Genomic DNA, 60,948 nt, shown 5'->3' on the forward strand with positions numbered 1-60,948 from the left:
TTTGTAGTTTTGTAATGTTATGTGATCTTCTAAGGTATCTTCAAAATGTCTGGCTATCAGTTCTACTATCTGTTCGGACGAATAATTGTAGTGTAGGTGTTTTGCAGTGTTGTATAATTGTAGCGCGTATGTTTGTTCTGAAATACCCATTCTATCATGGTACCTCCCATTTTGCAAATCCTTGTTTATTTCCATCTGTTGTATTTTTCCCCAGAAATAACTCAGGAACTTTTGTTCGAATTTATGCCAATTGTCCAATTCTTCTTCTTTGCTATCAAACCATAAACTCGCCTCATCTTTAAGATGGTTCCTTATCGTTTCTTTGGCTGTTTCGAAGTTACCGACGTATCGTACTTTCTTTTTTAAATTATTTATGAAAATTACTGGGTGTAATTTTTTTACGTCCCCGCCAAATCTTATTTTCACATCCTCTGTATTATGGATAATCGTTTCCCTTCTTTCTCCGGAACTTTGTTGATTCCTGATTTCCTCCATTTCCTTTCTATTTCTCGCCTGTCCTCTTGTAATGCGTTTTCTTTGGTTTTCAAATTTTCTAGTTCCTTTTTCTGGCAATTGTTTATCTCCTTTATTTTGATTTTGATTTCTTTAATCTCTGTCTCTTGTTGTCCCATCTCGTTCTTGATCATTGTTAAACATTCTTTTACTTCCTTTTCATACTTTCCTATGCATTTCCTATGTTTTCTTGTTGATCTCTCTATTGCTTGTTTCATTTTTTGTTGTGTTTCATCCATTTTTTGATCCAATTTTTGTTGTGTTTCATCCATTTTTTGTTGTGTTTCATCCATTTTTTGATCCACTTTATCCATTTTCTGTGATGTTTCTTCCTGATTTTCTTGCATTGTATCCATTTTCTTTGATGTTTCTTCCATGGCTTGTTTCGTTTCACGTTGATTTTCATCCATTTTTTGTGACTGGAGTTGCATGAGTTGTAATAATTTATCTATTCCTGATAATTCCTGTTTTTCTGTTGCCATGATTGTTGTTTCGAAAATGTCTTCTTGTTCTATATGTTCTTCTTGTTCCAAATGTTTTTCTTGTTACAAATGTTCCTCTTGTTTTTTGTTTTCTTTGTTTTTGCTTCTGGTGTTCGGCATGTAATTAAATTTTTATCCCCGCCTGATACGAAATTCGAAAATACCCTGTATGCTGTAGAGACGAAAATTTTTCTCTCCCCAAATATAATCAAATTTATCACACAAATTTTTAAATTAATCAAAATTCAAATCAATCAAAATTAAAATAAATATGTAAAATTGTACCTAGATAAAAAAAATAACTCAAACAAAATATTTCATAAATTGTAAATATATCAACTTTTTCCGACGGGCAAATAAATTTTCGAAATGAATTTCGACTCAATTCAAGCTTTCTGCTTAACCCAGGTATAAACATACCAAAAGGCACCGCCAGGAAAACATTCCACTTTGCGGTTCAGAGAGCCCATATGAAACGAGTCTTTGTACTCTATGCAGAGTATGGCATTAACAAAATAAGAAAATCTACGGTTTCGTTTTGATTAAAATCTGTCTTCCTCCATCCCCCGATAGTACTATTTCTAGGTCTACCTGTTGTCAAGGAGGCTCTAAGGAAGACAGATTTTTACCATTCCGACCGTAGATTGTCGATATAAATTAAAATAATTTATATCGCAATATGGATAGAACGCCCTCTAACGGGGAATAAGCGAAATGAATTTCGACTCAATTCAAGCTTTCTGCTTAACCCAGGTATAAACATACCAAAAGGCACCGCCAGGAAAACATTCCACTTTGCGGTTCAGAGAGCCCATATGAAACGAGTCTTTGTACTCTGTGCAGAGTATGGCATTAACAAAATAAGAAAATCTACGGTTTCCTTTTGATTAAAATCTGTCTTCCTCCGTCCCCCGATAGTACCATTTCTAGGTCTACCTGTTGTCAAGGAGGCTCTAAGGAAGACAGATTTTTACCATTCCGACCGTAGATTGTCGATATAAATTAAAATAATTTATATCGCAGTATGGATAGAACGCCCTCTAACGGGGAATAAGCGAAATGAATTTCGACTCAATTCAAGCTTTCTGCTTAACCCAGGTATAAACATACCAAAAGGCACCGCCAGGAAAACATTCCACTTTGCGGTTCAGAGAGCCCATATGAAACGAGTCTTTGTACTCTATGCAGAGTATGGCATTAACAAAATAAGAAAATCTACGGTTTCGTTTTGATTAAAATCTGTCTTCCTCCATCCCCCGATAGTACTATTTCTAGGTCTACCTGTTGTCAAGGAGGCTCTAAGGAAGACAGATTTTTACCATTCCGACCGTAGATTGTCGATATAAATTAAAATAATTTATATGGCAGTATGGATAAAAACGCCCTCTAACGGGGAATAAGCGAAATTAATTTCGACTCAATTCAAGCTTTCTGCTTAACCCAGGTATAAACATACCAAAAGGCACCGCCAGGAAAACATTCCACTTTGCGGTTCAGAGAGCCCATATGAAACGAGTCTTTGTACTCTATGCAGAGTATAGCATTAACAAAATAAGAAAATCTACGGTTTCGTTTTGATTAAAATCTGTCTTCCTCCATCCCCCGATAGTACTATTTCTAGGTCTACCTGTTGTCAAGGAGGCTCTAAGGAAGACAGATTTTTACCATTCCGGTCGAAATTCATTTCGCTTATTCCCCGTTAGAGGGCGTTCTATCCATACTGCGATATAAATTATTTTAATTTATATCGACAATCTACGGTCACATTCTTTTTTTCATTCGAAAACCCACTCATACTTTCAAAATTATTTCTACCATCATACTAATTACTTTTGGGAAATTCTACAAAATTTACTCGGGGTTAAACACAAAGATTAAAATTCCAAACTTTCTTTACCTTAATTTTCTAAGAACTAATTACCTATGGCTTCTATCTTTCCCGTAATAAACAATCGGTTTAAAATACTAATCCTAAATAACTTTCACTTCACTTTTATTTACAAAAATGTTTTTAATATTCTTTATGGAAAAATTCATTAAGGAGAAACCACTTTGCGTTGAAAGCTAACTTCTAATAAATATTTACAAATCAATATACAGGGTGTATCCAATTTATGTACCCGCGTTATTTAAAAAAAAATAAAATTTTTATTCTATCTTTGATTGATAAATTGAAACAAAATAGTATATAAAAAAAAATAAAAATATATATTATAATTATATAAAAAATATTTTTTACTTTGGTGGTTAGCATGTTCGATTCAAGAAAACACTGATGATGATCGGTCAACCGATTGAAAACTAGTTCTGTTTGTTTTATGATGTAGCCCTGTGTAGGGATTTTAACAAATATCCTTTTATAAAGGATTTCATGGTTTTTTGTTATAAATGGTATACAGCCAACTACAGGAAATTTTTTTCCTCGTGGACTTTTTTATTAGTTCCTCATTGATGATCATTTCGTACAAATTTTGTACAAAATTATTATATAAAATATACCTACAGGCAACAACCACTGTCAAATTATATACAAACAGTAATCGTATAAAACTTTAACGGGGGGCTAGACAAGGAGACGAAATGTCACCTAAACTTTTTAATACGGTCCTAGAACATGCTTCTAAGAATTTGGATTGGATGACAAGGGGAATAAAAATAGATAGAGAATATCTAAATAACTTACGTTTCACCGATTATATAGTCATAATAGCTGATAATCTAATTCAGCTAACTCTCAAAAATAATAGAAAATATCATCATCATTGTCTTTGCCTTATCACTATGCGGGGTCGGCTTCCCTAATTGCATTTCTCCATACAATTCTATCTTGGGTCATATTAATATTAATCCCCTTTACCAACATGTCCTGCTTAATCGTCTCGCCCAGATCTTCTTTAGTCTTTCTATCCTACTTCTTTCAGGAATCTGCAATTCTTTGTATTGGGTGATTAACGTCTCGATGTTGAACATGACCAAACCGTATTAACCGATGATCTCTCATTTTGGCATCAATTGTTGCCACACCCAGATTTCCCCTGATATACTCATTTTTAATTGTATCCTTTTCTGTCACTCCACTCATCCATCTAAGCATTCTCATTTCCGCCACATGCATTCGTTGTTCCTCTTTCTTTTTCACTGCCCAACATTCAGTTCCGTACATCATAGCCGGTCTTATGGATGTAATAGAATTTTCCCTTCAGCTTCATTGAAATTTTTCTGTCACACAACACACAACACACCACTCGCTTCCATCCAGCCCTAATTCTACTGCGTGTCTCTCCATCGATTTCTTCATTACTCTGTAATACTAATTCTAGGTACTTAAAACTATTGCTTTTCACAATCATTTAACCATTCAAAGATATCATTTTATTTGTAGTATCTCCATCTTTAAATGAACATTCTACATACTCTGTTTTTGTCCTATTAAATTTTAAACTTTTTTCCACCAGAGCTTGTCTCCACTGTTCCAGTTTTTGCTCTAAGTCTCTTTTACTATTTCCTACTAACACTACATCATCAGCATACATAAACACCATGGAATGCTACCCTGTAATTTCGCTGTTATCTGGTCCAAAACTAATGAGAATAAATAAGGACTAAGCACCAAGCCTTGGTGCAATCCTACTTTCATATGAAATGTATCTCTGTCTGTATCACACCTATGCTAACACTAATCGTTACTCCCTCATACAGATCTCTCACAATCTTTATATATTCACCAGGGACTCCTTTCTTATTGAGTACCCACCACAGGATCTCTCGAAGAACTCTAGCATATGCTTTCTCAAGATCAATGAATACCTACCATTTGAGCATTTTTCCATCAATTGCCTTATAATAATAATTGCATTTGTTGTTGATCTGCCCTGCATAAAGCCAAATTGATTATCGGATATTTCGGTTTCCTCACGTATCAGTCTATCAATAATTACTCTATCCCATATAATAATTTCATGGTGTGAAAGTAGTTTTATAGCCCTGCAGTTTTATTTGTACATTGTTGTATATCTCCCTTGTTTTTATAAACAGGTTCTAATATGCTGCTTCTCCATTCGTCTGGCATTTGTCCAACTTCCCTAATTCTATTATTATCAAATATATCGAATACAATTTCTATGTAAGCTATCAGTCAACCTGTATTGCTTTTTAAATTATTCAGTCATGTCACTATCTCTTGGATAGAGAAAGATGTACATTTAATTTAAAAGAGCAAAATTTCTTATTCTGCTAAAAGCGGATCGCGAAGTCAGATTTTGTTCTGAAATCGTTACTTTTTCTTTAATACGTGGAGTAGTCAAGCTGCAGATGAATAAAAATGTAACCCTCTTTGTGAATCATTGGCACCTACCTAGTTATTAAAATAGTCTGTCCAGGTAATATACAGGTGTAGCGGAAGAACTACTGTTTTCAGATTAAAATAAATATACATAATGCCCATTAAACATATTAATTTGATGGCAAGGTGTGCTTTTAAACATAATTTCTTTACATTATTTGCAAAATGATCAAGAATCGTTATTGTTATAACAAGAATTAGCTATCCCTAATTATTTATTATGTTAAATAGTAACGTAAGGGACAGCAAAAAATTTTTATAATCTTAAAACTTAAACTTTATATAATTTAAATAAAGAAATATCGACAAATCTACATTTAGACCAGGGCGGATCTGTTTTGAGGTGGATCTTAGAAATGGCATTCGGATTTTTGCTGAAAAAGTTATGTTATAACTTCAGTATCTAATAATAATTTTGACATCATCCCTCTCAAATAGGTCCGAAACATTAATAAAAAAATTTAAATATTTAAAAATTACTAAAGACATATTTTTTTCTAGTTTCCTTGATTATAATTTTAAAACAATTCATTTTAGAGCAAAGTCTTAACGAATTGAATTTACTATGAAAAACGAGTATACCCTATTCCACGAACATACGACTGTTGTGGATTATCTCGACAACGATTATTTTACTGTGCAAATTATGAAGAACGAAAATAAATTGCAAAATACATGGTTGTTTATTGGAACAATAATTATTAGAGCCATTTACTTTCGCACTTCTTATGTTGCACACTAAAATATTCGTTGTCGCGATAACCCAAGACAGTCGAATATTCGTGGAATAGCCCATAGTTAAAAATGATTTAATTTATTATCTTTGCTGCAAAATAGCAGCAAACACAAAAAAGGGGAAAACACTCCTTTTCTTATTCAATATTTTTCAACCAATTAGATTGCACTTAGGACCTTCATAAAACACTACACGAAATTTCAATAAAATAGATTTTTTTTTCAACTAATTTTTTTTAAAATATTGCACAATAAAAACTAGACAATATAGAAATTTGCCGATTTGTTTATAGTCTAGGCGCCAGAGGGGTCACCGTATGGACAAACTCGACGGTTTCTTATGGATTTTTGGCTGCTGATTACGAATTTCGAGGGTGGATTTCGATCCGAGTGGTCAAAAAATTGTTACGGGTATAACTTAAAAAAAAATAAAGATAAAGTAATTTAACAAACTTTGTTGGGAAGCCTATTTATTAAGCTTTAAAAAGAAATCTTCTAAGGTTCATTTGCATGCGTAGAAACCGAGTTACGATCGATAAAGCTTCGAAAAATACTTATTTTGTAATTTGCAATTTGCATTGTGCACTAATTTTACAATATCTTGAGTTCTAATTGTTGGATTTAAGTTTAGTAAACGTTTTTTCTTCGCTTTTTATAAACGAACAAATTTTATTTGAAACATTCGTTTTTATCTCTTTTAGTTTACGAGCAAGAAGCCTTATAAACAATGTATAAACAATTAAATTGTTAATAATTTTTTTTACCACTAAGATCGAAATCCACCCTTGAAATTCGTAATCAGCACCCAAAAATCCATAAGAAACCGTTGAGTTTGTCCATCAGAATTGAAAAGGACACGGTGACCTCTATTTGGCGCCTAGACTATTAGGTGTAGTTATTATTATTAGGTGTAGGTATTATTAGGTCTTATTATTTAGGTTTGGGCACATTATGATGATGCTTAGCGCAATTTAAATGGTGTGGTTGAAAATATTAAATAAGAAAAGACGTACCCCTTTTTTGTATTTGTTGCTATTTTGCGGCAAGGGCAATATTTTTTTATTTAGCTTAATGCCTCGACAACTAATGGCCATTGATATGTTGTCCAGTTGTAATATTCTCGATTTTATTTCGTTACGGCTTTACTCCAAAAAGAATCGTTTTAAAGTTATAAGTAAGAAAATTAGAAAAGTAAGTTTTTAGTAATGTTTGAATATGTGGTGTTACAGCTTTAAAACGAACACGGAAGTATTGCTAGAAATGGGCAAAGAATACGAAATAATAAAAACCATAAAAATAAGGAAGTTCAAGACAATATCTTGGACACGTAATGAGGGGACAGCAATATGAAATGCTAAGACTGATAATACCGGGAAAATAAAAGGAGGAAGGAGTATAGGAAGTAGAGTGTCATGGTTGAACATTTTAAGATGCGACTGGTTTAAATGCATTTCCATAGAAATCTTCAGAGCAGCGGTAGATACAGTAAAGGTATATCTATCTATCTAATCAGCCCTAAACATCCATCCTTGAACATAGGCCTCCTCTTCCTTCTTCCATGCCTCTCTATCTTGGGCAATTTGCATCCATTTTGACCCAGTGTGCTTCATCAGGTCATCTGACCATCGCATTTGTGGCCTTCCTCTTTTTCGTTTGTGGTTCCACGGTCTCCAATGTATAATCGTCTTAGTCCATCTTCCATCCTTCTGCCGTATGGTGTGTCCGCCGAACTTCCATTTAAGCTTTGCAACTTGGGTTGAGACATATTTCACTTTTGTTTTGTTACGGATCCATCCGTTTCTTTTCCTGTCTGATAGTTTAATGTTCAGCATTTGTCTTTTCATGGATCTTTCTGTCTTTGCTATTTTTCCATATTTTCTTTTGTAAACGTCCATGTCTGAGACCCATATATTAGAACAGGGAGTATACATTGATTGAAGACTCTTGTTTTTAGATATTGCGGGTATTTTCTGTTCTTTAGATCTTTAGAATATAAGACAGTTTTCCGAATGATTCCCAGGCCAATCTTATTATTCTCTTTATTTCTTCGGTCTGATTTTCTTTATTTAATCTAGTGATTTGTCCTAGATATATATACTCTTTTACTTGTTCTATTCTTGTTTGTGCCACTGTAATTATTAGTTCTTCTTGTTGATTGGTCATGGTTTTTGTTTTACTGTAATTCATCTTCAGTCCTATCTTTGTCGATTCTCTATCTAGTTCGTCCATTATTCTTTGTAGTTCTTCACTTCTTTCTGTTATTAATACAATATCATCAGCTTATCGTAAGTGATTCAGATATTGTCAGTTTATGTTTATACCCAAGCCATCCCAGTGTGTAGTTGTTTGAACACATCTTCTAGCGCTTGGTTGAATAGCTTGGGCGAGATGGTATCTCATTGTCTTACTGCTCGGTTTATTTTAATAGGCTCCGTTTGCTTCATTAGCTTAATAGTTGTTGTTGCCTTATTATATATATTTGTAATTAAGTCGGCAGATCTGTAGTCTTTTCTGCTGTTTTGTAGGGAATTCTTTACTGCCCAGTGTTCCACACTATCAAATGCTTTTTCGAAGTCAATAAATGTCATGTATAGCGGGATATGATATTCGTTAGCTTTTTCGATCAATATCTTCATCGTTAAAAGGTGGTTGATTGTACTGAAGTTTTTTCTAAATCCGGCTTGTTCTCTTGCCTGGTATCCATATAATTTAGTTGTTAATCTGTTTGTTAATATCTTGGTTAATAGTTTGTACATCATTTTTAGTAAAGTTATGGGTCTGTAATTCTTTAGATCCTTTTTATCTCCTTTCTTAAATAGTAACAGTGTTACTGCTTCGTTCCAAGTGTTGGGTATTTGTTTTGTCATTAAAATTTTATTCATAAGTATGTACAAAACTTCTCTAGTTGTTTTCCCACCATTTTTTAGCATTTCTAAGGTAAAGGTAGTGATTATGATATCCAACCTTCGATTGGGAGGCGGCACTTAAAGAAGAAAACAAAAAGACAGTAAATAGAGTGTTGATTTAAAAATGTAGTTAATATGACAAATAAGATGATAAGTTTGGATAGTGAAAGTAACGTGAAATAATTAAATATTGTCAAGTGTAGAGACATTATTAATTTAAAATAAAATATTTATATATTTTATATGAATTAAGTAAAATCGGTAGTACAGACTATGTAAATGATGGACGGCACTGAATGTTGGTCAGTTAAAAAGAAAGAAAAAGAACAATTAGTACATGTGGCGAAAAGGAATCTGCTTAGATGGATGAGTGGACAGTGAGCATTTTATATATTTAAAGAAATCTATGGTAGAAACTAGTTAGATACTATCAAAATATGTTAGGGTATGTTCAACATCATAGTGGTTAGAATATGTTCAACGTCAAAATAATATTCACCCAACACGAACAATTCTTATAACGTCTTTAGGTGCCATCTTCCAATCGGAGGTTGGATATCATAATCACTATCTTTACTTTACCTACCGCTGCTCTCAGGAGTTCTATGGAACTGCATTTAAACCAGTACCTCATATTTTTTGACCATGACATTCTCCTTCTTCCTATGCTCCTTCCACCTTTTATCTTTCCCTGTATTACCATTCTTAACATTTCGTATCACTGTTCCCCCTTATTACTTCTTCTTCTTCTTCTTTTGGTATAGATATGACTGTCTGTTTTTTCAATGTGCCTCTAGTTAGTTGTCGTTCCATCGTTTTCGTGGTCTTCCCACTGATCGTCTTCCTATTGGGGAACCGTCTCTCGCTGTCCTGACTATCCTATTTGTTGTCATTCGGCTTATGTGGTCATTCCATTATATTCTTCTATTTCTTACCCAGTTATTAATGTTATACACCTTGCATCTGCATCGTATATCTGTACTTCTAGCTCTGTCCCATAGAGTCTTACCATCGATTTTTCGAAGGGTTTTCATCTCCGTTGTTTCGAGCAATCTTGTTGTCCTCTCTGTGTCGGTTCGTGTTTCTACCGCGTATGTCATTATTGGTCTGATGACTGTTTTGTAAATTCTGCCTTTCATTTCTTTTCCGATATTTTTATTTCTCCATATTGTGTCATTCAGGCAACCTGCGGCTCTGTTTGCTCTATTCACTTGATCTTCCACTTCTGTTTCGAGCCTTTCGTAACTAGATAGTGTGGATGTCTAGGTATTTAAACTCCATCACTTGTTCTATTATCTGACCTTCCAGCTCCAATTTCCATCTTATTGGATCTGCTGTTATAACCATGTATTTTGCCTTTTGTGAGGATAATAACATGTTAAATTTTCTGGCGATTTTTTTGAATTGGTGCAGCATACGTTGTAAATCATCTTCACTTTGAGAGACTAATATTGCATCGTCCGCATAGCAGATTATTTCAAGTTGTTTTTCTCCCATTTGGTGTCCTTTTTTAGTTCTTGCTTTTTTTATTATTTCGTCCATGATCAGGTTGAACAATAAAGGACTCAAGGAATCCCCCTGTCTTATGCCATTGCCGGCTTCAATTGGGTCAGTTAATTCATCGTCCACTTTTACTTTTATTGTGTTGTTCTGGTAGATGTTTTCAATCGTTTTAATTATTCCTAGAGGTACCTCTCTCGAGTATAACAAATGGATAACGTCCTTTAATGTGACCCTGTCAAATGCTTTCTTAAGGTCCACGAAACATAAATATGCCGGTTTGTTGTATTCCAACGATTTCTCTTGAACTTGCCTCATGATAAATATAGCGTCAGTGCATGACCTTCCCGACCTAAAACCTTGTTCTTCTGCTAATGTTATAATTTCATTCAATTTGTTTGTTATCACTGAGGTTGTTAATTTTAATGTTGTGTTTAATAAGTTAATTCCTCTGTAATTCTCCGGGTCCGATTTGTCTCCTTTTTTGAAGAGAAGTATTAGGATGCTTGATCTCCATTCTTGTGGTATTTCTATTATTTTTTGTATTAGTTTTAATAGTTGTTTAGTTAGATATTGTCCTTCGTACTTTAGGAGTTCGTTCGATATTCTGTCGTCTCCTGGAGATTTTCTATTTTTTAATTTTCTTAATGCTTCCTTTACCTCTCCCTCCTCGATGTTTATTTTTTCGTTTGTTGTAACTTCAGGTGTTGGTGGTTCATTGTCGTCGCCTTTAGCAAATAAAGATCGGAAGTAGTCTACCCATGTTTCCTTCTGAATGTGTTTCGCTTTTATTAATTCGTTTATCTCCTTTCTTTGCCCTCTGCTCATTCTCCATACTTCTTTTTGTGTTCCGTAGAAGTCGTGTTCCATCTGTTTTGAGAAACTCTGCCAGGGCTCCGTTTTTATTTGCCTCACTAAAGTATTCGTTTCGTTTCTAGTTCGTTTGTAGTGGTTGTGTGCCTGTTGTGTTTGTTTCGTTCTGTATTGTAAAAAGGCTTTCTTCTTTTCTTCACATTCTATCTTAACTTCCTCTCGAAACCACGGGGTTTGCTTCTTTAATATGTGAGTATTCGTTACTTTTCTCTCTCTAAGTGATTCTGTTGCAGCGTTGATTATGTTATCTTTGAGTTTTTGCCAGCTTTCATCGATGTTATTGTTTTCTAATATTCCATTCTCAGCAATCTTCTCTGATATTCTTTTAGTGTATAAGTATTCCGTGGATTCCGTATGTAGTCCTTCGACTTTGATTTTTGTTTGTGTTGGTGCTGCCCTTTTGGGTGTGAAATGTTTCATAATGATTCCTATTTTACATAATACTAAGTTATGGTCGCTACCTACATCTGCTGAGTTGAGGCATCTTACGTCGATTATTTTTGATGGATGTATATCTCTGTTGGTTACAACATAATCTATCATAGTGTTATTGAATGTATATTTATGTTTATATATGTATAAGTTTATCATCATTTTTCCATTTTCGTTTTTAACATTTTCATGTTTTTGATTAATTCCGGGTATTACTTGGTTACCAATTCAAGCGTTAAAATCCCCCAGTATTATCATCTTCCCTCTAACTTGATCTATTACTTGTTGTAATTCGTCATAAAAGATTTCCCTTATTACTTGTCCCAGATATTGTAACTTTAATTGTTTTGTGTTTATAATTTCGTATTCTTTGCATATTTCTCGCAATACTTCCGTGTTCGTTTTAAAGTATCCTTTTGTAACACCACATTTCAAATGGCTGTTGATTATTTAGGTATTCTTTCAAGTCCTGTCGACAATTCTCTACAGTAAAGACCTTAGATTATATAACTAAAGAATAAGATCTGACTCTCAGTTGCTACTTGTTTTCCATGCAGTATGGAAAACATGTAGCAACTGAGAGCAAGATCTTATTCTTTAGTTATAATCTAAGGTCTTTACTGCAGAGAATTGTTTTCATTTTTATAAACGCATTCCTTGCTGTTTTTATCCTGGCTCTTATTTTTATTATTTGATCATTATTTTTTGAAATCCAGGTTCCCAGGTATTTGTATTTATCAACCCTTTCTATCAGTACATTTCCCAAATGTATATTTGTTTGTATATTTGTTTTGTTAGCTATCATATATTTAGTCTTTTCTATACTCAATTTTAGTCCATATTTTTCGCAGAAACTGTTTGTTTTGTTAAGTAGTAGTTTGAGTTTTTCAGCAGAGCTTGTCATAATCAGGGATATGTGCATATCTTTTGTTATTAATAGTTTTTGTTAATTATTTCTTCACTTCCAGATAATAATGCTTCTTCAAATATGGATTCACTATACATTTTGAATAGTAATGGATTCATAATATTGCCGTGCCTAACTCCTATTTGCCATATTTAAAATGCCCTACAAATAAAGACAGTTGCATATTGAAAGCTCTCATTCCAAGTCCAACCCTGTTATCGGGTGTCGGATCAAAATAAGTGGTGGTGCAAGCCTCTCATCAAAAGCGGCATCGATGGCACGCGACAGACGTTGTGTCAGGTCAGCCCCATTGTGCCCCATTGTATCGGTAACCTCTCGAATGGTTCATGCTATAAACACTTCCGCATGGGTCATCGGACCAACAACAACCCTTCTTTGGTTTCTATTTTTTTTCGGTTTAGAATTTTCGGAGATTTTTCTTCGCGGGTTTTTGTGTTTTATGAAGATAAATTTTAACAGATTGAATCTGTTTTATTTTTAAGAAATTTTGATTTAAGAAGAAAATTGGATTTAACAATGTGAGAAGTTTCAATTAAATATGTGGTTTTTTTAAATACATAGATCTTATGTGAATGAAAATGAAGATGGTAAAGTGAAAATATATTTAAATGTAAGTTTATTTTTATTTTATTTTGCATTTAGCATATTACAGTACTTTACGAGATTATGTATAGTAGAGGATTCGATATAAGGACGACATGTTTAATGTATAACAATTATTTGATATGTAATTTAGTATGTTAAAAATTATAAAAAACAAGAATATAATTTTGTCCAGGCTATAATTAATCAATAATTAAAAAATTACTTTTTTATAAATTCTACTAAAATCTATTTAAAACTGAAAAAATAACGAAAAATTACGATTTTCAAGTCCCAAAAACACAAGTAAATAAAAAAATATGAAAAAAAAAATTTAAGAAACGCTTTTCTTTAGTTACGAGTGACTAAAATTAAAAATATTATAAAAAAATCAACTAAAAAGCAAAAAATAAAAAAAAATTGAAAAAAACTAACACATTCGTCAAAGAAAAGCGTGGCGCGTCTTCATCGAATAAACGGTTTTCGCCCCTCGCTTTTCTTTAAGGAATGTGTTAGATTTTTTCCAATTTTTTTTTATTTTTTGCTTTTTAGTTTATTTTTTATAATATTTTTAATTTTAGTCACTTGTAACTAAAGAAAAGCGTTTCTTAAAAAAAATTTTTTTTCATATTTTTTTATTTTTTACTTTTTAGTCTTAGACTTTTCAAACATTAAAATATATCGTCATGTTTCTTAAAATATGTATAAAACTTATGATGTACTAACATGAAAAGTAGTCGGAATCGGCAAAAAATTTGAAACTTTATTTTTTATTTATTAAGCATAACGTAAACAATTAACGTAAAAAGTGAAATTATGTATAGTTCATATCATTAGCTACAATCCGTAAAAGTTTCAAGTATTTACATTGTAAAAAACAACAGAATTTGAGCATTTTCCATTAAAATCGTTTTTTTTTTATTTAAACAATTAATAAAAATAAAAAAATTTATTGATTATTAGTGTATTGTTCCCGCGAATTCATATGTCTGCAAATTTTCATTCATTTGCATTGGATAAAAGGCACTCAAATTAACGTCTAAAGATTTGACGCAAACTATTGGACTAAATAAAAGCGTTTAAAAATAATATTTTTTAATCATCAAGTACCTAAATTCAAGTTCAAACCTTCTGTCAGGTTCCGATAAGAATTTTTGCCATCTTTTATTCTAAAATATATTTTTTTAATTGTTAATGAGGAAGATTCCTTATGGGAAGGAGGGATTAACAACTAAAAAATAATGTTTTAAAATGAAACAATCCCAAAATACGTGTCAAGAACTAATAATATAAGCTTTGAGCTTTTAATTTTTTACTTATATTTTTAAGCCTTGAAAATTTGTTTCGAATGTTCCAAAAAATCTAAAATAATAGCTCGGGCCGAAAAAATTTTAGTAGATGTTGAATGGGTTGCGTGTGAGAGTTCATTTTACATTAAGTAAAAGACAGACGTACTCTCAATCATTAATGATTGAGAGTACGTATGTCTTTTACTTCATTTAATTTTAGTAGAATTTATAAAAAAAAGCTCATTTTTTAATTAATAATTAATTATAATCTGGATAAAATTATATCGGGCAATCGGGCACACCTTGTTTTTCATAATTTTTAACACACTAAAAATTAGATACGTATTAAATAATTTTTATCCATTGCTTTATTGCTTCTCTTTTGGTTTCTCTTTTTTTCGGTTTAGAATTTCGGATATTTTTCTTCGAGGGTTTTTATGTTTTTCAAAGTTAACGTTTAGTTTTAACAGTTTGACTGTTTTATTTTTACGGACGTTTGATGTTGATTTTAAATATTGGATGTGAAAAGATTCAATGAAATAATGTGACTTTTTAAAATACATCTCTTCTTTCATGTGAATGAAAATGAAGATGGTATAGTGAAAATATATTTATTAAATGTAAATTTATTTTTATTTTATTTTTTTTGTATTTTGGCATATTAAAATCTTGTCTACTATTAACATAATTCAATTCTTGCATCTATCCTGATACCAAATTTCATTTGCATATCTCCACCAATTTTTTAGAGCAATAAATAAATCATCAGTAGGTAAGAAAAAATTCAACATCCCGTATCTCGGAAACGAAGCATTTGTGGACATATGTCCGCATACGGATTAACGGATTACATTAATTGTGAATATTCATTGTGAATGTAATCCGTTAATCCTTTAGAGGTGTAAGTTGGTTGAATGTACGTAGGTACCTAGATAATTGTAGTCGTGACAAAGCTTTATCGTAATTATGTCATCTAATATGAGGCCTTTTTATTGTCCTCTAATGCACAAGAAGTATTCGTTTTTTTTTGTATGGACTTCTACACTCCATATATACTATTTACTTTATTTTTTTTTGGCCATGTAATTTAAATCGTCATAATCTTGAGCCACTATTACCTTATCGTCTGCAAAGTTGAGCGTATATACCATAGTATTGGTGAGTAGTATACCTGACTGTTACTACATTTCTGTTTCCATCTTTTTAAAGCATTTTCTGGGTATATTTTAAGTAAAGTGGGTAACAGGCAGCATCCTTGTTGTTGAATCCCTTTGATCCTTTGATGTACAAATCCTATATCTCGGTACATAACATTTTCGGTTATCCCTTAGTTTAGTTTTTCCCGAGATCAATATAAATTTGTTCTTTTGCTTCTTAAACAAAAGTGGTCAATACCACAAATAATATAAAAATTTAATTTTCACATTGAAATAATGATGTTCTATTGTTATTTTATAATCATAGAGATTAAACATATCGATATATTGTAAGTACAAATATGTACCGCAGAATAAGAAAAGTTATCTAGTTTCTTAAAATAAAACAATAAATTATTGCACACTCGTAATTTGCGATGTGTATTTTAGTTGTTTAAGTTGAAGTTTTGCTATTGGTAGCTATTCTAATGGTAAAATTTATTGCGTTGCTTTGTCTTTAATAAGTAATGCCTTTGAATAATTAATAGAAGCTCCAACGCATTAATCACTGTTTCGGCGTAATAATTATATAGCTATACCTTGTTTTTACTACTTCTAAACTTTTGAAATGCTTGTATTTACTATTACGATTTACGAATATGTACCTGGAACTTAACACCATCATTTTTTTTTCTCCTTGCATACACTTTATGTAAAACCATTATCATGACAGATTTCTTTGATATTGAAGATGTTGATTTGTATATTTGCTTGAATTAGTTTTCTTCTTTGTCGGTGTGATGTATAGTTTTCTTTACTTCCTGTCGTTTCTTTATTTCCTTGTTCTCATCCTACGTTTTCCTATTATTAGGTTTGCTGTCTCTGTAATTTATTTTTCTATTTGTTGCCACAGCTTTTCGATATCGTTGATTTGGTCTACTATATTTAGATGTTGTTTAATTTCCTGTTCCTGTTCCTCATTTTGAATTTTCTCGATCCTACACTGTCCCAATGCTTCGTTCGTTTTAAGGGGATGGGTACGTATTTTCGGCAGCAATGGTATTTAAATGGGGATTCATTTTTTTCGAATCCTGAGAAAACGAATAAGTATTTTTGAATAGTTTAAACGCAGAATGAAAGATTACGTTCTTACCGAGGGCCGAAAGTCCCTGAAAACTTCTATAATGTTTATTTTAATAAGTTACAGGGGTGAAAAACTAAGAGCAAATGTAGTGTGATTTTTAATTTCAAATATCTCATTCAAAAGAAACCTTTTATATATTGTAAGCGACTTTCGGCCCTCGATAATAATTTAGTCTATCATTCTGCGTTTAAAGTTTTTAAAAATATTTATTAGTTTTTTCAGGATTCGAAAAAAATGGACATTATGTCCGTGGTGATATTTTCAAAATCGAACAGTCGCTATCTTTGTCATACAACGCACTGAGTCAAATAGAATATGATGACAAAACAGTGACAGTTTTAAATATTTGACGTTTAAATTACTTGATTAAATATATCGGGAATATTTTGAGTTGTTGATTAAATAATATTGATACTGTATTTGATAAATAATTGATTTAAGACGTGAACTTAATAAAAAGTTATTTATTGTTTATTATTTATGGAAGATCCAAGCAGAGAATACACGAGGATATAATCTGTGATCCAAGTATTTTGTTGTTAAAGATGTTCAAAATTGTTGTTTAGAATTAAAAATTTTGTTTTAAGGCTATGGGTACATAATTCGCAAATATTTTACGTGTATCCCTACTTTTCTGTCTTTACACGGCAAATTACGCGTAGTAAAATTCACACTGGTATGGATATGTAAACATTACTAGAATGTCATTCTACTTGAAAATGTCATCATTAATTTCAAGAGATGGGTTTTGAATGTTCTTGGATAACTGTTATTTTTATAATTGGAAATTATTAATTCAGTTAATAAATGTGATAATTTTTTCACTAACTATGTATTCCGTGATTGTAATAATTTATTTGTACAACAAAGACTAATACTCAATCGAGAAAAGACGAAAAGTGTTAAAGTGATTTTTTAATAATATATTGTTATGGAACGCTTACAATTGATTATTATCCTGATGTATTCTCTGCTTGGATCTTCCACAAATAATACACAATAAATAACTTTTTATTAAGTTCACGTCTTAAATCAATTATTTATCAAATACAGTATCAATATTATTTAATCAACAACTCAAAATATTCCCGATATATTTAATCAAGTAATTTAAACGTCAAATATTTAAAACTGTCACTGACTGTCAGTGTCTGACTGACAATATATGCTGACAATATTATATTCGGTTGAGTGCGTTGTAAGACAAAAATAGATTTGGAAAATATTACCACGGCATTGTGTTTATTTTTTTCGTATCCTGAAAAAACCAATAAATATTTTTGAAAAATTTAAACGCAGAATGAAAGACTAAATTATTACCGAGGGCCGAAAGTCCCTTAGAATAAATAAAAAGTTTATTTTGAATGATATATTTGAAATTAAAAATCACACTAAATTTTCTCTTAGTTTTTCACCCCTGTAACTTATTAAAATAAACATTATAGAAGTTCTCAAGGACTTTCGGCCCTTGCTAATAACGTGATCTTTCATTCTGCGTTTAAATTTTTCAAAAATACTTATTAGTTTTCTCAGGATTCGAAAAAAATGAATCCCCATTTGAATTGCATTGCAGCCGAAAATACGTACCGATCCTCTTAATGTGCAATTATATCATTCTAATTTAAATGTTGTGAACTATAAAGGTACTTTCCTCTTGATCGAAATTTATATTTTTATATACCTCGTATAAAATTAATAAAATTTGATATACGATGGTTGCATCATAAATCTCAGACCATGAAAAGCTTTTTATGAAGAATAACTTTTCTTCGTCAAATTAAAAATAAAAGAGTTAAAAATAAAAATGTTGTTAGTATCCATAATTTGAGAAAAATCTTCAAATATTTTTTTCCATTAGAAGGATGTAATTGCACATATCAGACCATAATTTTTTATTCCAAACAACATTTCATATATTCAAACTATAGATTTTCCCAATAACAATTTAAATAAGAAAACTAATTAATTTAACTAATTAAGAAAATCCTTTTTTAAATTCATAAAAATAAAAGAAGAGTGAACTTTTTATGGGTTAAGGCTCATATAGGACTAACGCATAGTGAATATGTTGATAGTTTGGCTAAAAAAGCTATTGAGTATGGTACTTCAAATAATCGTAAGTGTTGCATATCATTTAGTTGACACTATTAAGCATTGAGTTAAAAATCAGTGGAGTCAATCACGGTGAGGTCTTTGTAAACAATCCAAATCTCAGTATTCACTGATTCAACCTTCTTTTCCAAATATATATTGGTTTAACAATTATGTAGTACCTCGAAGATATATAACAACATTAATCAGAATGAAGTTTGGACATGCATGTTTCCCTCTACATCTAGCAAGAATTAAAGTTTTTGATTCAAATATTTGTACTGAATGTCAGAAGGTGCGTGATTTGAATCACACTTTCTTTGAGTGCGAAAATTACATTCCACACAGCTATAATTTAATCGAAGATTTAATAAAATGTAATGTTTTTCCACCTTTCAATATATCCTATCTATTGTCTCTGAACAGCAAAAATATATATGATCGTTTAATGAAATTTATCTGTGAAACTAAAATTAACCTCTAAATTTATTAATCCTGATAATTTGATATATTATGTATGGGCCGGCGTAGCCGAGTGGTAGTGTGCTAGGCTAGCGTGCCGGTGGTCCGGAGTTCAAATCCTACCGCCGGCAAGAACAACTAGACATTTTTTAAATGTTTATAGGCCCCAGGTCGACTCAGCCTGAATAAAATGAGTAAGTACCTTGGGTAAAACCAGGGGTAATAATAGGCGGTTGAAGCGTAGCACTGGCCCTGTCACATTCCTTGTATACCGTAGGCCCTAGATATAGCAGACTACCCTGCTATACTCCCAAAGCCACGTGAGCGGTATAAAACGGGAGACTATTATTATTATGTACATATGGAAAAAGAAGAAGAAGATATATAATGGAGAAAAGTGGTGAGCAACTTGGATAGTCCATAGCGGCCACCTGTAGCTTTTGAACTGAGTAGAGAGCTGTGGAAGAGTTTGCTATGGAACTCTAAGGACCTCATTGCCTTCTTTATGTATGAATAGAAAACAAAAAAGTTGTGACTGGCTAATTGACACCCAAGTCTATGCCATAAAAAAACATTTCATATAGTCGGTTCGCTAAACTCAGACACAACTGGCTAGTGATTTTAGTCAGTAATTTTACCAATTTGACAAAAAAAATAATTACTAAATAGTTAATAATTACTAAATAATTAATAATCTTGCCAATTTTAGCAAAATTGACAAAAAACAAAAAAATTGTTTAGCTAAGTTTAGCGAACCGACTATAATAACAATTTTCATTTCATAAGAAATGGAACAGTCCATTTATCATTAGGTGTTAGGTACTCCCATTAAAGGGGAGGCCGTATACTCGTATAAACCTTTTTAAAATTGTTAATAAAGTATTGCTTTCAAAATATACTCAAATTGTATTTTTGAACATCGTATTTATTTTATATAATAATTAAATTCACTATCAAATGTCATTGATATTTTATTAATACTTTATTTAAAATTTAGTTTGACATTCACGAAGTGTCAAATTCAAATAATGTAAATAACCTCTATGTCTTGCTTAACAAATTCAGATTAAAAACTAGCCTACTTACAAGCAACGATTTCAGCTGACGTTTAGTGTGTCGGCAGAAAATAAAAGGATTGTGACGTCACAATTTAGACTTTGAGGTCGATTATCTCGAAGACGGTTAGAGATATCGAAATAGCGTTTTCAGATCTGGATTCAGAAGACAAAACTACATAAGACTCTATCGATAAATCTGCTCTAAGTATTGTAGGAACGGCAACGCAATAACACACACATTTTGCGAATTTATAAACGAAAAGTTTTCGTTAAAAATCACTTTAACACTTTTCCTCTTTTCTCGATTGAGTATTAGTTTTTGTTGTACATATAAATTATTACAATCACTGAATACATAGTTAGTGAAAAAATTATCACATTTATTAACTGAATTAATAATTTTCAATTATACAAATAACAGTTATCCAAGAACATTCAAAAGCCATCTTTTTAAAGTTACTGATGACATTGTCAAATAGAATGACATTCTAGTAATATTTACATATCCATACCAGTGTGAATTTTACTACACGTAATTTGCCGTGTAAAGACAGAAAAAGTAGGGATAGCCGTAAAATATTTGCGAATTATGTACCGATGGCCTCAAGTCTCTGTGATGATATTCTCAACCTAATTTTTGCTCTCACTAATGATCTGTATCTCCTGAGATCTACTCCCCTGAGACTTCCTATATCCAGAACTTTACGTAGTCAATTTGGTTCCGTGTAGTTGTCATTAGAGACCCAAATCTGTTTATGAATGTTTTTATGTTGGAATATAGTAGACTTTACAAGCATATTGTTAGCCTATGTTTGCTCTACGAGCCTTATCCGTTATCGTTTGAGATATCGTGGAGTCTACGTTGCCCTATTATCGGTCTTGGGTTGGGTTCTTTGCCAATTTGGTCAAAGGTGTAAAATGGTAGAAGCAAAAATGTATCTCATTCAAAATTCTGAGTCTTCAGAAGTCTCTGCAACTCCAACCACAATTATATCTTACTGCTCAGGGTCAGTAGTTATGAAATGCCTCTATATTGTTTAGGTTTCTTTAGGTAAACTAACATAAAAAGGGAAATCTCTATAATTGGCTATATATCATAGCAAAAATACTGTAGAAGAAAAAAACACTTTTTTTGTAACCGGTATATATCAATTTTATTAAAAAATTTTCTTAAAAAGATCCAAATTGGACAAAAACTTTACATCACAGATTAACAAACGTTTTCGGCCTTAGCAGACCATCATCAGGTTAAACTCTAGACTCTAGATCGTTGTAGTTGAAACTAGCCACAGAAATTAGTCCCATGACCTCTAAATAACAAATTTTAAGCCATATTTGCTTAATCTGATGCGACAACAAGTCGATGTTAGAAGATTAAAAATTAATCAAATGTGCGTCTTCATCTTTTCTCCAAGTTTGCACCGTGCACGTGCTGGCTTTATGGACCAACTCCGACTTCCTCATAAAACCTGCTTAGTTGGTCCGACTTCCTCTTCCTCATAAAACCAGCACGTGGACTGTGCAAACTTGAAGCAAAGATGAAGAAGCACATTTTATAAATTTTTAATCTTCTAACATCGACTTGTTGGCGTATCAGATTAAGCAAATATGGCTTAAAATTTGTTATTCAAGGGTCATGTGACCCATTTATGTGGCTGGTTAACCGGATGATGGTCTGCTAAGACCGAAAACGTTTGTTATTCTGTGATGTAAAGTTTTGTCCAACTTGGAGCTTTTTAAGAAACCCACGAGGAAAATAAAATTCCTGTAGCTGGATGTATACCATAAATCACAAAAAATACAGGATCCTTTGTAAAGTAAAAGGTACAGCTGGTTCCAAAAAAAACTGATACGACCCTTAAAGCGTATTTTGTAGAAAATTGAGCAGTCTATTTTGAAGGATAACTACTTATTATTTACATGCTGTCACTGCCAAATCTTAAAATTTGTCAAATATTGTTCGTCTGCTATAACTTTTCCCATGCGTCACGATTCATTTTCAAACAAATTAAGTCAAAACATAAAGTGAAACGTACGCCGATGTGTGTAGTATATAGTAAACAGTATACAAAATGTATAGGGTAAGGGGTCCAAATATGAGACCCTTTTTTAAAAACTCATGGTAATCGTAAAGTTTATGGACTCAAGAAGTCTTAAATTAGATATATGTCAGATAATTATGCTATTATATTGCAACAGGTTCAAAATTAATTTTTAACTAATATTTTTTACCAATAAATTAATTTTTTAAAAATGTCAAAATTCCCAACTTAAAAAAAGGTGTCTTAATATGAGACCATGTGGTATCCTCTAATATCAGACACCACGTTATATAGGTTAAACAGGTGATACAAATTATTTTAACGGATTGCTCTGGATATAAACCGTATTACATGCTGTAGACATGATTATATTGTTCTGAAGCTCTTTATTTGTGGCATATTATGCAATTTTTTTTAAATAAGCCACAATTTAAGTTAAAAATAAAAATTGAAAGTCTAAACATCAATAAATTTCATTTTTAACTTAAATTGCGGCTTATTTCCCAATAAAATAGTAAAAAGACATGATGCTATACTCAAAACATTACAGTACCCTAATATGAAATATCTCATATTAGGCACACTTGAGGGTCTCATATTAGGAGCAACCACGTGTGAACTTTTTAGACCGTATTTTGAGTTTAGGATTGGTTTCTGCGCCACTATAATTGTGTGTTTCTGTAACCAATTTAAGTAGCTATCAACTAATTACCAAGGTGTTTTTTTCTCTCACCTTAAAAATAAAAATTCAGTTTGAGCTACACCGATTAAAAAACTTATGACTCGCAAAAAACATAAAAACTTTACTGACTGGTAATACTAAATCACAGACATTCGATTTATTCTCAGCCTACTGGAAATACTACCAGAGCTTAGTTTTTACCTCACTCACCAGGCTGCAGCACTTACGAGTCTTTAGAGACAGGGGTCTCATATTAGGAACGGGTCTCATTATAGGATCCTTAACCCTATACACATGGACGTTCGTTTCACTTTATGTTTTGACTTAATTTGTTTGAAAATGAATCGTGACGCATGGGAAAAGTTATAGCAGACGAACTATAACTTATTCTGTTCAACCTCAAAAATAGCTGTTTGTTTCTTCTTCTTCTTTTTGTTTTTGGTCTCGCTGCAAGGCGATTACCAGTGGCTGTTTGTTTGTTTATTTTATAATTTGTCTGTCATAATAAATATAATATAATGTCAGACCTATCATACACTGCTCAAAATGATCAAATCTTACTATGCTAAAAGAAAATTTTTTAATAAAATTTATATATACCAGCTACAAAACGAAGTCTTTTTTTACTTCTACAGTAAACTAACATATTTCTCTCAATCGGCTGTACAGATATTTAATAATGTAGTAAAGAAAACAATTTATTTTACTACTGACGACCGGTTTCGCTGTTTACAATTTATACAGCATCATCAGGTCCGGTTAAAGTAAAATCAATTGCTACAAAACAAAAAACCAGAGTTAGTTAGGTGGTCTGGTTTGAATAAATTTTTAATGATACAGCCAATATCAAAGTACATCTGTCAAAGCATGCACATGAATACCCACATGTACGCGCGCATGGTGTACAATCCTCATACTCACAAACATGCACGCATCCATGTGCAGCGGCAAACTATAGTATGTCAAGTATAAGATATATACTTACTTTCCGGTATAAGGGAAAAAAGTAGTAGTATTCAATATCATACTTTTCATGCACCTTGCTAGAGGGATGGCTGGTGAAGGGAAAGATTTCAATGTAATATATTAACTAAACATCGATGGGGTCTTGAAGGGTTTAGTAGGAAAATACGACATTAAACCGATAATCCAATTTGTTAGTTATATATAGTAATGTTATTTTAATTATATCTATGGTGATGTTATCTTATTTATAAATGTAGCTTTTATTATATGATAGTTAGATGTTGTGTTGGGTGTGCGACTTTAAGAAAAATTGTTCGTTTGTGTAATAAATATGATCTGTTTGTGAATATTTATTTTCTCTGTTTAAAAATTGTAGTTGAATATAAAATTGAACAGTAGTAATTTGTTAAAACTTTTTTATATTTAAAAAATATTAAAATTGTCCAAATTAGTCAAAATTTAAAATCATTCATAACTGACTCAGAGTTAACTCTTTATTTGATTGACAGAGTTAGCATTTGATTTTACTTTAACCGGACCTGATGATGCTGTATAAATTGTAAACAGCGAAACCGGTCGTCAGTAGTAAAATAAATTGTTTGTGAGAACGTCTCTCTTTTCTTTACTACACTAGTATGGACTCACACATGCAACACATTCATTATATTTAATAATATTTAAATATATATTTAATGATATATATTTAAATATCGGCTTGTAAATATTTTAAAATCTTACAATTTGGATCAGTAAAGATAATTAGATTTTTACTACACGTCAATTTTTACCAAATATCATTGTTTTACCAAATAAAACGACACATCTGATGCTCTTTATAATCTAGCGCGAATCTAATACCGTAGTCTTTAGGGGAGTGCAATTAGAACGAAAAGATACAATTTTTCGGAAAAAATCAAACAACGTTATATTTTTCTAAAACTTTTTTTGTTAGTTTATAAATATGTTAAAGTAAAAAGTTCTACTCACAAATTTCGCCGCTAATTGTTTATTAATTGTTTAAACAATAACAATTGTTTTGTATAAATAATGTTAAGAATGTGGGTGAATTCAACATTTTATTTTGATAAAAAATGTTTTTATTTAAGTTTTGATTATGCTGAACCCGAATCTAACATTACAATTTGCAAATTCAAAATGGCGGATTCAAAATGGCGGATTTTTTCCTAAAAATCCTTAAAAAGTAGTTGTAAAATCCGAATTTTTTTTATAAAACGTGTTTGTTTACATATATGTGGATATTTTTGAGAGGTTGCTGAACCTGAATCAAATTTTGATAATTTAAATTATAAAATGGCCGATCCAAAATGGCGAATAACTTAAAAAATAGTTGTAAAATCATAATTTCTTTACAAAATGTATTTATTTCTACATAATATATTTATTTTTGAGAGCTTTGATAAACCTAACTTAAATGTTAACATTATAAACTATAAAATGGCGGATCCAAAATGCGGATTTTCTAAAAAGAACATAAAAAAGAACATTTTTCTAAAACATTTATTGTCTTTATTTTTAAGAGGTTGTTGAATCTGAATTAAAGATTAAAAATTTAAATTTCAAAATGGCGGATCCAAAATGGCGGATATTTAATTGAAAAACAAGTAGAATCCAATCAAACAAATATGGAATTTCATTCTTAAAAAAAAGATAAACAAATAATTTTCACAGTCCTATTAAAAATTAAAATGTATTAGAAAGAATATTAAAAAAAAACAAATTTTCGATTAGAAGAATATAATTACATATTGGAACATAGTTTTTAATTCCAAACAACTTTTCTTTATAAAAATTTTCGATATTGTGAAATATAAAGGTACTTTACTCTTGAGTGAAATTCATATTTTTTGACAGACCTCGTACAAAATTAACGAAATTTGATATTTGATGGTTGCATCTTATGTTATATAAGATGCAGAGTATTTTATAAAGAATAACTTTTTTTCGTAAAACTGATATTAAAAAAGTTATCAATAGGTTCCAAGTTGCGCAGACATACTGTATAAGAGCTAAAAACATTTTTTTTGTTGAACATTTATTATTGTTGAAGCTTATTATTAAATGTATTTTAGGTAAGTTTTACAGAAAAAAGTTTTGATCACTCTGTATATACATATTTTCAGCTGGTCATTTTCGGTTTTTGTATTACATTTTTGTTATCTTTTTTACTTTTCTCAAAAAGAAATTGTTTATTTCATGTTTAAACTAAAATAATTTAGTGTTTTTTTTAAGATTACATCCCAAGCTTTAAAAATATAGCAAAAAAATTGTATTAGATTTATTCAAACTTGAGTAATACCGTCTTAAAGTGGTGGAAATTCTGTAAAACTACGTTCTACATTTCAAGTTTTCAAATATTACATTTTTTGAGACATCGTATTATTTGAATTAAATTTTTGAGATTTTTTTTGAATAAAATATCGTTTAGTAAGATTATTGAGAGGTAAGTTGGGCAAATTTGAGGGTTTTATAAGTAAAATTGTATTAGTTACACATTTTTAAATCATTTTTAAACAAAATTCATGTAAGGCTCACTTTCCGCCCACACCGTACTTATGTCCATACATTTTATTTCTTTTTATTACAACCATAAGATAGCTTATTTCATCTTCTTTCATGTCCAATTTGTAAAATTTCTTTTGATCCATTAGTTAAAGAATTACATTAAAAAAACTCAACCGTGCACTTCTTCCAACGCTAGTTTACAGTGCGCCAATGTGTGTGAGAAGGGTAACTTTAGCGTTATAAATAAAAAATTACAGAATCTAGAGATTTAACTTTAGAAAAATCTTTATATAAGGTTTTTTTTGTAAAATTTTCTGAATTTTTCAATGGGCAAGTTAGTTTTTTTCTAAAAATTATATTTTCGGAGTTATTTAAAAAAACATCTAACTTCTCTGTTCATTTGTTTAATAAAAAATGAAGCACCCACTTCTCGAGTAGAACTTTTTGATGTGTTGTTTATTAAACATTTCTTAATGAAATTACGAAAAGTTTTATCTTGTTTGATTTTTTCCGAAGTGAAAATCTAAATGCACTCCCCTACTTGTTTGTAGCCCAGAGTCGAGTTCTGATACGCATTATTATTAAGTAAAATCTTTTATTTTTGACTTCTGAGGCACAATTTGGCACATACATCACAACTTACTCTGTATATGTTCGCCGGTAAAATAGTCTCGCTTTACCTATATTTACTTGTTTATTAAAGAGAAGTTAAAAAAGTAAAAAAAAATGAATTCATATACGAATGTAGTAAAACGACATCGTCAACTGATATAGTTCAAGAACATGGCAATAAAAACCAACGATTCCTGAAAGATGCTTTTTAGATTACCGAGCAAAAAATGACTAAAGTACAGTAAATCTAAATGAGACAAGTTTCTGTTTGTTGCTACTTGGTAGAATACGCAAACTATGTATTTAATATAAGATATAGCCCAGGCTATGGGTGAAAAAGTGTGCATTAATTAGTGAATTTTTGAAACCTAATCCGAGTATATCAAATAGACAAAGACAAAATACATACAGGAACTTTTTGATGATACTAGATCCGAACAACCTTCATCCTACATAATATGTGATCACTTACCAATCACATCAGATGAAGTGGAAAGTGCCATATCACAACTAAAAGACGGCAAAGCTCCTGGACCTGACAATGCATATGCTGAATTCATAAAACTATTTAACACCGCACCGGCGGTACTCAACGCCTAACCAAAATATTTAATGATATATTTAAGCGGAGTAATACCAAGAACATGGTTGAAATCGACGTTTATTGCTTTACCAAAGAAAACAAAATCCGTATCTTGCAGTGATTTCCGAGCCATCAGCTTAATGAGCCACATTTTAAAATTATTTCTAAAAATTATACATCAAAGAATATATATTTTATATTATAGACTGTGCGAAGAAAAAATCAGCCGTACACTGTTTGGTTTTCGGAATGCAGTGGCTACAAGAGAGGCTCTATTTAGTATACATGTGCTGTTTCAACGATGTAGAGACGGAAATTGTGATATTTACGCATGTTTCATTGCTTACCATGAAGCGTTCGATACAGTAAAGCACGACAAGCTGACGGAGATATTAACCAATATTGGAATAAACACCTGTGATTAATGGATTATCACTAATCTGTACTGGAATCAAACATCATCTATCCGGACAGATGCAGGATAATCCGACGATATCAAAATCAAACGTGGGATCCGTCACGGATGCATACTATAACCACTGCTGTTTAACATCTACTCTGAGGAAATCTTTCAAGAAGCAGTGGATGATGTTGAAGCCAGAATTCGAATTAACGGAGAATGTATCAAAAGACACGCAGACAACACGGTGGTTTTCGCTGACAGTTCTGAAATCCTCCAGGAATTAATGAACAGAATCGCAGAAATCAGTCAGAGGTAGGGACTTTCACTAAACACTAAGAAAACAAAATGTATGATAATCTCTAAGAAGTACCAGCAATTTGGACAAATCAGTCTGAACGGACAACAAATAGAAAAAATAAAAACATACACCTACCTAGTACGAACGTTAATGAAAATTGGGACCATTCCATAGAAATCAAATGTAGAATAGAGAAATCAAGATCTGCATTTCAAAAAATGGCTAAATTATTCAAATGTCATGATCTGTCGATACCCATAAAAATCAGGCTACTATGATGCTATATCTTTCCTATACTGTTGTACGGAGTTGAGTCATGGACTCCCACAGACGCCACCTTAAAGAAAATTGATGCTTTTGAAATGTGACTTAATCGTCGAATCCTGAAGATATCTTACACCGACCACATTACTAATTAGGTTGTTTTGCTGAGAATACAAAAAGAAAAAGAGCTGTTTATCACAATAAAAACAGTCAAAAACGAATACCTCGGTCACATCATGAGGAACAGTGTAAGATATGGACTGCTGCAACTAATCTTGCAATAAAAGTAGAAGAAAAGCGCGGACTAGGTAGGCGAAGAACTTCCTGGCTGATAAATCTACGTACGTGGTTCAACACAAAAACCACAAATCTTTTTAGAGCAGCAGTGTGAAAAAGTACAGATTCCCATGATGGTCGCCAACATCCGAAGCGGACTACAAGAAGAAGAATCCGAGTTAAAAAGGGAGATATCAGAAACTCCCCAGTCCTTGCAACAGCAAATTTTTGGTTATTTATTTATGAAACTTTTAAGGGATAAAATATGCACTTTTTAATTGAGATTATTGCGAGGCCTACGGTACGATATTTTAAAAACACGGCCATAAAAATAATTTGAATAATAGTCTAGGCGCCAAATAGAGGTCACTGTGTCGGTTTTAATTCTGATGGACACACTTAACGGTTTCTTATGGATTTTTGGCTGCTGATTACAAATTTCGAGGGTGGATTTCGATCCAAGTGGTCAAATATTTGTTATAAACAATTTAATTGTTTATAAGGCTCTGGCTCATAAACTAAAATAGATAAAAAAAATATTTCAAATAAAATTTGTTCCTTAAGAAAAAACGAAGAAAAAACGTTTACTACACTTAAATCCAAGAATTAGAACTCAAGATATTGTAAAATTAGTCATCATCATCATCATCATCAACCCGTACGCGTCCACTGCTGGACATAGGTCTCGCTCAGCTCTTTCCATTCATCTCTATTTTGTGCGGCTTGCATCCAGTTACCGATAACATGTTTCAAATCATCGGCCCATCTGGTTAGTGGGCGTCCTCTGCTCCGTAGTGCTTGTTCTCGCGGCCTCCACTCGACAATACGTTTTGTCCATCAGTTGTCTGGCAATCTGGCGACGTGTCCTGCCCAATTCCACTTAAGCGAAGCGATTTTTTGGACAGCGTCTATTGTTTTTGTTCTACGACGTATTTCTTCGTTTGGGATTCGGTCTCTCAGGGAGACACCCAACATCTGGCGCTCCATAGCCCTCTGAGTTACGCGAATCTTGTTCACTACCTTTTTTGTTAGTGTTAATGTTTCGGCTCCATAAGTGAGTACCGGCAACACACATTGTTTTCCTTTTGAGGCATATGGGCAAGTCCGATTTAAATACATAGTTAAGTTTACCAAACGCTGCCCAGGCTAATCCTATGCGACGTGGGAGTTCGCACGTCTGGTTATCTCGTCCCAACCGAATTTCATGTCCCAAATACTTATAAGATGCAGTCTGCTCAATATCCATTCCATCAACAACAATATTGCGATTTAGCACCAGATTAGTCATTACTTGCGTCTTGTTGATGTTAATCTTTAGTCCGACCTCTAAGGAAGCGTAATATAATTTGTTCAACATTATTATTGCATCATCCATACGATCGGCTATAAGGACGATGTCATCTGCGAATCTCAAATGACTGAGCTTCTCTCCATTTATATTGATACCATATTCGTTTAGATCTGCCTTCTTAAATGTGTGTGTTCTAAAAGGGTTGTAAACAGCTTTGGTGAGATGGTGTCTCCCTGCCGTACTCCTCGCTGTATACAGAATGTATTTGTTTGTTGTTCAGACAGTCTTACGCTAGCCGTTGCCGTTTGGTAGATATATTTGATCATGTTAATGTAGCGATGGTCTATTCGGCATTCTGTCAATGCTTTTAACATTTTCTGCTGGCTTATGGTATCGAATGCTTTCTCGTAGTCCACGAATATCAGTGCCAATGGTTTGTTGTATTCCGCATACTTCTCTATTAGGTTTTTTATTACCAGTAAGTGGTCGTTAGTGCTATATCCAGATCTAAATTCAGCTTGTACTCTAGGTTGATAGAAGTCTAACTTAGCCTCCAGTCTTTTTTTGATAATTTTTGTGAAAAGTTTATATATGTGTGATAGCAAACTGATAGGACGGTAGTTTTTCAGATCTGTTATGTCACCCTTTTTGTGTAATAAAACAATAACTGCATTGTTCCATTGAGAAGGAGTTTTTCCTTGGTAAATGCATTGGGTGAAAAGTTTGGCCAAAGCCTGGATAATTTTATTTCCACCTTGTTTGATTGCCTCGATTACTATTCCGTCATCGCCAGGGGATTTATTATTTTTCATTTCTGAAAGTGCCTTTTTAACTTCATGTGGTGTTACTTCTGGCATTAATTCTGATCCTTGGTTTGTGATTTTGGGCAGGGGCTGATCTTGCCTTTCGTTGGTGCTCTCATACATTTCGCGATAAAACGATTCGACAACCTTGAGGATTTCGGCTTTATCCGTGGCAATGTTGCCATCTTTGTTTCTGATTTTGTACATATTTTTGTTACCGATGTTATTCGTATTACGCCTCAAAACTTTTAAACCTTTGTTTTCTTGAATTATGTGAGTTATTTCTCTTGTGTTGTTTTCTCTTATGTCTTTTCGGATTGATCGGTGGATATCTTTATTTAATTTCTTCAGTGTTGTGTAGTTGGAGTCGTATTTTACCGTCAACTGTCTTCTATTACTTATTAACTCTTTGGTATTTTGGCTTAATTTTTCTTTATGGGTCACGACAGTCGGGCAGCACTCCCTTTCTGTTTCTTTTAGTGCTTTCGTTATGACATTATTTGCTTGTTCAATGTCTTCTTTGTCGTTTTCAAGGTCTTGTAAAATTAGTGCACAGTGCAAATTGCAAATTGCCGGTTCTCAAATACAAGAGTAATCATAGTAATCAAAGTATCCTACTATTAATACAAAATATGTACTGAGAAATGCGATTCTCGATATGATTACCGGTACTCAAATACAAAAGTAACAAAAGTAATCAAAGTAATCAAAGTAACGAATACTTTAAATGATTACTTTATACAAAAGTAACGATTTGTAACGAATACTCGAAAATAATTATAATCAACATCACTACACCATTGATTAAACCCTTGTGCCGACACACTGTGTCGGCGTGGCAGTGACCGAGTTAAAAAAAGTTTTTATCACCAATAGAAGCCAACGCAGTCCCTTTTTTTAAAACAATTAGTGCCATAACAATTAAGAATCAAAATCGGCTGCATTCGATACTCAATTATGCTTTCAAGAAACGTTTATATTGCTTATTATACAGGGTGTCCCGAAAAGATTGGTCATAAATTATACCACAGATTCTGGGGTCAAAAATAGGTTGATTGAACCTCACTTACCTATATACAATAGTGCACACAAAAAAAGTTACAGCCCTTTGAAGTTACAAAATGAAAATCGATTTTTTTTCATATATCGAAAACTCTCAGAGATTTTTTATTGAAAATTGACATGTGGCATTTTTACGAAAGCAATGTCTTAAAAAAAAATTAAGTAAAATTTGTGCACCCATACAAATTTTATGGGGGTTTTGTGCCCTTAAACCCCCCCCAAACTTTTGTGTACGTTCCAATTAAATTATTATTGTGGCACTATTAGTTAAACAAATTATTTTTAAAACTTTTTTGCCTCTTAGTACTTTTTCGATAAGCCAGTGTTTATCGAGATATTTTGAATATTTGTCGAATCCACCACATATTTGTATATGGTTAATTACGGTTATAGAGACCTGTTAATAATCTGAAAATTTATTTATAATTTACATTTTTAGGTATATTTTGAAAAAGAAGCTACGTCTCGATAAAAGGTGACTTATGAACAAAAGACTAAGAAATCCACAAGGAAAAGAAAAAGGTTTTCCTGTAGTTGGCTGTATACCATCAATCACAAAATTGGAAAGAAATCCTTTGTAAAAGGTATAAAAATTTTTTTATTAAAAATCCCTTAAAAGGGCTACATCACAACAAAACGTTTTCGATTTTTATAAAAAATCATCATCAGTGTTCGATCTAAAAATAAGTATAACCGATTTAATGAATATAAAGTTATTATTTAAATTTTGACAAAGGTTAGAGCAAGTTGGTTATACTTACAAACTGGATGCTAGCTGAGCCACAAAAGAAAAATATTTGGGTAAAAACCCTTTACATAAAATATAGATGCCTTAAAAGTGCATACTTCAGTAAAAAGGCCTGTGATGGTCACATGGCAAACAGGATAATGCCCTAAGGTAAGGTATACAGGTTTCCCAACACGTGGGATCCAAATTGAGTTGATCATATTTCAATGACTTAATGGCAACTGAATGCAAAATGAGTGATGTTTCTGAAAGGTGTCAAAAGACAGATGGACAACGTGACGTGGAATTTACCCTGTATTCCGACAGCCAACTAATTGTTAGTAAAATATTTAATGAAAATTTACCTAGTAATAACAAACATCAACAAAGTTGTGGCTATAATTACATTTAAGTAAGTACTTTGAATATGTAAGATGAACGTGAAGTATGAAATGATTTTTATAATGAGAAATAGCCACAATCTATGCAGCCATCTATACATGTTCCTATTCAAATTGAAGTAAGTCCAACTGTGCTGTTGAAAATTTGATTTACTATGAATTAAAAGGAGTGTTTGGTTTAATTGTACCAATGGCAGAGTAAATTAGAGTCTATAGTAAATGGAAGTCTGATATTAAAGTAGTGTTGAAATTAAGATAAGTTGTATGAGTCACAGGAGGAAACTGATATGATATAATGATATGTGAATTAATTGGTTAAGGTACCTGAGTGTTGATATTGGAAGTGAAGAAGAATATCAAATGAACTAATAACCTGGCAAAAGTATGAGGTCCTTTTATGTAACATAGCATCTAGGACTAAACATGTTTATGAAATAGGGATTTTTTCTATTTTTTATTTTTTATACCAAGTTATCGAGTTGAATTGAAAAGGTTTAAAACTGGATAGATGTATGTAGGTGTATTGGAAAACAAGCAATATGTGTAAAATTAGAAGGTAGTGAATAATTTGTGATTTGATATCAGAATTGTTTACTGTAATGAGGTGTGATGAAAAAGGCTGGGCGCCCCAGAAACCAGACCCCACATCCCATGGATAAGAGAGTGGAAGAATTAGTATAAAAACCTTTTATAAATATTTTTCTGAAGTTTAGTTGGACCTATAACGAAAACCTGATCAAATGGCAATAAGTTATGAAAATTTAGTGGAAGAGATCAAATAGTGTTAGAGTTGTGACTGGTCGATTTAGTAAAAACTGTGGAAAAAGTTAAAGTAGATTATTTTGGAAGACTAGTAGAAGTTAAGGGATAATGAGTTGATGTTAGAAATGTCATCTGTTAAATGAGTAAATATGGAGGAAAAGTTAATATAAATGAAAAAAGAGTTTGGAAACAGCAAAGAAGTTTGGAAATTTAGGTTAAGAAAAAAGTTGACGATGTAAGGGATTGAAGTCACGATTGAAAGACACATGGCGGTTAACACAGTTAGGGCTACTTTGCTTTTCTCTAATTATTTCCAAGTCCTCGTATAGGTCCAGTCTTAAGAAATTCTTTTGAGGTATGTTGTGTATTAGAGAAACATTTTCCGGAATGTTAAGAGTATGACTGTTTTGTTTTAAATGTTGAGAAAAGGTGGAAGTGTTCTCTCTTTTTGTGTGTTCAAGGGAACGAGATGCTAGTGACCTACAAGTTCTTCCTATGTACGTAGCATCACAGTCAGAGCATTGAAGTTTATAAACCCCACTACGATTCATTTATAAAAATCGAAAACGTTTTGTTGTGATGTAGCCCTTTTAAGGGATTTTTAATAAAAAAAAAATTTATACCTTTTACAAAGGATTTCTTTCCAAAAGACTAAGAGACAAAAGTTTTAAAAACACTGTGTTTAACTAATGGTACCACAATAATAGTTTAATTGGAACGTACACAAACATTAGGGGGGTTTAAAGGAACAAAACCCCCCTAAAATTTTTACGTAAATATATTGAAAAAGAAGCCGCATCTCAATAAAAACTGGCTTATCGAAAAAATACTAAGAGGCAAAAAAAGAATGTGTGTGTACTTTGTACGCACGTAAGAAGTTATACTTCTATTATATGATTATATGATTATAAACGAAATTAATATACTTTTTATTTATATTTTATTTAAATATTAAATTAATTTATACTTACTACTTCTCAAAAATTTTTATTAAAACAGTGCCAAAAAACACATTAAAAATGCCACAAATGATTTCTGAACATTGTTGTTGTTTGTTTGGGTTTATATGACTGCGGACACTAAATCCATTCGCCAATTTTACTATTTTTTATTTTATTAGTCATTTTTTCGTATCTTATCCTAAAACTAATACTAATATAATAAACAATTCTACTATAAAATAATTATTTTTGTATTTTTTTTTAATAATTTTTTATATATATATATATATTTTTATTAATTTTTTTCCAAATGATGTTCTCAGAGTTCCACAGCAAAAACTGCAACATTCTTCTTTAGCCCTCTACTTCATTCGAAAGCTATTTTACTATGGACTGTCCAAGTTCGTCATTCATTTTTATCTACATATTTTTTTTTATATTTTTTTAATTATTATATTTTTTTTCTATTTTTTTTTATATATCTTTTTTTATATTTTTTCTTTCTTTTTTTTATTATTTTTTATTTTTTTTTTATTTTTTTTTTTATTTTTATTTTATTATTTTTTTTTTATATTTCTTTTCTTTTTTTTTCTTTTCTTTTCTTTTCTTTTTCTTTTAACATATAACAATTTACAAGAAATACTTACTCTATATTTTACAATTACAATTTAAGCTTAATATCTAAAATATGTTTATACAATAGTCGGTATACCAACTCATTATTTTCTAATGTTAATAAATAATTTAAATTAATGGGATGGTGGACATCAGTCAAAGAATACAGTGAATTTAAAAACATATTAACTTTATTAGAGATAAGAGAACAGGTCAAAATTTTGTGTTGTAGATTGCCCAACTGTCCACAAATACATTGTGGACTATCAGCTATATTAATTTTAAATAAATATGATGGAGTAAGACAGTGGTCAAATCTCATTCTGCATATGGTTCTTATCATATCTTTTGTCGACTCCATTTTAGAAAACCAAGGTTTATCCGTTATATAGTTTCTGATTGATCTGTAGTGGTTTCCTGTATTTACGTTTTCATCAATATACCTTTCTTTCCATTCTTTCTTAATCTCTTTGAATAAATTTGATTCAATATCTTTTGGCGTACAAAGATAATGGGTTAATACTCCTTGTGTCACCGCGTTTTTAGCCAATTCATCTACCATTTCATTTCCAGTTATTCCACAGTGGCTTTTAACCCATGCCAACTTAACAGACTTTCCTTGTTTCTGAAGTTCTTTAATTTTATTTATGATATATAATTCAATGTAGTTCACTTTTGATTTAGGATTTATAGCACTAATTTTACTAAGAGAACTTTTACTGTCACTAAAAATTATAAACTTTGAATGATTTATATTAGATAAATATTTTAGTGCTTCCATTATCGCTATTAATTCAGCTGTGTATATACTCATAATAGAATTTAGTTTAAACATTTTACTAATTTTATTACTGCTATCCCAATAGGCACATCCCACACCTTCAATATTTTTTGATGCATCTGTATATAGCATACAATAATCTTTGAACATTTGTGAACTGTCGGAGATAAACACTAATTTTCTTAAAGATATAGGCAACTTGCTATAGTCCCTTAAAAAGTATACCTGAACTTGTTCCATACTATTAAAGTCAATATTATAATTTGGGTTTATGTCATATTTATAAAGTTGTTTATCATATATTGTCATTTTTGAATATAAATCTACCATATTTAGAGTTTTCTTTTTTATCCAATATTTTTCTGTCAAGTCTGCTAAAAACAGTTGATGTATTTTGGAAATTAAACTTGCCTTTTTTTCATGCAATCTAACTAAAAGGTTGATGCCAAGTTTTTTTCGTCTTATATCCATCGGCATTTCACAGCATTCAACTTGTAGATTATTTATCGGTGTACTTCTTAGGGCTCCTATACACAATCTAAGGGATTTATTAATGATTTTGTCTATTTTATTTAAATGACACTGTGATGCGTCACTGTATAATATTGATCCGTAGTCGAATATAGCTCTTATATTATTTTTAAATAACAACAAAGAAATATTTGGATCTGCTCCCCAACGTAAGTGTGATACGAATCGAAGAAGGTTTATTCCTTTTTCTGTTTTTTTAACTATATGGTCTATATGTTCTTTCCAGAGAAGCTGTCTATCCAGAGTAATACCCAAATATTTAACATAACTTTGTACAGGATAGGATATATTGTTTATTAAGATGTGATTGGGTATTTCTTTTCGTTTTCTTGTAAAAATACATAATTTGGTTTTGGAATCAGATATATTTAGTCCATGTAATTCACTCCATATTTTAATATGTTTGTCTCCTTCTTCAATGGATTTGACTGCATTTTCTATTTTAATGTTTTCTTGATAAATAACTATATCATCTGCAAATTGTAAAATTTTTGTTGAGTTTAAATTTTTTTCTATATCAGAAGTGTAAATTAAATATAACAAAGGGCTTAATATTCCTCCTTGAGGTAAACCACCCATCGCTAGTCTTGGACCAAATGTGTTATTATTTACCGATATATAAATTTTTCTACAGTCATACAATTTTATTATTTTTTGACAGAAGCATTCTGGCAGACCTATTTGTATCATTTTGTTATATAGTATATTTAAATTAACGTTGTCGTATGCTGCTTCAACATCTAATAAAAGAGCGATTACTGAAGAATTTTTCGTAAACGCTAAATTTATATCTGTTACCAAATGACTCACAGCTTCCACAGTAGAATGATTTTTTCGAAATCCAAATTGTGTTTGTGATAATTTATTGTTTTTTTCTAGCCAACTTTCGAGCCTAAGTTTTATCATTCTTTCCAGTGTTTTTGTTATGCAGGAGCTCAATGAAATACCTCTATAAGATTCTGCTGAATCAGGATTCCGATTTGTTTTGAGAATAGGAATCACCCGGTACTCTCTCCAGTTATCTGGAATATCTTCTGATAACCATATTTGATTAAAAAAATTTAATAGTGTTTCTTTCCCTTTTTGATGTAAATTGGCCAACATAATATAATGTACATTATCTATACCTGGAGAAGTATTTTTCTTATTCTTAAGGCTTATTTCTAATTCACAGAAACTAAATGGAATTGAAAGTGGATGCATAGAGTTTTTTCTTTCCATTACATTAATTTTTGAAAATATATTATCTGGACATAATTTTCTTAAAAACTCCTCAACCCATTCTCCTTCAGTCACTGGATTTACTTGTGGTTTAAAAATGTTTTGTAATCGTTTGGCTTGATTCCACATATCTTTAATTGGTGTATTTTTGTTTAAAGTTTTACAAAAATTTCTCCATGCATTACGCTTACTCTCTAATACAACTTTTTTGGTTTTCGCTACACATTTATTATAATTTATATAATTTTGTATATTAGACTGTAGTTTAAACTTGCGTAAAGCTAGTTTTTGTTCTTCTATTACCTTTTTACAATTGTCATTCCACCAAGTTTTTCTAAATCGTGGATTAGTCCCTGTTCTCTTCTCCGGTATACATATCTTACAATATTCGTTTAATTTATTTAAAAATTGTTGGTAATTTAAATTATTATCTATTTCCATGAAATTATCAGTGATAGAAGAGAAAAGAGACCAATCCGCTTTATTTATGTTCCATTGGAATTTTGTATTTACACATTCCGCTTTATTAACATTAATATTTGACTTAATAATAATAGCAAAATGATTTGATCCTAATGTCTCGTCCACAACATCCCAATCGAAAAAATGACTAATATTTGCTGAGCATATTGTAAGATCTATTGCAGATTTATTATTGCTATTCGGTCTACGCATCAAAGTTTCTTTACCATTATTTAAAATTACAAGATTACAGTCCTCAATAGCTTCTAACAGATTTTTTCCTATAGTATCTACAGTACTACAACCCCAAACATAATTGTGGCTATTAAAATCACCACCAATTATAAAAGGCTTCTCTAGACTATTAAAAAACTTTTTCCATTCATTTAGAGTGATTTTAAGATTTGGTTTTACGTATATTGAATAAATGTTTAACTTTTTTCCGGATTGAATTTTAATTGATATGCTATTGCACATTATGCACATTATGTCATTAATTTGGTGAAAAGTAGGACTGTTGTAAAATTTTATTAATTTTTTCAAAAAGATGGCTACTCCACCATATCCATCATCTCTATCATTCCTAAAGACATTATAACCAGTAAAGTTAATAAAATTACTTTTTTTTAACCAAGTTTCTGATATTAATCCTATATCTATTTTATTGTCATACAAGAATTTTTCTAAATAACCCTTATTTGTTTTAATTGATCTCGCATTCCATTGAAGAAATGAAACGTTAGCCATCACGAGGTAATAATAATTGTGAAATATTGTTTTTTAATAATTCCAACGTTTTTTGATCTAAATTGTGATTAATTTGATTTAATGTTGCTGAAATAAAGTTTACTATTATTTCTCCTATATTATTTTGATTATCGTTTTGTGTTTGTGTTGTGTTAGAATAAATGGGATTATTAAAATTATAACAAGGCTGACTTTGTATTCTTGGTGTTTGCAAAATTTTTCTGCGTGCTTCCATTGTTTCTTTATCTACACTACTAGAATCAATACTACTTGATCTTTTTCGTTTAGATATTGTATATTTATTTGAAGTATTTTCTTGGTCTTTACTTACTGTTGAATAACATTTTTTATATTTATTATTAGCTTCATAATATGTTATATTTTCATTATTCATAACTTTTTTAATATATTTCTGTTTTTGTCTTTCTGTACAATCTGCTCCCTTGTCAGTAGCGCTGTGTTTTCCTTTGCACAATACACAAAGTAAATTATTCGGATTGGAACAATTAGATTTGTTGTGTTCTTCGCCACATCTTTCACACCTATCTTTTCCTCTACATTGGGCACTTATATGCCCAAATCTCAAACACTTTAAACATTGGATTATTCTGGGTGTATAATTTTCCACCTCGAATATCATTTTTTCTATTATTACATTTTTTGGTATAGACTGACCTTTAAAAGTGACAATTACGGTTCCTGTTTTTACATAATTAGTATTACCATTATCTTGAATCACTTTCCGCATAATTCTTTTTACATGTAATACTTCGAATTTAATTCCAAATCTAGGTTTAATTAATGATAATAAATCATTATCTTCTATCTCTTTATCTACCAATTTTATAACACCTTTCTTTTGAGTAAAAAACGTTGGAATATATGCCTCATACTCTTTGCTTTTAAGAATTTGAGAATCAATTAATTTATTAGCACTAGCAAAATTATTTAGTTCTACCTTGATTTTATTTCTACCAACTACTGTAATTTGTGTGATATTATTTTCAATTTCAGGTACTGCACTTAAAATCAAACGGGCCGTGCCGATCCTGTGTAATCGACCAATGTTACCGTTTTTATTTTCTATGTGTACTATATAAGGTGCATTATCTCCAAATTGATATCTATGTTTTAATCTTAAATTTATTACTTTATTTAAATTTTGCTTACCTGACTTATCTGTTTGATTTAAATTTGTCAAAGTTTCATCGTTATTGCAACTAAATTTGTTACTTACCTCAATAGTACTACTTGTTTGGTTTTGTTTGTTTGTTACCTTATTATTTACTCTATTGTTATTTTTATTTAATTCCTCATATTCCATCATCCCATCTCCTTCCATTTCTACATAAAATTTACCTTTATCTGGAGGTTCGGGTGGTATACCTTCCATATTATTTGTTTTCTGAAATTTAACTTCTAGGCGCTAAATTTCACACTTTCTTACAGATCACTGGTTTAGTACTTCTTTATACTACTCGTAATACTCAAAAAGTTAAGAAAAAACCTTAAAAATTAATAATTTTTAGGAGAACTTCTAAATAAACTGCCTTTCAATTTGACGTTTTTTTCTTTCTGAACATTAATTGTCGGAAAAATTTTTAACTAAATACGTATTTTCTGAAAATAAAATTATATAATAAATATACTTACAATCATAAAATGTATAAAAAAAATAAAAAAATAAAAGTTTCTATTGGGATTCGAACCAACTTACCACGCGGCTGGTATTTGCGTTGTATTGGGATTCACCCGCATTAAAACTTCGCCATAGAGACAGCTTGTCATTATGTGCGAAGATCGTCTAACTAAACAGATTAACCTTTTGACATTTTTAACTTATGTAAATCAAATTATTTTGATTTTGAATTGAAATGATTTAGAATTGAAAAAATACAACAAAACATAGAGTAAGAAGACAATATATTAGGTGAATATTAAGGTGTAAAATAAAAGTATTACATACTACTTATGTATTTTGGTAGGTTCAAGGTAGGTATCGGAGCCCGTATAACGACTAATAAATTTCGCAATCACTTGCGTCGTGCAAAGTGGCTATGTTCAAATATCATAACAAAATTTGATCAACTATTTATAAAACACTTACCAGTGAAAGATTCTTTAGCTTTGAATAAGCGAGATCTGCGGCACTCATACTAGGCACAGTTTGATGAGCTTTCACATTGGCATGCAACAATCATCTCTTCTATGTAAATAAGTCCAAAAATATAATATGAAAACTATTTAAAAAGGCAGTATAACCATTAACTAACTTTTTGTTTGTTGTTTCTCTTCCTACAAATTTTAAAACGCAACAAGCATACATTATAACCAAACCATGCACAGTCCCACAGCTGTGCCACAGCTGCCATATTGGATAATTTTTGTCATGTCATTTGAACATCCAATCAGAACAAAGTTATAATGCGCATGCGCCCGGTCGCTAGGTTTTCCCATATAAAATTTCACCGTCATTACGCCCGTAAAGAAGTATAACTTCAAAAAGTTTTAAAAACGTTGTGTTTAACTAATGGTACCACAATAATGAATTAATTGGAACGTACACAAAAGTTTGGGGGGGTTTAAGGGAACAAAATCCCCATAAATTTTTTATGGGGTGGACAAATTTCACTATAATTTTGTTTTAAGATGTTCCTGACATAAGAATTATGCATGTCCATTTTCAATAAAAAATCTCTAATAGTTTTCGATATATTGAAAAAAATCGATTTTCATTTTGTAACTTCAAAGGGCTGTAACTTTTTTTGTGAGCACATTTGTACTAAGGTAAGTTAGGTTCAATCGAACTATTTTTGACCCCAGAATGTGTGGTATAATTTATGACCATTTTTTTCGGGACACCCTGTATAATGCTAAGCCATTATAGCGCTTATTATATATTAGATTATAAATATATAGATTAAGCAAAATAAGGCTATTTCGATTTTTTTCACTCTATGGTAGCGCAAAAAAAATATTTACGTAATTTATTTTCTAATATTCTGATTACTTGTCTCACTTTTACAGCCTCTAGTAAATTTTATATTTTTCCTTTAATTTACATATTTTTTAATAATTATTACACTTTCTATAATTAATATTCTTCTTCGTTTCTTATTAAATAAACCTGTTTTACTCGTAAATGTATAATTTTGAAATACAGACGTATGTGCGAAAGATGTAACGGAGATAATTGTAAAGTCACTACTAAGGCGCATTATCTTCTGGAGTTTCGAGGGTTTTAGACAATAAATTATTGCAAAGAGATTACTCGGGTGTTTTGAGGTCGCTAAACATGAATAGATACGCCATCAGAATCGACCCCCGGAGCACCTGGTTCCCAGGACGTGCATAGTAGTTACACTGAGCACTAGGTGCTCCTATGGTTGGTTTTGATGTCATATTCGTCGTATAGCAATCCCAAAAACCTCCGAGTAATCTATTTGCATCAATTTAGTGCCGAAAATCCTTGAAACGCCAGAAGATGACGTGCTTTAGCAGTAACCCTGTTCACCCTAGCACTGTTGAAGTCGGGTCTGATGTCATATTCGTGTCCAGTACCCCAAAAACCTCGGAGTAATATGTTTGTATCAATTTAGTGTCGAGAAAACCCCCCAAAAGACCCAGAATAACTTGTTTGCATTAATTTATTGCCGGAAACTTTCGAAACTCCAGATGACGTGTCTTAGCAGTAACCCCTGGGCACCAGGTACTCCGGGAGTCGGTTCTTATGGCTTATTCATATTCAGCGACCTCAAAACCAACCCCCGATTAACAAAATATGACCCTTAATATACTGATTTTGACATGTATACAAAAAAATGCATTTTAAGTGCATTTTATTCACTGTAAAAACATTATGCATTTCCACCCATTTTTCTATTGTAGACTTTTTTCGTGGCGTTATCTCGAAAAAAATACAAAAAGTTGCGGTATTTAAAAATCGACTTATTTTTCCTAAATGCCCTGGTCTAATATATTTATTTAATAGCAATTAAATATTGAGAATAATTACAACATGAACAATAAGCTATGCAATTCTTGCAAATCATTTATTATAGTTATTAAGGTACCAATAGGGCTAAGCGACTCTTCTGGAACTGCAGACGAGTTGTAGGTAAAACCTGGGGATTGAAACCAAAGGTGATATGTTGGTTGTACACATCAGTGATACGACCGACAGTCACTTATGGGTCAGTACTCTGGTGGAGAAAGACGGCTTTGCAATCTTGTGTGACCACTCTCACCACCCTACAAAGACAAGCGCTTCTAAATATAACAGGGACCTTGGCTATCATAGGTCTCCCTCCGCTGGAATTATATATTTCGGCGGTAGCCTTTATGACCATCCTGAGACTCAAAGCAAACAATACTTGGAGGCCAAATTATGTATTGAATAGCCACACAAACATTACTGGGACTATACTTGAGGAATCCATCTTTATGATGAACTCAGATATGATGACACCAGAACTAATCTTCACTGAGAAGATTAACACAATTATACCATCTAGAGAATAAAAAGTCCCAAATATTAATGGGGACTTAATATGGTTCACTGATGGATCTAAAACTGCTCATGGTACTGGATCAGGAGTCTTTGGGCAAACATGTAACTGTAATAAATCTTACAGCCTTGGTCAACATACAACGGTGTTCCAGGCTGAAGTTTTTGCTTTGGTGGCCTGCATTGATGAAATCATTGATGAAGACCCTAAAGCTAAGAGAATCAACATTTACACAGATAGCCACTCGGCTATTCTGGCTGTAAAGAACCCTCTCACCAAATCAAAACTAGTAAGAAACTGCAAAGATCTCCTCAATAACCTAGCAAAAGACAATAAAGTGTCTTTAATATGGATGCCGGGTCATGAAGAGGTGCATGGGAACGAACGAGCAGATATGTTAGCGAAACAAGGCTCGAGAGAAACTTTTGAAGGCCCAGAACCTTTCTGTGGCATCACTAAAGATGGTATGAAAAACGAGGTTCAGAAATGGCTGATAAAGAATCATCAAAATAAATTGAGAACCACTCAAGGGCAAATCCAGACTAAAAAAATAATCAAGAATATTGATAAAAAACTCTCGAACAGTTTAATGAACCTCAATAAACGAGAGATCAAAACGGTCACTGAAATGGTGACTGGATATTGCTGTTTAAGAAATCACCTATACAAATTAGGTAAGGTGAATAAACCATGGTACAGAAAGTGCGAAATGGAAGAAGAAACTGACATACACATACTATGCCATTGCAGTGTGCTAGATGATCTAAGGCAGGACTTCACTGGTCAAATGAGGTTTGAACCAGAAGAGATCCTAAAACTACCAATAAGAAAACTGTTGGCCTTCGTTGAGGCCACAGGACTTATTAAAGTTTAAGGAGAAGAACAGGGTTTGGTACAAAGGTCTTATGACCAAGTGCCAGAGACTAACGAGTTTCGCCTGAGTTAAGAAGAAGAAGAAGAAGAAGAAGGTACCAAGGGTATTATAAGGATAATAACGCTTGATGTCCATGGTGTATATACCGAGGGACTTTGGCCCGAGGGATATACGTTGACCGAAAGCGTTATTATCTATAATACCCGTGGTACCTTCAACGTTTAATGTCCGACTAAATTATTCTTTATATGCAAAAAATTTGAATGAATTTTGAATTAATTAGTTTTCAAATAAGTATTTACCAGCAATAGTCGTAACGTAATTGTGGTAACCATAGTTTTACTTAGGTTGTTATTTGTCAACTTGACAGTATTTAACTAGTTATTTAAATTTAATACCCTAGGGCGTTATTTTTCAACATAAGGCCCTAGGGCCGTATATCATACTTAACTGACTTCGAAACCATGTCATTATTTGTCAAATAATATACCAGTCGGACATTAATATTATTAACATAATAGTCTGGGCAGATTTCGGAGAAATCTGCCCAGAAATTTCGGAGGCCTTTTTTGGGAAAAGTTATTTCCCATCAATTTTATTGCTGGAATCGAATCTTATGATTGTATATATTAATAATATAGGTATGCGAAGTCCGCAGATAGTGTGCTACTTTTTTTATAAACAAAATGGCGCCCGAAGATCGTGTTTTTTTCAATATTTGCTCTATAACTCCAAAGATTTTAAGTTTACACCAAAAGTACTCAAATAAAAATTCACCGTAATTAAATTCTGCATAGAGACGTGTTTTTCCCGATTTACTTTGACGAAAATATTCCCCGGAACATGCGTGTTTTTCCAACAAAATCCTTAATTTTCAACTAAAATTTTAGATAAGTAATTGTTCATCAATAATTAAATAACTTGGTAATATAAAAACCCTTTTCGTATAGATTATAATTACAGAAGCCGATGGTAATTGAATGAATAGTTTAGCAACAATATAATTGTTAATTAAAAATTTACGGTCGCTATAATAACCACAATAATTATGGTACATAAAAATAACTATGCTTTTTGTATAAAAAGACACTGTACCTATCTAATGTAATTTACAGAATTGAAATTTTAATATTTAGGCGGCCTCATCATAATTTTTGAACCATCACCTTTTTATCTTTGTCATCTTTCTCCACACCAATTTTCATATCTTTAACCCGCCGTTACACGCGTCTTCTATTGTGACGTGGTTGCACGCGTATGAGCGTTGCCCTCACCTACATAAATTCGACTTATTTCGAGGAAGAATGAATGTCAACATGTAGAAATATAAAATGGGTTGTACTCACATATTATAGAAAGTCTCGTAAACCAATTTTTTTTAATAATTTAACAAAACAAAAGTAAAAATAATATAGATCAAAAGCAAATTTTCTTAATTTTCAATTTCAGCAAGCCACTTAAGAAATTAACGTCCTTTACGCGAATTCATTTTACTAAAAATACAAATTAAAATTAACAACTGTTCTGAAGCTATTTGTTTGTGGCATTTATGTAATTTAACTACCAGTGGCGCACCTAGAATTTTCCTCTGGGGGGGAGGGGGGTTTGCTTGGGTACCGAAAGTTTTTTGTATTATTTGTGAAAGACAAGTTACATTTTCCTACTTTCTTTTATATATATTTCTATATGTTCTGGGTGGGATTTTAACCCCCAAACCCCCCCTCGTTGTGCCACTGTTCCAAACCTAATCCAAACAATAATATTTTAATTAAACCTACCTAAATATTAAATAAAAACCTAAAAGTTTCTTTGAGATAATAGAAACGTGATTTCACTGTGATTGCACACGCAGTGAGGAATTCCCTCACTTGAAGAGGGATGTCTCTTCTTTCAACTATCACACAGCACACTGACCGCCTGAAATATTCTATAACTTTTTCATACCCTCTCATGAACCATGCTAAAGGCATTCCTGGGTGCTTAAGGTTATCGTATTAGTTTACACAATTTCATTGATTATAAACAAATATGGTGAGGGATTCCCTCATAGCGCGTGTAATGGCGGGTTAAAGTACTCATAACATATATTATTAAAATTAAAAACTATCGATATTAAGAGTGAAAATTGACAAAAATAGCAAAATTCCAATCAAAAATTAGGTTGGACAAAAAGTAATCTCAAAGTTCAAAATCGGTATACGTTAAAAAAAATGCATTTTCTCGGCTTCGCATGGAGCAATTTTCTTCATTATTTTTTTTCCCAAGTAACTCGAGTAGAGCCATCTAACTAACGCATTATTAAATATCAAAGTTGCTTTTGTTTTGTTATAATAAATTAATTTATTTATTATAACAAAAATTTTTAATTTGTTTAAATAAAGATTGTTTAAATAATTATACAACTTTCAAATGAGAATATTTGTATTTTTAACGTAAAAAGGTACACTTGTAGTAAGTTTATCTAAAAAAAGTAAAGAGTTTTCTTTTCTTATAAATAAATTAATATATTATATCAAAACAAAAGCAAGTTTGACATTTAATAATGCGTTAGTTAGATGGCTCTACTCGAGTTATTTGAGAACAAAAAAAGAATGAAGAAAATTGGTCTATGGGAAGAAGAGAAAATGCATTTTTTTAACGTATACCGATTTTGAACTTTGAGATTACATTTTCTCCAACCTAATTTTTAATTGGAATTTTGCTATTTTTGGCAATTTTCACTCGTAATATCGATAGTTTTTATTATAATAATATATTTTATGAGTACTTTAAAGATATCAAAATTGGTGTAGAGAAAGAGGACAAAAATAAAAAGGTGATGGTTCGAAAATTATGATCTTATTGTTTATATCTTTGCCGTAAATAACGGTCAATTTTGACCGGTTGTATCTCAGGAACCACTCATCACAATTAAACGTTTTTTTCTTTTAAAAGAAGCGTCCTGCCGCTTTTTTTCTAATGCCGTTTTCATGATTTAATTTAATTTAATATTTCCCGAGATATTATTACATATTCGGTTTGTATATAAGCCAAAAAGTTGTCCATAATTTTAAAATATTCCTGAAGCCGCTTTAATAGTCCAATTTCAATTCTGTAAAATACATTAGATAGGTACGGTCTTTTTATTTATTGTGGTTATTATAGCGACCGTAAATTTTTAATTAACAATTCAATTGTTGCTAAGCTGTTCATTCAATTTCTATCGGCTTCTGGAATTATAATCTATACAAAAAGGGCTTTTATATTACCAAGTTATTTAATTATTGATAAACAATTACTTACCTAAAATTTTAGCACCTTTAGCACACTTACCTAAAAGTAGCACACTATCTGCGGACTTTGCATACCTATATTATTAATATTATACAATCATAAGATTCGATTTCAGCAATAAAATTGCTGGTAAATAACTTTTCCTTGTATTTTGCTAATTAGCCCAGAGTATAATAATTAAAAAACTTTTTCATGATTCAAAATGTTATTCATATAAATATCTAATTTATTATTTTTTTTTTAGAACTGATCCATCCAATCCGTCCTCATGATTGAACCAACAAACAAGAATGGACCTAATAAAATCTTATTACAACCGCTACCAGCCCTCTTGGTCCGACCAGTTCCCTGCTACATCATTCTTCCCTCAAATAGATCCGGAAAAAATCGACGTACGCCAAGCTGTTACAACACATCGGCAAAAAGAAGTCGAAGAAATTTACGATATAAACACTTACGATAGTTTCGTATCCACCAACAGCGATTTTCTGGACCTGAGCTCGTTAACGGAAGAAGAAAAAGCCCATTATAGCAATTTTAACTTTTTCACGTTGAAAAGAAGTGAGTTTAACAACCAGCATGAAAAAAGAACTACCGTGGTACTCAATCAGGACAGGAAGAGTTGCAGAGGTACGTGACTAGTACTAGTGAAGGTGGTGTCTAACTTGATTAGTAAGATTTATGGAATACTTATAAGGCGCCAACTGTTCACCTTTCCTTCATTATTTACATATCAAATTGTTGTTTAAAGCCATTGCTACAAATTAGCACTATCCCAAGAAACGAACAATTTAAGAATCTAAAAATTACTGGTCGTTTTTTTAACTGAAACATCTGGAGGCAATCAATAGAAAAGGTATTTTGAGGGTATCGAAACTTTTACTGTGTCATGGTTTTTATTAATGTTTAAGCAAAAAAGCGACTTTTTCATTCATTTCAATATTGTGAAAAAACTAAGCAGTATTTTCAATACCTTTCAAACGAGGTATCACTTGCCATAAGGTCCCACTTAAAATTATCTGTCACAGTGGCGCTGTTAAGTCATCTGTCACTATTACATCACCTGTCATGACGAGTTGAGAATCCTACATCCGTTTATTTCCTTCTTCCAAATTTCACTATAATTATAGCCATTCAAAAGATACGAGGCAGGACGGACTTTTGACTACCACTGTATAATTATTTATAGCTTGCTTTGTGCCGTTGCTGTTGTCGTGATTCTTCTCCATTTCTTTCTGTCCTTACACTGATTTTTTATCTTCTTCTACAGCATCCAACCATCTTCTTATAGGCCTTCCTCTACATCTGGGCCATATTTGTGTCCAGTTAGTTCTCCTTCCCAGCATGTCGAGTGTGGTCGTCTCTGTACATGTCCTATCATTCTAAGAGAAGAGGTTTTATGTATCTGACTATATTTTCTCCCTTTAATTCTTGTTCAATTTCGGCAATTGTTTTCATTCTTCTTTCTCCCTGTTTTGTTACATTGGGGCCTAGTGTCGTTCTTATTATTTTTCTTTCAAATTTCAGAAGGCTATCTTCCTCTTTCTTGTTAACCGCCGCTGTTTCCATCCCATATGTAACAACAGGTCATATTAAGTTCTTATTTAAGTTCATGTTTGTTCTCTTTCTTAAAGTCTTGTTTCTCAGTAGTTTCATTCATTCCGTATGTTTTGTGCCTTTCAGAATTCTTTCCTCTCTTCTCTCTTTTCCGGTTTTCCCTATTGTTACTATCAAATAGCTAAAGGTGGATACAGTTTCAAATTTATGGTTGTGTGTTTTTAGATATTTCTGAGTTGTTTTGTCGTCTTTCCATAACGTGATGTATTTTGTTTTGTACTGGTTTATCTCTAGCCCTACTCTCTTTGCTCCCTTATTTTTTCTGCTTTCTATTTTTTCAATTGCTCTTACAAGTATCATCTTCGTCTTTGCTATGATGACTAGATTATCTGCATATGCTCTTACTTGATCTGTTGAAGTTGACCTGTAGTAATGCTTTTGTTTACGAAATTTGTCCTCCTTTTAATGTCAGGTTAAACATTGTCGGGGAGATATAGTCACCTTGTTTTACACCTTTATTTACATGGATATCCTTAGAAGTTTTTCCGTTGAAACTGATCTTTACTATAGTGTTCTGTGTTCTGTAGACTCACTGTTAGAATATGTCTTAATTTGTCTGGGATTTGGGATTCTAAGATGCTTTAGCTTTTCTATTATTTTCGTCCTGTTAATTGTATCAAAAGTGCTTTTGAAATCTATGAATATTACAATGGGTGCTGTGTATGGAATTCGTCTAATATTCCAATAATTGCAGTTCCAGACACGACCTATAAACTCTTCAAAATAATTTACCATTGCAAAACTAATACTTATTCTAGATTCTTTTTTTGTCTAGGTCGCCGAAAAATTATAGTTCGAGATCGTCCCACCTCACCTACAATAATGAAGAAAAGAAGACTGGCGGCGAACGCTAGAGAGAGAAGAAGAATGAATGGCTTGAACGAAGCTTTCGATAGATTAAGAGAAGTCATACCTAGTCTAGATGCCGAGCACAAACTTAGCAAATTCGAAACGTTGCAAATGGCACAAACTTATATATCTGCTTTAAGAGAGTTACTTGAAAGAAGTAACATAGATAGATAACAGTGATTTTCTATTTATATTTCAGTCATAATAGTTTATATTATATTATGTCATATTTCACGTATGTACAATTATTTTTTGTAAATAAAGTTATGAGCATTGTAATGATAGCTTTTAATCTGAACACCGTATAAATACCTATCATATTTTTTATTAGAAATAACCCGCATCAACCATAAAAGGTTATTAGCGTTGGTACAATACATAATACATATTTAGTTAATATAATATACAAACTATAGAGTTTTTACAACGTTTATTTTAATTTATAATAATTGTTCTTAAAGTAGCACTCATATTTGGTTATGTAGTTTCTTTTAAAAACGGAATGATTTTGTCACAATCACAGTCTAATACACACTTAATATCACTTGGTAATCCAGTAGCTTGTCTTTTCAGTTGATATAGTTTAATTGGGATTTCCTTTAGCACTCATATTTGGTTATGTAGTTTCTTTTAAAAACGGAATGATTTTGTCACAATCACAGTCTAATACACACTTAATATCACTTGGTAGTCCAGTAGCTTGTCTTTTCAGTTGATATAGTTTAATTGGGATTTCCTTGAGAAACATCTGTATCTTCGGAGTTGCCATAATTTTCAATATGTTCTAGATTTAGTTGACGACGTATTTTCTTTTTTATTCGTGTAATTCTAGATTTAATGCGTCTGTTTTTGAGTTTGGGGTAAATTTCTGTTAGTATTGTTAATAGTCCGCTTGTGTTTTCCGTGTATTCTAGTGCGATATTAAATGGATTGAAGGAACCATGTGCATTATCCAGAAGGCTGACTATATCTGCATAGTTTAATTCAAACTGGGTTGAAGCTTTATCAATAAATTCCTATGCTGGTTGGATAAATGATTCTGTAGAAACTGTTTCTCCTGTTTTTGTATCAGTTTTAGTAGCTCTTGGTTTTCTTGTTGATATTGCTTTTGGTTTCGTAAAATCTACTTCTGTGTTTTCTACCGATGGTGTACTAAGTGGAGTCCATATTTCAGAATGAGAACATTGCGGTCTAGTAATTTCTGTATTAAGTTCTTGGAAATGCATTACTTCACAAGTTTTTTCAAGGAAGGAGCAGAGTCTTGGTCAGTTTGGGATGTAGGTATGGACGGGTTTGGCTGGATGGCCGTATTGGTACATGTTGAGGCTATATGACCATATTGATGACAGAGATAGCAGGTGAGTCCATCAGAAAGAAAGATTCGGTAAGATGTATTATCGAAGTCAATGAGAATTGATTCAGGAATAACAAGATTCTCAACAGGTGTATAGTACACCTGTCTACGGAAGCTTAATACGTGACTATATTGAGGGTCTTGAATTCCCGCTCTTAAGAAAGTCATCGGTGAAAGAAGATGAAAGCCATTTTCAGCAAGATATTTTTCAAAGATGTGATGAGGAATATACGGACAGACACTAGGTAACAGTAACCTTTTAGCAGGAGTGAATAATCTTCTCGCTCTAATAACATTATCTCCTATTTTTATCTGTCTGTTAAAAAAGTGTCAACAACTTCTTTGCTGGAGAGGTAGATGCAGATGCTGCCGTTAGAAATTCTTAACGAAAAAAGTACATTTTTGGGCCGTACTAGTGATCCTACTGCTGTAACGTAGTCTTCTAATTTTAGTGTGTCTACTGCTGGGATAATAATGGCTTGTTCTTTCAAAGGGAATGTAGCTGCTTTCTGTTGAGTAATTGTAGAGTAAGATGGTGTTTGTTGATTGGGTAACATTGTAGGATCCCTGTAGTCAGAAGTACCAGCCATCGGATAAAATTGTTAAATACTTTTTATTTTAATTTTCTTATTTTGTTCCATTATATTGTAATTGGGTCAGTACGGCTCTGTAATTTACAAAGTATCTAACTTATCGAAGATAAGCCAAAAGACATGTTTGTTAATCGCTTTCGAATTTACAAAACTGTATGACTGGATTGAAATTCGTAATTCTATAAGATTTTGATGAAACCGTAAATATATTAATAAAAGTATTTACGGCAATCAAATCACCACTAATAACTAAACTACTGGTTATGTTTCTAACGTTACTGGTTATGTTATTAATTGAAAGGTTTATTATAGAAATGCGATGAAAATCTTGGAGACTATAGGTGTAGGTACTTAATCAACTAAGTTCAGGACCGCACTCTCCCTATCAAATTTCTAAACATTTTGGACATCTTGGATTTTAAAGCACCCTAATATATGTCTGTGTAGATATTGGCATTGAATCCGACCCGGGCCGACCGTCACATGTAACACCGTTGCCGTATCCTCTATTTTTTCATACTATCACGTTACAATTTTTTGTGATATTATATTTGTGTGTGAAATGTATAATTTTTGTGTATTTTAGGTATGTTCTAATATGTTATGTATATATAGGTTTTTACTTGATTATTTTAAATCATTGTGACGTTTAACTTGGTAGAAACCTTGTAATATTGTGTACCTAATGTGTTAAAAGTAAGTAGTTTTGAAACACCAATTAAGTAAAGTTCATTATGTTGTTGTTTTCACCAATTTTGAAAAAATGTGAAAACATTGAATTGTCCACGTCCGTCTGTCCGTCCGTCCGTCATGTCTGTCTGTTTGCAAACTCAACTCCTTCGTCATTATACCAGGTAGAATGACAAATGAGGTGTCAAATGAAAGCTTATCCAAGGATGGTACTAAAGGTGAGAAATTTAACCTAGGCTGTCTGTCTGTCTGTCTGTCCGACCGCGTATATGATTCCTTCGTCACTGTACCAGGTAGAATGACAAATGAGGTGTCAAATGAAAGCTTATAATCCAAGGATGGTACTAAAGATGAGAAGTTTGACATAGGCTGTCTGTCCGCCTGTCCGTCCGACCTGGTATAGTGACGGAGGAGTTATAGTCGCGGACAGACAGACAGACGGACAGACAACCTAGGTCTAATTTCTCACCTTTACTAATATCCTTGGATTATAAACTTTCAGTTGACACCTCATTTGTCATTCTACCTGGTATAGTGACGGATGAGTTATACTCGCGGTCGGAGGGACAGAGGGACAGACAGCCTATGTCAAACTTCTCATCTTTAGTACCATCCTTGTATTATATGACACCTCATTTGTCATTCTACCTGCTATACTGACGGATGAGTTATATTCGTAGTTGGACGGACAGGCGGACAGACAGCCTATGTCAAATTTCTCACCTTTAGTACCATCCTTTCATTTGACACCTCATTTGTCATTCTACCTGGTATAGTGACGAAGGAGTTATATTCGTGGTCGGACGGACAGACAGCATATGTCAAATTTCTCACCTTTAGTACGATCCTTGTATTATAAGCTTTCATTTGACACCTCATTTGTCATTCTACCTGGTATAGTAACGGAGGAGTTATATTCGCGGTCGGACGGACAGGCGGACAGACAACCTAGGTCTAATTTCTTACCTTTAGTACTATCCTTGGATTATAAGCTTTAATTTGACACCTCATTTATCATTATACCTAGTATAATGACGGAGAAGTAAATGTTATTATTCTATTATTCTTGTAGGTATATTTAACATTGATTGAAATTATGAAAGAAATATATAGAAAACAGCATGGCAACACTATGATGCACAAACATAAAAATGCAGCCACATTCAGCTGTGCGTTACATAGGGTGCTTTAAGGCCGCGTCTCACCATCAAATAATTTGATCAGACAGTTTGAGCAAACTTGACGTACTTGAGGAAGTACGTCAAAGTGACGTCACAATTGCAGTTTTTTTGAAATTCTAAAAATCTGTGCTCTCACTATCAGTCTAGTTTGATCAAATTTTTTGTATTGAGTTCAGTGGCGTAACAAACTCCGTCGGGGCTCCCCCGCAGAATTGGAAATGGGGCCCCCTTTAAAAAATTACTAAATGCGACATGTGTAACAAATACCTATATGTGTTTTACGTTGATTTACAGCCCAGTAAATCAACGTAAAATATGACGATACCGTGTAATTTTCAGTGTCACCACCAAAGTGGTCAACTCAAGACTTTTCGAGTTATGTATGAGTAAAAATGTTTATTGTTCAACAAAAAAACCACGTTTTTAGGCGATTTTTCGCAAATAGTTCAAAGAATAAGTATTCAATCGAAAATAATATTGTTTTGTTGCAAAAATGTATCTAGCTTATAAAAAGATAAAACAAAAATGAAGTCTATCGACTCAGTAACACAAAAGTTGTAGCTCATGAAAAGTTTTTCTTATTCGTCAAATTCCAAATCGAATATTTCAACGTAAAATAACCAAAAAATGAAATACTTTTCGGGGAAACGTATTAGAACTTTTTTAAAGTGTTTAAAAGAAGCTTTATTTTTTACAAAAGTTTCTAGCATCAAAACTAAGCCAGTTACGCTCAAAATACAGTTAATCCTATTTTTTTGGTAAAAAAATTGTGAAAATCTCCCCCTATTTAGCACCCCAAATGAAACTAATCATTATCGCTTTACAAATTACCTTTATATACTTAACTTTTTTATACGACCTGTAAGTTTCACCGGTTCAAAGTGCTTATTTTAAAAAGGGTTCTGGTTGAAACGGCTTGAACGAGTCACTAATCACGAGATACGCAAATTTTAAACAACCATATCTTAACCAATTTCTGTCTTCCAGAAAAACAAAACAACGCCAAATATTTATAAAAGCAAGACCTACATTTATTTACTCTTTGAGATTTTTCGTATCACCAAAAATTTTTAAGTTATTTAAAAAAAGGCATTTTTCCGAAATAAAAAAGCTTTTTTTACCATGAAACCAAATTTTTTCAAAAATAAGAACTTTGAACCGGTCAAACTTACAGATCATATATAAACAATAAATATTTAAAGTAAATGGTAAAGCGCTAATGATAAGATTTTCACGATTTATTTTTTACCAAAAAGGGGCCAACTTTATTTTGAGCGTAACTCGTATAGTGTTGGTGCTAGAAACTTTTATAAAAAATTAAAATAAAGCTTTTTTTTAACAAAGTTTTAATGCGTTTTTCCCGAAAAGTGCTTCATTTTTTGGTTATTTCAGGTTGAAATATTCGATTTATAATTGGACGAATAAGAATAATTTTTCATGAGCTTCAACTGTGCTTTTGCTGCGTCGATATATTTCATGAATAAGTACACCATTTTTTTTGTATCTTATAAGCTACATTTTTGCTACAAATATTTTTTCGATATCTAATATTTAATTCGATAAATACTTATTTTTGAGTTATTTGCGAAAAACATGTCTGAAGACGTAATTTTTTTTTCAAAAATAGACTTTTTCATAAATAAACACAAAAAGTATTAACATAGATAAAGAAACTCTATAGAACAAAAGTTGCTCATAATTAGTAAATTTATACATTTTCGGACGTATTTTAAACGTATGCTTTTGACCCCAAAGAGTTGTGTCACCCCCCGAAAGTAAAAGCAACCAACGGCATAAATCCATCCAACTTTGAAATGGAGTGTAACTAGAACCTAAATCCAAATTGTCAAGCAAATACGTCCGTCGTGACGTTGATAATTTCACTCCAAAACTGTTATTTACTGAGCTATTGGTGTCTTCCTGCATTGTGTATGACGACTTACATTTTTTTATCTTTATTGGTATAGAATAAAATAGAACAAAAATTAATAAATGATTAGATTAGTAGATATTATTCTATGAGATGAACAACTTTCTTCGTGCACTATCTACAATCAGCGAATATATCTACAACTTTATTAATTCGGATGGACAACTTCATTTTCAATACTGCACTGCTTAAAGAACGTATCTATGCAAATAATATAACAAAACATTTTTACATATATTAGACAACAAGATTGGGGCCCTTGACATATTGGGGCCCCCGTAAGCTTCATGCTGCGGGGGCGTCTTTTACGCCTCTGGATAATTGTATCGAAATACTAAACGTAGGTAAAGATTAAAGAGAAATCCCATTTATAGATTTAGAAATATTGTTCTAAAATTCGGCAAATTGCAATTCTCAAATCTTTCAATAGTCACGTACAAAGCATTATAGTTTATTGTGTAAACAATACACTTACAGTAATTGTAACAAAAAGTTAAATCATATACCTATAACATATTTTTACGTAATATCAGACGACAAAATGGGGCCCCTGCTCCATTGGGGCCCCCCCGCAAGCTTCACGCTGCGGGGGCCTCTGTTACGCCCCTGATTGAGTTGTCTAATTGTTTGTACTTTATTTAAAATTAAAATTTTTCATTATTATCCACAATGAACACTCAGGATGTGACGTCATTAACTGTCACTTTCAGTTTGCTCAAACCAGTTTGATCAAATTATTTGATGGTGGGACGCGGTCTTTAAAATCCAAGATGTCCAACATTTTTTTACTTTATTACTTCAACGGTTTAATAAGTGGAGAAACTTAACCAAATATTATTTCAAACAAGCAATTGGAATTCGTCAGTCCTAGGTTTCACCCAACTTGGCCGAAAGTAGAACCGGAAGTCGATATTTGAACGAACTATTCGTGTAACTTTGAGTCGATTGATATACGGTTTCAATAATTTTGAGTCTTCTTCATGTGTCTTGTCCGTTCCGAACGTTGGCAATCAAGTTTGAGTCATGTTTGCCAAACTTCCGGTCATAACTTTTTAACCGGAAATGATATCAAAACCGGAACTAAATATTTAAGCATGACTTTTCAATATGCTGCGATTGATATGTCACATGTACTATTTCTGCGACTATAAAATTCTAAAAAAGTGTAAAAGTGGAAAGCATCTATCAGCAAGCTCTTTTAGAAGCAAATGAAAGATTACTTCTAAATGTCTAAATCCTCGGATACTTCTGAATGGCTGATTGCTCCGATTGTAATCAACGAAGAGATTGTAAACCATATTCGATATATAGAATATATACTGTTCTAGTCACAATAAAAGCAGAATACTTACAAAGACTGCATACATAAATCAATGTCCAGAAAACCAAGTACATCGTCTTCAGTAAAAACGTTTTACGACCAACCAATTTGAGAAAGTATTAAAGGGTCAGGGACAGGGTCAAATTAAAGGGCATTATCCATTTATTATAAGCAAGATAGATACCTCTAGGAATAATTAAAACGTTCAAAAATATCTACCAGAATAAAAGTAAATGTAGAAGAAGAACTAACTGACCCAATTGAAACTGGAAATGTGATAAGACAGGGACTTCTCTGAGTCCTATATTGTTCAACCTGATCGTGGATGAAATAAAAAAAGTAAGAACTAAAAAAGAATGGGAGAAAATTTCACCTATTTAATAAAACCGCCAGAAAACTCAATATGTTAATTTCTTCGAAAAACACAAAATGCATTAAGGTAAATTTACTACGATGTAAATTAAAACTGGAGGGTCAGCTAATAGAACAAGTGATGGAGTTTAAATATTTAGGCACTACACTATCTAGTTACGGAAAGCTCCAAACAGAACTATCGAAGATCAAGTATCTAGGTAAATAGAGCAAACAGAGCCAAAGGTTACCTGAATGAAACAATGGGGGGAAGCAGAGGCGTGCGGTCCATGGAAGCGGGGGAAGCGCCGCTTCCCTATTATATACTTCGATATAACAAAATACATTATTAACTAATATTTAATTATCAAAAATTTTCCCCAATCCCAGTAATCTACATATTATTACCAAGGCAATAGGCATTGAAAAATATTAAAAATTAATCGCATAGGAAGGAACTCAATATGCACTATGCACACAATTCAACTACTCGGTCCACCCCTGACAGAAGCGCATCTCAAAATCGATGCTTGTCATGCAGTTGTCCCGTATATAAATTGGTCAGGGTTCAATGACGGCACCCACTAGTCGCGCGAATTTTGGTACCCTGCAGAAGCGATCGTTCGATCGCCTTCCAAGAGTGGGATGCTCTGACTGTTACTGCTTCTAATGGGTGCTTAGGTACATACATTCGCTTAAAGAATATTTCAATTTAAATTTTTTGCAGAGATTTTTCCTTTTACTGTTCTTTTATTTGACATTTTACAGATGACGTCAATTGACATTGCATTTTGTATAAGACAAATTGATGACTTTATTAATACGATAATTAAAAAACGAGATCAGTTTAAAAATATTTGGGATAAAACTGAAAATATGGGGTTTGAACATGAAAGAAAAAGAATGAAGTTTGATAATGTCGACAAGAGAGAAACCTTTTGATAACATTCTACAAAAAATGAATTTTCGCTTTCAAAATTTTAACGAATTAAAATTTGTAGAATTATATAATATATTCTTATTTAATATTTCTAATTATAATTCGTCAAAATTTCCCACAGAGGAATTTATTTCACTACGATTAAATAATGAAAATATTTTGATATACCAGCTTTGCATTATAAGTTAAGTGTTGTTTATGAAACAACTCACATTAGTGATAAAGATATACTCAGAAATCTGGATATTTCTTATAACTACTGGTTTAAAAAAGTCCCTGTGTGAAGTGTCCAAGTTGTTTGAATTACTACAAACTATCCCAGTCACAAGTGCATCAGTTGAACGAAGTTTTTCAGTATTAAAATGCATTAAAAGTTTTACAAGAAATTCAACAAGCGAAGACAGACCATTGAAAAAGACCGAATTCAACAATTATCAGAAGTTGATAGGAGAATAGAGCTCAAGTATAAATAAGTGTCATATTGTTGAAAGTTGTGTGTTGTGGAAAATGCCTCGGAATTGCCATGCCACATTGTTTGATTTGCTTGTCTAGATAATGTTTAGAAGAAATGCGTTCAATGTGCTTCCCCGTTTAGGATTTTGTCCTCTTCAGGGTTTGAGGTGAATGTATTGTGTTGGCAGCAAAGCAAACAGTCCGAAAACCACACCGGGGCAAGCGCCGTGTCCTGGTGTTCTTGGATCCTGGGTTATGCCAGACGGTGTTGTCCAGAAGGCCAGAAGTCAACAGAGAAGAAAGTTTGATGGATTGGTGTTGGTTCCATAGACATTTACGTGTACTGTCCGTGCTTTGCTTTCGACCAAGCTCCCTAGAAACCATTGTACAACGACAGGCGAACCTGCGTCCCTCGTCGGCGGTCAGGAGGTGGCTTTGAGCGCAGCGTGGACAGTGAGCGTTCGAGTGGAGAAAATAGTTGCGGCTATTTTCTTGGGACGAACAGGTATAATTGTGCAATGAAGTTGGGAAACCGCAAAAAACCAACTTCTCCCTGTTCGGCCTCGGAATTAAAAAAAAAAAAAAAAAAAAAAAAAAAAAAAAAAAAAAAAAAAAAAAAAAAAAAAAAAAAAAAACATTTAAATAGATCTCTTCTTTAGGAAACGAAGCCCGGAGCGAGGACTTAAGGCCCGAGCAAGCAATACAGATCAATGATAGGTCACTATAGTCACTAGAAATAGCGGCAATAGAGTGCCTCACGCATTGATCGGGGTAGGATTTAGTGTGTGACTCCTTGTACCCAGGACGTCTCACATAAGCACTTTGCAGATAGAGAGCCCCTATAGCGCATCAGAGTGTTATCAGGTGGGAAGCGGCTCGACCCTCAACCCTTAAGAAAATATTTTTATATCCTTATTGAATCGCTTCCCCTTTAGAAAAAGTCACCGCACGCCACTGGGGGGAAGTAAAAATATCGGGAAAGGAATAAAAGGCAGAATTGATAAGACAGTCATCAAGCCAATATTGACATTTTATTGACAGGGTTTAGAAGTAAAGGCATACGCAGTGGCGGATCCAGGAGAGGGCGAAGGGAGCGATCGGCCCTCCTCTCACACCAAGTTATATAATTAAGATTATAAAAACATTCATTTATCCATTTATTTTTCATAGAAATTTAGCCAATCAGCCCCCCCTTTTGACGATGCTGGATCCTGCTGGATCCGCCACTGGGCATACGACGGAGATACAAGGTGGAGAACATTATGAAGAACTTGGTAAGAAACAGAAGATCAAGTCAAGACGACCAATATCAAGTACGGTGGTCTAGCTATCTTTATCTGGCGTACGAGTGTGAGCGTATCTACCAAGAGGTGGGAGTAATGGAACGACACAGACACAGAGACAGCGGCCATCATTTCACATAACAATTTCATGTTCTTAGTAGATTCATAGAACATACTTTTCAGAAAAAGTATATACTGAGAATATGCGTAATTACCATTACGAATGTGCAGAGCAGATGCTGAGTATATACTACATTACAGTACT

At 32.2% G+C, this 60,948-nt stretch overlaps 1 protein-coding gene across 1 annotated transcript; it reads left to right on the forward strand.

Annotated features, from left to right (window-relative positions):
• Positions 1 to 13,023: 13,023 nt before the first annotated feature.
• On the forward strand, positions 13,024 to 50,856 carry LOC126881166 (protein atonal-like). The gene is made up of 3 exons (XM_050645244.1): positions 13,024 to 13,321; positions 48,366 to 48,751; positions 50,514 to 50,856. Exons 2-3 carry the CDS (start codon positions 48,412 to 48,414, stop codon positions 50,759 to 50,761), a joined length of 588 nt encoding a protein of 195 aa, XP_050501201.1. The 5' UTR covers positions 13,024 to 13,321; positions 48,366 to 48,411; the 3' UTR covers positions 50,762 to 50,856.
• The last annotated feature ends 10,092 nt before the right edge of the window (positions 50,857 to 60,948 follow it).

The sequence above is a fragment of the Diabrotica virgifera genome, chromosome 3 (assembly GCF_917563875.1).
Source record: "Diabrotica virgifera virgifera chromosome 3, PGI_DIABVI_V3a".
Classification (NCBI taxonomy): Eukaryota; Metazoa; Arthropoda; class Insecta; order Coleoptera; family Chrysomelidae; genus Diabrotica; species Diabrotica virgifera.

Coding starts and splice junctions, on each gene's coding strand:
- LOC126881166 (XM_050645244.1), top strand. CDS start 48,412: ATGGACCTAATAAAATCTTATTACAACCGCTACCAGCCCTCTTGGTCC. Junction 48,752..50,513: donor GGACAGGAAGAGTTGCAGAG/GTACGTGACTAG, acceptor TTTTTTGTCTAG/GTCGCCGAAAAATTATAGTT.